The 72,089-nt window shown below is 44.8% G+C and overlaps 1 long non-coding RNA gene across 1 annotated transcript; it reads right to left on the reverse strand.

Annotated features, from left to right (window-relative positions):
* Positions 1 to 11,444: 11,444 nt before the first annotated feature.
* LOC116973063 lies at positions 11,445 to 19,158 on the reverse strand. Its single transcript, XR_004411992.1, has 3 exons — positions 18,977 to 19,158; positions 18,937 to 18,939; positions 11,445 to 11,472 (listed from the first exon to the last, which is right to left on the reverse strand). It is a non-coding gene; the product is annotated as an uncharacterized LOC116973063 (long non-coding RNA).
* Positions 19,159 to 72,089: the final 52,931 nt, after the last annotated feature.

Below are 72,089 nucleotides of genomic sequence, written 5' to 3' on the forward strand. Positions count from 1 at the left end.
AAGGCATCATCACTGGAGCGCCGGAAGTTGGTCGCGGCCAAAGTCCGCCGACAGGAGAAGTTGAGTAGGTATGCCAAGGCTGTGTCGCAAGCTAAACAAGGCCAGTGGATGAGATGGGAATGTGTGGAAAAGAGGAAGATCAGCTGGAAGGACACGTTGGAGATGGAGGCGAGCAGGATAAGTTTCCTCATTCGGGCAACCTATGATGTCCTTCCTAGCCCAAAAAATCTCAACCAATGGCTGGGCGAAGATCCATCATGCCTCCTGTGTTCAACACCAGCCACACTTAGGCACATCCTCACTGGGTGTAAAGTAAGCCTCTCCCAAGGACGGTACACCTGGAGACATAATCAAGTGCTCAAATGCCTGGCAGCGACTCTGGAACGCAGGAGAACAACCAACAATGCCCCGCCGCCCAGAACAACCAACCCAGTTAACCAACCCAGGCCAATTGCCTTTGTTTCGGGGGGGGGGGGAAACAAAGGCAATGGAAAATTCCACCAATGTCCAGGTTTGGACAGCTGGAGGCAGCCCGGGATTGGCAGATGTTGGTGGATGTGGACCAACGGCTTACAGTTCCATCAGAGATAGCCATCACCAACTTTAGGCCTGATCTTGTGCTCTGGCTGAACTCTCAGCACATGGTGTGTTTTGTGGAGCTCATAGTCCCTTGGGAGGATGCTGTGCAGGAAGTCTTCGAAAGAAAGAAACTGCGATATACAGAGCTTGCACCAGAGGCAGAACAGCGGGGCTGGAGAGCTAAGATCTACCCGGTAGAAGTTGGATGTCGAGGATTCATGGCAACATCTACCTTAAGACTGATGAAGGACCTGGGGATCAGCGGACAAGCCCTACGTCAGACCATCAAAGAAATATCACGGGTGGCAGAGCGGAGTAGCCAGTGGCTCTGGCTGAAGAGGAAAGACCCCTTTTGGTCTCCCAAATAACCGACTAGACAGATGCAGTGGTTCTGGGACCTCAGAATGCACCGCTGAACCTACTGGAGGCATCGTGGGTTCAATCAGCGAAACGTCGATGAAAGTAGGTGCCCACTTGATAACCCCAATGACGTGTCTGCCTAGCCTTTCTCAACATTGGAGGAGTATAGGTGAGTGCAGAAGGCTCACATCACCATCGGGAGTAAATTGCTATTTGGCACTTTGGACTTTTAACATCTAGTCCCGTGTATTTGTAAACATTAATATAATTTGACCACTTTTTTGGTGCACGATCGAATGAATGGATATAGCACAAATGGCAAATTAGGTTCCCTGCAATAAAGATTAAAGTGCCTATCCTACTTAGGCTATTTTTTAGGCGACTACAGGCGACTAGGCTGTTGCCACTTGGTTGCTAGAGTGTCATCTGTATGGTCGTGAGTAATCTCCTCAGTCGCCCAAAGATTCGTAGCGTTTTTCTGGTCGCTGCTGGATTTTCAACATGCACAGCATTCTCCTGCAAGCTTCTGCTGCCATTATCTTTGGCAACCTCTCCTTCAAGCTGTTGCTGCCGTTACCGTTGGCAATGCCCAATTGTGATGTCATAGTCGCACTTGGCAGCTTGTGTAAATGAGAGCCCATTGTGATTGGTGGACTGTGAGATGACATTGTGACATCACCACTGGAAGCTGTTGGAAGACTCTCTCTCAGAAGCCGGTTTGGCTTTTTTTTTTAACTTTAATCATCAATAACGTGAAATATAGCAGCAAATCTGAAGGAGACAGACAGACAGACAGACAGACAGACAGACAGACAGACAGACAGACAGACAGACAGACAGACAGACAGACAGACAGACAGACAGACAGACAGACAGACTGCAGGTGGATCTGCACAGGAGGGTGGAAAGGATTTGAATTGATCATCTCAGCTCCCCGCCTGATTATTGATAAATCAAGTTGCTAGTAATGGTGGAGGAGGGCACTTGGCTTTCAATGAGAATAATACATTATCAGGCTATTTAGGAAAAATAAGGTTTCTTCTCATTTGTGTTGACCTGGTCCACCCAGCTGGGAGCTAAGCTTGTGGATGCTTAGCAGGAGAACTTCCTTGGCGTCATTCTTCCTCCTGTTCCTCTCGCTCTAGCTGCTCTCCAAATTCCCGCTCATGACCAACAGGCCTTGTGTCTCTTCACTGCTCTTCTGTTGCCAATGGGCTACATTGGATGATTTGTTAGCTTACACGGCACGTAATTGGATTAATTGGATTGCACAGCAGATTGAAGCTCACAGCGATAAAGTCCCTGCATCTAATATGCACATATTGCAGAGCATTCCCGAACTGACGCGGCAAGGAGAGATCATCTACGACCAACAGCATTTTGTATGATTCTCCTAGTACTTGTGTAATTCTTGTTTTATCTGTGCTAAGTGGTTATGGCTGGAAAGAGTACGGTGAGGAGCCAGAGCTGGAGAGTGGCCTTTGTCCACAAGGAACATCACTTTGAGCACTAGCTGATGAAAATGCCTGGCAGTGTAGATTCCCTCATGATGAAGGAGATGAGTGTTTACTAGAAACATGAGGTTCACCACAAGAACATACTTATGGTAATCCCCAACAAGCTGTGCGTTGATGGAGTGGAAATCTTTTGAATTGATGAAGAGATCTGTGTTTTTCCTGACAGCTCTGATCCACACACAAATTAACTTAAAGACTGCCTGCACTCATGGGAAGACAGCAATGCTGGCAATTGCTAATGTCTTGAGATAAAACATTGAACAGTGCAGCACAGGAACAAGCCCTTTGATCCACAATGTCTGTGCCGACCATGATGCCAATTTAAACTACAATCTGCCTGCACGTAGTCTATATTCCTCCTTTTCCTGAGATGTTGCCTAGTCTTATCTAAAGTCAATCTAGATTCATTTATTTCTTCATGAATTCTGTGTTGTTCTATCCTTTCTTAAGCAGTACTGAATTACACATTGGCAGGCAGGGTAGAGATCTGATGTAGCAGCTTGAAAGAAGGTTAAAAAGCAGGTTCAGAGTCAATGTTATTTTAACCTCAATGAAGAGAGCCGACCCAAACATGAGAGCGTGGTTGAAGGGATTATTTAATATGCAATATATTTTAATCGGACAGTATGGGTGCAATTCAGAAATAATGTCTCTAAATCTTGGTGAGAGTAGATTCTTTGATAATACTCCACTTATCCTGATTGACTTGATGACCAGTGGTGTTACTGAAACCCAAGTGGACTAAATGTCTCAACTGCTAAATGCTGGAGAAAACACTTTCTTAGGTTAAGCACAACTTGTGCATTTGAGCTATTCAAGCAGCCTGCTGTGACTCTAAAGCCATCCAGTCTGGTCAACAGTGAGATAGGCAACAGCTAGCATGACATGGTCCAACTTCAAACAATAATTTAATTTTCAACTCCAATGTATCTCCGAATAGGGGCTTACCAGTTATTTGTGAAAAATGACAATGTTGAAAATGGCCTGACTACACAATAAAGGTCAATGACTGCCTGCACTTATGTATTACTAGACCTTTGCACAGCAAGTCTGTAGCGTTGTGTGTATTGCTTTACATGTCAAGTCTGCAACTGATAACGCTGTGTGTATTACCTTGTGTGGCGTCTGCGGCTGATAGCCCTTTGTTTTGGCTTGCGAAGCAAAAAGGGCTGTTGAGCCAAAACTAAAGAGGCCAACGTCAGGCAACGCCATTGTAGTGGGAGACTCCATTGTGAGAGGTACGGACAGGGGTTTCTGCGGCAACAGACGGGATTCGAGGATGGTGTGCTGCCTTCCTGGTGCCAGGATCCAGGATGTCACGGACAGAGTGCAGAAAATCCTCAAGGGCGACAGTGAACAGCCGGAAGTAGTAGTGCATGTCGGCACAAACGATGTCGGAAAGAAGGGGATGAATATTCTGCAGGGTGACTTTAGAGGGCTCGGAAAAATGTCGAAAAGCAGGACCTCCAGGGTTGTTATCTCCGGTTTGCTTCCAGTTCCCCGTGCTGACGAGAGCAGGAATAGGGAGATACGGGACCTGAATGTGTGGCTGAGGAACTGGTGCACGGGGCAGGGATTTAGATTCTTAGATCACTGTGATCTGTTTTGGAGTAAGGGGGAACTGTACAAAAGGAACAGATTGCAACTTAACAGGTGGGGGACCAGCATTCTGGCAGGCAGGTTTGCCACTGCTACACGGGTGGTTTTAAACTGAATAAGGGGGGGTGTTGTGTCAAATGGGATAGTCATGGACGGAGTTAAAGGGAAAGGGTTTCTTAAATGTGTGAGCAGAGAGACAGAGGGGTGTAAAATGGGGGTAGGAGCAATAGGTAGCAAGGTGAAAAGTAAAAGTGGCAGGCAGACAAAGCCAGGGCAAAAATCTAAAAGGACCACTTTTCAACATAATTGTACAAGGAGTAAGAGTGTTGTAAAAACAAGCCTGTAGGCTTTGTGTCTCAATGCAAGGAGCATTCGTAATAAGGTGGATGAGTTGAATGTGCAGATAGCTATTAATGACTATGATATAGTTGGGATCACGGAGACATGGCTACAGAGTGGCCAAGGTTGGAAGCTGAACATCCAGGGATATTCAATATTCAGGAGTGATAGACAGAAAGGAAAAGGAGGTGGGGTGGTGTTGCTGGTTAGAGAGGAGATTAATGCAATAGAAAAGAAGGACATTAGCTTGGAGAATGTGGAATCAATATGGGTAGAGCAGCAAAACACTATGGGGCAGAAAATGGTAGTGGGAGTTGTGTACAGGCCACCTAACAGTAGTAGTGGAGTTGGGGATGGCATCAAACAGGAAATTAGAAATGCGTGCAACAAAGCTAAAATGATTGAATGTATGCCATCATGCTCCCAAAGTGAAACGATGGCTTTGAAATTCCCCATTACCCAATATCTCATCTGCCATGCTCAATATGTACATCTCACGAAGGTACACAAAATTGCTGGGGAAACTCAGCGGGTGCAGCAGCATCTATGGAGCGAAGGAAATAGGCGACGTTTCGGGCCGAAACCCTTCTTCAGACCGTCATCTCACGATATTGGTAAAAGCTCTTGTACAGACATTTTTTTAAATACATTCTGAAAAGTGAATTGAGAGGCAACCATGGCAAGACCAGCATTAATTGCCAATCCTAATCGCCCCAAGGTAGACACAAAGTGCTGGAGTAACTCAGCAGGACAGGCAATATCTCTGGAGAGGAATGAGTGACGTTTCGGGTCGAGACCCTTCTTCAGGCTCTGTGGATATCTTCAGTTTAAACCAGCATCTGCATTTCCTTCATACACTAATTACTACAAGGTCCTTTCAAAGGATAGTATTTGAGTAAAGGATTTGAGTATAGGAGCAGGGAGGTTCTACTGCAGTTGTGCAGGGTCTTGGTGAGACCACACCTGGAGTATTGCGTACAGTTTTGGTCTCCTAATCTGAGGAAAGACATTCTTGCTATAGAGGGAGTACAGAGAAGGTTCACCAGACTGATTCCTGGGATGTCAGGACTTTCATATGAAGATAGGCTAGATGCAGGAAGATTGTCCCCGATGTTGGGGAAGTCCAGAACAAGGGGTCACAGTTTAAGGATAAAGGGGAAATCTTTTAGGACCGAGATGAGGAAAACTTTTTTCACACAGAGAGTGGTGAATCTGTGGATTTCTCTCCCGCAGAAGGTAGTTGAGGACAGTTCATTGGCTATATTTAAGAGGGAGTTAGATGTGGCCCTTGTGGCTAATGGGATCAGGGGGTATGGAGAGAAGGCAGGTACAGGATACTGAGTTGGATGATCAGCCATGATCATATTGAATGGCGGTGCAGGCTCGAAGGGCCGAATGGCCTACTCCTGCACGTATTTTCTATGTTTCTATGTTTCTATGTTTCTATATCCCCGTGAGTCTGGATTCATACACATATGGGGTAGAGAGGGCAGATTTCCTCAGCTGAAGGGCCTTAGTGAATGCAATGAATACATAAACAACTAGTTGGTAGTTCTAAGCATATAGGTATGCGGATTAGGTGTCAGATATTACAGTGAACATTCAAATAGAATGAAACAAAAATCTGAAGAAATTTATGGCATGAGGAAATCGATGGGTAAATCAGACGACAAACAAAAACATAAATTATACATAGATGTATGTATAATTTATGAGTTTGTGTGTTCTCTGAGTCTATAATGCTGGAGATGCTGCTGTAAGCAAGATTTTCATTTGCATCTGTACTTCGCTTTACTTGTGCATACGACCATAAACTCAACTTGACTACATGTTCATTTCCGAGGACTTCCGTGTGCTTTGAAACTGATGTGTGTGTACTTTCAAAATGACATGTTACCAGGAAGTGCTGGATTGGTAATGCTTTTCATAGCTTTAGTTGAAGAATTTTTACATAAATGAAAAATAAAACTTTCCATGCACTTATAAATAAATATTAATATTAATGAAGACTTTAAGGGGAGACTGAGAGAGTGTGAGGCAAACAGTCCAGAAGAAGTCTCTGTGCAGCAGGGCCACATTGAAATGCAATCTGGTAGAAGGCATCCTTCTTATTTCTTATTAGATCTTTCTTTTTGTGTTTGGGTATAGTAAATTAACAGAATTTGCAGCAAATGAAGATTTGCTTGACATTTAGCATTACTGTTGTAATCAGAATTACAGGTTGTATAAGGCTTGTAACAATGTGCCTATTGTGAATTATGATTGAATTTGTGCAGAGATGGAGATCCACAATAAATGTAATCAGAAATCAAATTAGAATACGATTAAAATAAACTGCTTTGATGCAATTGAAATTTAAGGACCTTTCAATTGAATTATGCAGCATAGGTTTGCAAACACCATGTTGAGGTAGACTACCAATTCTCCACATGACTTAATTGACAGTGAGCTTGCTGCATGTATTAGATGGAATTGCAGGATATAATTGCCTGGGAACCCCTTAGAAAGCAAGGAAAGAAGAAATCAACAATGATTTTTTCAAGCTACTACTTTTAGGTTCTGGTGCACTGAGTAGCAATGCATTTGGATGTCTAAATCAATGGTGACAGAGATCTATGGATAGGTGACAGAGGTTTGGACTACTCTGCCCAGAGGACATTGGATGGAGGTGGGCAAGACCAGGACTAATTTAGATTCCCTGATGAGAGAGAAGCTGTTTCCATTAGTAAGTGGTTCAAGAACCATTGGCACAGATTTAAAATTTTAATTGAAAGATAGAGAGTAAATACGAGGAAAAACTTTCTTTTACTCAGCATGTGATTCCGATTTGGAATTGACTGCATATAGGAGTGGTGGAAACACAATCAATCGGGGGTTTAAAACAATTAGATAGCCACCATCAAATAAAGTAAAAGGTAATGAAGAAATAAAGTGATATTAAGAAAATGTAATTTTCTTACCTCCAGTTCCCTCCCCTCTACTTTCAGGGCCCCGACCACCAAGGGTGAACAAAGGAGGAAAATGACTGAACTTTATTGCCTTCCATCACAGTGAGGAATATTGATTCCACTGTGGCAGATGTTTATGTTAAAATTATAGTGTATTGTGTTTTGTTTTTACTTGTATGGTTGTATGGCAACTCAAATATCACTGTACCTTAATTGGTGCATTTGACAATAAATGTGAACTTGAATGTGAACTTGTTTCAGCGAGTGCATCAACAAGCTGTTAAAGTGAATGTCTGGTAGCAACATAAATCTAGTGAAGAATAATAATTGGATTCTCACAATGTGACGCTGTTGTCTACACTTCTCCACAAGAATCATGCTGCACTCTCAAAAAAAAAATACCATGTAATTTATTCAGCAGAAGCGCTCAATTTTTGCGTGAGTCCCCCCAGATGTAGGTGGAAGAGGAGGAGAAGAGGAGGATGAGGAGATGGGAAACATGGTAGAGGAGGAAGATCTCAGGAGACAATAGCAAAGCAAAGCCTCTCACTTTATGCAGCAATAAGGTCAATCTGATTGCAGGATATTTCAGAGCTTTTTAGAGTTTAGAGATACAACATGGAAACAGACCCTTCAGCACACTGAGTCTGTGCTGACCAATGATTACCCTTTTTTATTAAATCTCAAAATAAATTTTATTCAAGTAATAAATATATACAATACAGGAACCGTGCAAAAAAATCATCTGAGATTCTCAGAGGCTATACAAACATTCAATACTGCTTACACAAATTACACCAATGTATCCATGTTACCACAGTTCCATGTTATCACAGTTTTGCATCCGACATACTCAGGCAATTTAAAGAGGCCAATTAACCTACAAGCCTGTACATTTTTGCGTACAGAGGCACCGTCAGAGGTACTTCGTAAATTTGTCAGGGCCGTATGTGGCAACTATTTGCATACCTTGGGTATGCAAGCAAATAATTTCAAACTAACTTGCCCTCAGGAAAACCTGAAATGAACTTCCACAGAGCCACCCATGAGAGTTGACCACCACCTTCTGAATGCCATATGCCAAGCAATAAGGAATAAATAATGATTTTCTCACCTTGAAAAGCCATCTCTCTCTGAAGTAGGCAGTCCACCCTGCAGGTGCAGGGTTAATAAGTTTATCGCAGCAATTGATTTTTATCATTAGCAGCTGCCTCATGAGAATTTTCTCAGCACATACAAAATGGGTCATTCAGTTCCATCAAATGGGCTTTTATCTAGGTTTGCAGAGAAGTGCTGAGATTAGAGTCTTCATACCTGATACTGGAATGCACTCCCCATAATTGTTAGTACAGGTGCACAACCTTTTATCCGAAGATCCAAATAACGAAAACCTCCGAATAGCGGACATTTTTTCGGTCCTTGAAGAAAGGTCCTTGAAAACGTTCACCGAGGGCGGCCCGCAGAGGTGACAGCGGAACCTCCGGTCGGTCCTCGAAGAAAGGGGAACTAAATCCCCATTCATAAAAGAGAAGGTGAGGGTATATTGCGCGGGAGGGTTAATAATTGACAATATGCTGCTGCCTGCCCGCTGAGTTAAAAAGTTCCCACGGTAGACTCACGATACACAGTGTATCGTGAGTCTTGCGTGGGAACTTTTTAACTCAGCGGGCAGGCAGCAGCAGATTGTCGCTCCCTTCAGTTTCACCCCACCTACACCCCTCTGCTTCCCGGCCATGTATGTGACCCCTTCCCTCCCCTCTCCAGCTCCCCGCTCATTGCACCAGCGCGGGGGCTTTGCACTGTCTTCACGTCGGCGATGCCAGCAGGTCAGTGCCAATCACCGGAGACGTCAGGACCAACGGGACACCGACCTCCAGGTCCACTGCAAGCACGGAGATCCCAGAGACCCACAGCCAGCAGCAGCCCAGCCCCGTTCCAACTCCAGAGGAAAACTGCAAACAGGCCGGAGACGTCAGGACCACCAGAAGCCGTTCCCCGAGCTGCGCCCCCTCATCGGGACACCGACCCCCAGGCTCACTGCAAGCACGGAGATCCCAGAGACCCACAGCCAACAGCAGCCCAGCCCAGCCCCGCTCCAACTACAGAGGAACCTAGGTTGCAGATGACGGGCGCAGCTCGGGGCGTCGTAGGGGCCCATCGGGGAGCGGGTTCCTGTTGGTACTGACGTCTCCGGCCACCTGCCATCCTCCGGGAACTGTACCGCCCTTGCAGGAGAGTGGGGTTGTTTGCAGTTGCAGAGGGAGGGGGCAAGGGCGGTACAGTTCCCAGTCTCAGCTCCAGTCCAGGGGGGTGGCCGGAGACGTCAGGACCAACGGGACACCGACCCCCAGGCCCACTGCAAGCACGGAGATCCCAGAGACCCACAGCCAGCAGCAACTCCAGCCCAGCCCCGCTCCAACTCCAGAGGAACACGTAGGGGCAGAAGCTGATGGTGTGCAAGGTACGTCTTGTTCTTGGGGTGGCGGATGAGGGGGCGCAGCTCGGGCTGTGGGCAAACTGCCACTTGTCGCCGTAGCGGCCCATCGGGGAGCGGATTCCTCTGGAGTTGGAGGGGGAGGGGGGTATTGTGCTGTTTGATTGTCCCCTGCTATCCCAGGGACAGGGAGACACAGCGGCTTTTTAGACTGGTGGGCAATCACTTCCAAAGTTCTGCCCACACAGTCAGTACACCTCTCCTACACTGCATTTCATACAGACATTTATTCTGCAAGAAAAAACTACATTGAAGACGCAAACTCGCGACCGAGTAACTGCCAGGATCGAGGCGCAAACTCGCGACCTAGCTCGGGGATTCAAGAATCCCCGAGCTAGGCTGCCTAAAGGCATGTAGCCCCGCTAGGGTGACATGAGTGCGAGAGGTGATTCAATGCTGCGGGCACATTTACAAATTCAGGAATTCATTCAACACACTGCATTTCATACAGACATTTATTCTGCAAGAAAAAACGACATTGAAGACTCAAACTCGTGACCGAGTAACTGCCGGGATCAAGGCGCAAACTCGCGACCTTGCGGATATGAGCCGTGCACTCTACCACTGAGCCAGCCATTAAAATCTACGCTAAAAATTTTCCATTCCGAAGGCCGACAAATTCCGAATTACGAAAAGTGTCTGGTCCCAAGGCTTTCGGATAAAAGCTTGTGCACCTGTACCTGTACTGCTGAAGCCTGAAATGTTTTTAAGTATGTGATTTCCTCAACCAATTTACAGCACACTCAATAGTTGCATTACAATATGTTGCCATTTCCCCACCAAAAATAGTAACAAACTGTACCTATATTAACAGGGTCAGGTAGCCATACAGTTAAAACATTGTGAACTACATAGCCAGAATTTGATGAACATTTGAATATCTAAGCATGCCCCGAGAGATGCAATAGCTCAAATTAAAGTTCAAGCTGTGAGAAGATTGACACAGAGGAAATATATTTGCTGACTTTTCACCATATCTTGTCCTCTCTGACCCTCCTGTGGTCCTTGACTGTCTGCAAGACGACAAAATTCACAAAGCAGTGACAGCCATGGCACCTCCGCCAAGCTCATCTACTATATCCGCTGCTTCAGTTGTGGACCTATATAATGGCGAGATTAAGTGCAGGCTTGGTGATCGGTTCGCTGAACACCTCCGCTCAGTCCGCTAGGCCTACGCAATCTCCTGGTTGCTAAACATTTTAACTCACCCTCCCATTCCCACACTGACCTTTCTATCCTGGGCCTCCTCCGTTGTCAGAGTGAGGACACACGTAAATTGGAGGACAGCACCTCATATTTCGAATGAGAAATTTACAACCCAACAGTATAAATATTGATTTCTCTAACTTCAGCCCTTGCTCTCCCTCTCCGTCCCTCCGACACCCTAGTTCTCTGACTAGTTTCACTGTCTTCCTGATCAATTTTGCTGATTGTATGCCCCCTCAGCTACCAATGAACCATTCTACATTTCCTTGATTATCATTTGCTTTGATCTGTCATTTTCACACCTCACCCTTGTACGTCTCCAGTCTCCCTCACCCCTGACTCTCATACTGAAGAAGGGTCTTGACCCGAAATGCCACACATCTCTCCAAAGATGCTGCTTGTCCCACTGAGTTACTCCAGCTTTTTGTGTCTATCATTGGTGTAATCCAGCATCTGGTTTTCTTTCCTACACACTGATGATGGCTGGTTAGTTTTATCATAAACTAGTATAAGTGGGACCCGTTGGGTCCCAGTTACACAGGCGGTCGGGCCCCCCAATGCAACCCATTCCACAACGCCATATTCCACCACTCACCCGTTCCCCCAATGCAACCCATTCCCCAGCGCAATATTCCACCACTCACCTGTTCCCCCAACGCATCCCGTTCCCCCAACGCAATATTCCACCACTCACCCATAGCTCCTAACAGCGCAGACATGGTTAAATTCGCCTCATCCCCCAGCACTCCCTCCCCCTCCTCTTCATCTGTGGGAGGGGAGGGGGGAGGGAAAGGGGGTAGTGTGGTGGAGGTAGTGGTGTGGGGTGGGAGGGGTGTGGGAGTGGTGTGGGAGGAGGGGGGGTGAAGGGATGTAGGAGGGAGGGAAGAGGTGTGTGTATGGAAGGGGGATGTGTTGGCAGGGGTGGTGTGGGGGGAGGGAGTGTGTGTGGGACGGATGGAGGTGTGTGTGGGCAGAGAGGGGTGTGTGTGTGGGCGGGGAGGAATGTGTGTGGGCGGCAAGGGGTGTGTGAGGATGCTGGGGGTTGTTGGTGAGGGGAGGTGGGGAGGGGTGTGTAGGAGGTGGAGAGGTGTGTGTGTGGGGGGGGGGGGGGGAGGGGGGATGTGTGACGGAGTGTGTGTAGGGGAGGGGGTTGATGGCAGGGGGTGTGAGCAGTGGGGGTTGTGGGGGGGGGATGTCAGCGGGGAGGGTGTTGTGGGGGAGGGTTGTGTGGGCGGGGGGGGGGTTGTGGGCAGAGGGGTGTGTGGGTGCGGGGATGGGTGTGTGGGCAGGGGGGTGTGTGTGAGTGGGGTGGGGTTGTGGGGGCGAGGGTGTTGTGGGAGCGAGTGGTATGGGGGGTTGAGGGGTGGGTTGTGGGGGCAGGGGGAGTTGTGGGGGGAGGGGTGTGGGTGTGGGGGTAGGGGGCTTGTGGGGGAAGAGGGGTGTGTGGGCGAGTGGGGAGAGAACTCGGAGAAAAGACGGGGAAGAGCCATGGGGGATATCATGGAGGAGGGGGGCAGGAGCCGGCGAGGGTGACCACAGGGGAAGGGGCTGGTGCTGGCGGTGGGAATGGGACTTACAGCAGGCGCTGGTTGTTGGTCATTCTCCTCCGCCGGGATCAGAGTCTCCTCTTTCCATTGGCGACATCGAGCTCTCTCTTGAGGCTTACTCTCTCTTGAAACCATCCAATAAATTGGCCTGCACTGCGTTCAGTGGCAGAGAATTCCAGATTCACAACTGTCTGGATGAAAAAAATGTTCCTCATCTCAGTCCTAAATGGCCTACCACTTATTCTTAAACTGTGATCCCTGGTTCTGGGCTGTAAGGAAATGCATCTTTTCTCTGGCTCGCATCTTCGCACCCCTCGCGGCTTACCAACTGGACTGGCACGGCCTTTCCGATCAGAGACCAACCCAGAGCTTCAGCGGCAGGCGCAGAGTGGAATTACCATCTTTGTGCCTGGGATCCTTGTCGAGGATTGCCACTGTTGGAGCTCCGATTGCGGGGCCTGCTGACTTTAACATTGTGGAGCTGTGGTCTGCAGAGCTTCTAGCCGTGGGCGTGGCACTGACTTTAACATCGCCGGAGCCTGGGATCTTTTGTCGAGGATCCGTCCAATTTCGGACTTCGGAATCCGCGGTCTCTGTTAAGAAGCGGCCGATTTGGGAACTTCAAGTGTGTTCTGATCTGTCCCGACGTTGCAGTTTCCATCATCCCGGCGAGAGGGCCTGTACATCGGGCCGTCCGTAGCGGTGACTGAGGAGGGTTCAAGGCCCCGACAACGGGTGAACAAAAGGAGGAAGTGTGACTGAACATTATTGCCTTCCATCACAGTGAGAAATGTTGATTCCACTGCGGTGGAAGTTTATGTTAAATTCTATTGTGTAGTATGTCCAGAGGGCTAGTATGGATATTGTGGGTTGAATGGATTATTGGACACATAGTTCAGTCACTCACGGCTGTTGGACTCACAGTTCAGTCACGCTCGGCTGGTGGACTCACAGTTCAGTCACCCATGGCTGGTGGACTCACAGTTCAGTCATTCACGGCTTGTGGACTCCGTTCAGTCACTCACGACTGGTGGACACAGTTCACACACTCACGGCTGGTGGACTCATAGTTCACTTACTCATGGCGGGTGGACTCACAGCTGACTCATTCATGGCTGATGGACGCACAGTTGACTCACTCACGGATGGTGGACACAGTTGACTCACTCACGGCTGGTGGACTCACAGTTCACTCACTCATCGCTGGTTGACTCATAGAAACATAGAAAATAGGTGCAGGAGGAGGCTATTCGGCCCTTCGAGCCAGCACCGCCATTCATTGTGATCATGGCTGACCGTCCCCTATCAATAACCCGGGCCTGCCTTCTCCCCATATCCCTTGACTCCACTAGCCCCTAGAGCTCTATCTAACTCTCTCTTAAATCTATCCAGTGATTTGGCCTCCACTGCCCTCTGTGGCAGGTAGGTCCATAAATTCACAACTCTCTGGGTGAAAAAGTTTTTTTCTCACCTCAGTCTTAAATGACCTCCCCTTTATTCTAAGACTGTGGCCCCTGGTTCTGGACTCACCCAACATTGGGAACATTTTTCCTGCATCTAGCTTGTCCAGTCCTTTTATCTATATTACTAAAAGTCTGATCTTGACCGCTTTTGGGCCATTGTGCTGCGATTTCCAAGAGAACGCTGCCACCTACGGCCGTCATTTTTGACCACCTCGCTCAGAGCCCCCCTCCGCCTTCCGGGACTGAAGGAGTTTTCCCATCGATGAAAAATCAGAGAGATATCAATGTTTAGAAAAGATCCCCATTCTCTCTGCTGCCCCCGCTGGCGGCAGGGGGGGGGAGGGACTATAAAACCCAGAAGTGTTGTGCCTCACTCAATCTCTACCAGACCCAGGAAGCGAGAGGGTCATGGCTCTCTGAGCTGTGAATAACACAGAACGCACGTCTACTCCACGGTGAGTCCCCTCAATGTGGCTGCTGCCAATATGTTTGCCTTTTTATTTAAAGTTTGTGTTCACAAAATGAATTTTGGTTGACAGGTGGCTACTGCCCAATTGTTTGCCTTGACTTTTTTACAAGTTTTTGTTCACAAAATGAATTATGGTTGTCAGGGAGCTGCAGCCCAATTGTTTGCCTTGCCTTTTTAACAAGTTTGTGTTCACAAAGTGAATTTTGGTTGTCGGGTGGCTGCAGCCCAATTGTTTGCCTCGCCTTTTTAACAAGTTTGCGTTCACAAAATGAATTTTGGTTGTCAGGTGGCTGCAGCCCAATTGTTTGCTTCGCCTTTTTTAAAAGTTTGTGTTCACAAAATGAATTTTGGTTGTCGGGTGGCTGCCGCCAAATTGTTTGCCTTGGCTTGGCATTTAAAATCGTTGCAACAGTTGGCCGCCAGCCCAAGAATCTATTCGGCCCACAATGTCTATACTAGCCCTCTGGAAAACAGTACCTTCGGCGCGCAACACCCATATTAGCGCAACAGAAAGCCCCCCCCCCACCCCCCGGCAAGCCATATTGGAATTGGTGGAGAGGTGGAATATTGCATTGGTGACCAGCCCTCCCGTGTGATGCTGGGACCCAACAGGTCCCACTTAGTCTATATATTACTAAAAGTCTGATCTTGACCGCTTTTGGCTCGCTGTGGCATGATTTCTGAGAGAACGCCGCTACCTACGGCCGTCGTTTTTGGCCACCTCGCTCAGAATCCCTCTCCCCCTTCCGGGACCGGAGGATTTTTCCCATCGATGACAAATCAGAGAGATATTAATGTTTTTTTTAAAATCACCATTCTCTCTGCTGCCCCTGCTGGAGGAAGGGGGAGGGACTATAGAAACATAGAAATATAGAAAATAGGTGCAGGAGTAGGCCAAATGGTGGCTTGGGTGCTTTGGCTTGAAGTTGAAAGGCACTAATTACTGAAAATGGTGGCTTGGGTGATTTGGCTTGAAGTTAAAAGGCACTACTTACTGCAAATGGTGGCTTGGGTGCTTTGGCTTGAAGTTGAAAGGCACTACTTACTGCAAATGGCGGCTTGGGTGCTTTGGCTTGAAGTTAAAAGGCATTACTGCAAATGCACTTACTTCCTGTTTGCACTGTATATTGATTTTAGATAAAACGCTACCACTTACGGCTTTGATTTTTGGCCATCTTACTCAGTCCCCCTCTGCTGAGCAGGTGCAGATAATTCTTCCCATCAATGAAAAATAAAAGTGTTATTAGTGTTTAAAAAATGTTGAGAATCTCTCTCCTGTCAATCACGTCATGAAGGCCACACCCTTTCCGCTGGGAGGGGGAGGGGTTATAAAACCCGGAAGTGTGGGTGTGGCTCAGTCTCTGCATGATGGGGGAGTGAGAGGTCACGACTCTGTCTGAGCTGTGAATCAACTGAACACACTGAATGTCTACTGAACTGTGAGTTTGGTGTTTTGTGTGCTTTTATGGTGGTTTCACCCTGCATGAAATGGTATGAAACTGCATTTGAATTTGTTGGCCTTGCACCCTGCTTCAAATGGAATGAAACTGCACTTGAATTTGGTGGCCTTGCACCCTGCTTGAAGTGGAATGAAACTGCACTTGAATTTGGCGGCCTTGCATCCTGCTTGAAATGGTATGAAACTGCACTGAATTTGGTGGCCTTGCACCCTGCTGAAAGTGGTATGAAACTGCACTTGAATTTGCTGGCCATGGATCCAGCTTGAAGTGGTATGAAACTGCACTTGAATTTGGTGTCCTTGCACCCTGCTCAAAGTGGTAAGAAACTGCACTTGAATTTGGTGGCCTTGCACCCTGCTCAAAGTGGTAAGAAACTGCACTTGAATTTGGTGGCCTTGCACCCTGCTTGAAGTGGTATGAAACTGCACTTGAATTTGGTGTCCTTGCACCCTGCTTGAAATGGTAGGAAAATGAATTTGAATTTGGTGGCCTTGCACCCTGCTTGAAATGGTAGGAAAATGAATTTGAATTTAGTGATCTTGCACCCTGGTTGAAATGGAATTTCAATAAATAGTCATGAGTCAACTGCCAGCCCACCAGCCGTGAGTGAGCTGCTTGAGGGATTGAGCCGCCTCAATAACCCATACCAGCGCTCCAGAAAGCCCCCCCACTGGCCACCAATATTGGAATTGGTGGAGAGGTGGAATATTGCGTCAGGGGACCAGCCCTCCCGTGTGAACATGGGACCCAACGGGTCCCACTTAGTCTAGTAATGTTATATGTTTCCATAAGAATCCCCCTCATCCTTCTAAACTCCGGTGAATACAAGCCAAGTCTTTTCAATCTTTCCTCATATGACAGTCATGCCATCCCAGGGATCAATCTCGTGAACCTACGCTGCACTGCCTCAATCACAAGGATGTCCTTCCTCAAATTAGGAGACCGAAACTGTACACAATACTCCAGATGTAGTCTCACCAGAGCCCTATACAACTGCAGAAGAACCTTTTTACTCCTATACTGAAATCCTCTTGTTATGAAGGCCAACATTCCATTAGCTTTCTTCACTGCCTGCTATACCTGCACGCCAACTTTTAGCGACCGGTGTACAAGGACACCCAGGTCTCACTGTACCTCCCCCTTATCTAACCTAACCCCATTGAGATAATAATCTGCCCCCTTGTTTTTGCCACCAAAGTGGATAACCTCACATTTATCTATATTATATTGCATCTGCCATGTATCTGCCCACTCACTCAACCTGTCCAGGTCACCCTGCAACCTCCTAACATCCTCTTCACAGTTCACACTGCCACCCAGCTTTGTGTCATCCGCAAACTTGCTAGTGTTGCTCCTAATTCCCTCTTCCAAATCATTAATATATATGGTAAACAGTTGCGGCCCCAACACCGAGCCTTGCGGCACTCCACTCCCCACTGCCTGCCATTCTAAAAAGGACCCGTTCACTCCTACTCTTTGCTTCCAGTCTGCCAACCAATTTTCTATCCATGTCAACACCCTACCCCCAATACCATTTGCTCTAATTTTAGTCATCAGTCTCCTGTGCGGGACCTTATCAAAGGCTTTCTGAAAGTCTAGATACACTACATCCCCTGGTACCCCTTCATCCATTTTAGTCAAGCATGATTTCCCTTTCATAAATCCATGTTGACTTGGACTAATCCTTTTACTGCTATCCAAATGCCCCATTATTTCCTCTTTAATAATTGACTCCAGCATCTTTCCCACCACCGAAGTCAGGCTAACTGGTCTGTAATTCCCCGTGTTCTCTCTCGCTCTTGAAAAATGGGATAACATTAGCTATCCCCCAATTCACAGGAATAGATCCTAAATCTATTGAACATTGGAAAATGATCACCAATGCGTCCACTATTTCTAAAGCCACCTTCCTGAGGACCCTGGGATTTATCATCCTTCAGTCCCATTAGCCTACCCAATACTATTTCTCGCCTAATGAAAATTTCTTTCAGTTTCTCTACCCCCTTAGATCCTCTGTCCTCCAGTACATCTGGGAGATTGTTTGTGTCTTCCTTAGTGAAGACAGATCCGAAGTACCTATTCAACTCTTCTGCCATTTCCTTGTTGCCCATAATAATTTCACCCGTGTCTGCCTTCAAGGGACCCACATTTGACTTTGCTACTCTTTTTTCCATTAACATATCTAAAAAAGCTTTTACTGTCCTTCATTATATTCCTGGCCAGCTTCCCCTCGTACTTCATCTTTTCAGCCCGTATTGCCCGTTTTGTTTCCTTCTGTTGTCCTATAAAAGTTTCCCAATCCTCTGGCTTCCGGATACTCTTTGCTGTGTTAGAAACATAGAAAATAGGTGCAGGAAGAGGCCATTCAGCCCTTCAAGCCAGCACCGTTATACATCTTTTCTTTTAATTTTATTCTCTCCCTAACTTCTTTTGTCGGCCACGGTTGCCTCCTACTCCCCTTAGAATCTTTCTTCCTTTTTGGAATGAAATAATACGACGTCTCCCGGATTATGTCCGAAAATTCCTGCCATTGCTGTTCCACCGTCATTCCTGCTAGGATCCCTTTCCAGTCTACTTTGGCCAGCTCCCCTCTCATGCCTTCATAGTCCCCTTTGTTCAACTGCATCACTGCCACTTCCGATTTAACGTTCTCCTTCTCAAATTGCAGATTAAAACTAATCATATTATGATCCCTACCTCCAAGCGGTTCCTTTACCTTGAGTTCTCTTATCATATCTGGTTCATTGGACAACACTAAATCCAGAATTGCCTTTTCTCTGGTCGGCTCCATTATAAGCTGCTCTAAGAATCCATCTCGGAGGCATTCTACAAACTCTCTTTCTTGGGGTCCTGAACCAACCTGATTTTCCCAGTCTACCTGCATATTGAAATCCCCCATCACCACAGTGGCATTACCTTTGTTACGTGCCAGTTTTAACTCCTGCTGCAACTTACACCCTACATCCGGGCTACTATTTGAGGGTCTGTAAATAACACCAATTAGTGTCTTCTTGCCTTTACAATTCCTCAACTCAATCCACAGTGACACTACGTCGTCAGTCCCTATGTCTTCACTCGCAAGGGACCGAATTCCATCACCTCACCAGCAGAGCTACCCCCCCTCCTCTGCCCACCTGCCTGTCCTTTCTATAGGATGTATAACCCTGAATATTAAGTTCCCAGGCCCGATCCTCCTGCAGCCACGTCTCAATAATCCCCACAATGTCATATCTACCAACCTCTAACTGAGCCTCAAGCTCATCTACTTTACTTCTTATACTTCGCGCATTCATATACAATACACACCTTATATGGTTATATACAATATACACCTTATATGGTTACTTTTAATTCCTTACGCATCTCGCCTTTCACATCGATCCCTATTACACTTGGCCATACTCTCCTATCCCTTTGTGAGCTTCCTTTCCCATTATTTCTGGGGTTATTAACCATCCCTTTACTTTCCCTTTACCTCCATCCTCGTCTATCCCATTTGACACCCCACCCCCCTTATTCAGTTTAAAACCACCCGTGTAGCAGTGGCAAACCTGCCTGCAAGAATGCTGGTCTCCCACCTGTTAAGATGCAATCCGTCCCTTTTGTACAGTTCCCCCTTACTCCAAAACAGTTCCCAGTGATCTAAGAATCTAAATCCCTGCCCCCTGCACCAGTTCCTCAGCCACACATTCAGGTCCCGTATCTCCCTGTTCCTGCTCTCGACAACACGAGGAACTGGAAGCAAACCGAAGATAACAACCCTGGAGGGGTTTTCAGCATTTTTCCTTGCCCTCTAAAGTCACGCTGCAGAATATTCATCCCCTTCTTTCCGACATCGTTTGTGTCGACATGCACTACCACTTCCGGCTGTTCACCTTCGCCTTTGAGGATTTTCTGCACTCTGTCCGTGACATCCTGGATCCTGGCACCAGGAAGGCAGCACACCATCCTCGAATCCCGTCAGTTGCCACAGAACCCCCTGTCCGTACCTCTCACAATGGAGTCTCCAACTACAATGGCGTTGCCTGATGTTGGCCTTTTTGGTTTTAGCTCAACAGCCCTTTTTGCTTCGTGTGATAACGTCTTCTGTCCCGATGGCTTCTAAGTGGGCGAACCTGTTCACAAGAGGTACAACACCTGGGGACCTTTGCATTCCAGGTTTCCCTCCCTTTCTCGCCATCACCCACTTTCTCTCTGCCAGTACCTTAGGTGTAACAATCGTACTGTAGGACTTGTCGAGGAATAACTCAGTTTCTCGGACGAACCTGAGGTCATCCACTTGCTTCACCAGTTCCCCAACACGGTCCTTCAGGAGCTATACCTGGATGCACTTCTCACATTTGTAGCAGCCAGAGGCACCAGCAGTGTCCTTGACCTCCCACATACTGCAAGCATCACACTGAATCAGCTTGCTTGACATCTCCTTCTTTCGTCTCTCCCTCTCCAGTGTTTTGCGTAGCCTCCTTTCCCCGCCGAAGACTCTCGAGCCAAAGACTCGCACCTTTCTCACAGGCCACTTCCCTCACAAGGCCGCTCCCTCAGAGCCGTCTTGCTTATATTGATTGATAAATTGCCTAATTTACCAATTTACAAACCAAATTTACAAACCATTTTAAACTGTTCTCCCCCTCTGACTCACTTCTAATTCTCCTCCCATTTGAGCTAGAGCCAATCAGTGTTTTCTCCTGCTGCTCTTTGGAGCTGTTGCTTCAAAATCCACGGGAGCTCACGGTCTCACAGCTGGTGGGCTCACAGTTCACTCACTCATTGCTGGTGGACTCGCAGTTGATTCATTCACGGCTGGTGGGCTTGCAGTTGACTCACTCACGGCTGGTGTGCACGCAGTTGATTCACTCATGGCTGGTGGGCTCGCAGTTGACTGACTCACGGCTGGTGGGCTCGCAGTTGACTCACTCATGGCTAGTGGGCTCGCAGTTGACTCACTCACGGCTGGTGGGCACGCAGTTGACACACTCACCGCTGGTGGACTGGCAGTTGACTCATTCACGGCTGGTGGGCTTGCAGTTGACTCACGGCTGGTGGGCTGGCAGTTCACTCACTCACGGCTGGTGAACTCACAGTTGACTCACGGCTGGTGAACTCACAGTTGACACGGCTAGTGGACTCACGGTTGATTCACGGCTGGTGGGCTGGCAGTTCACTCACGGCTGGTGGGCTGGCAGTTCACTCACTCACGGCTGGTGGGCTGGCAGTTCACTCACTCACATCTGGTGGGCTGGCAGTTCACTCACTCACGGCTGGTGGGCTGGCAGTTCACTCACTCATGGCTGGTGAGCTGGCTGTTCACTCACTCATGGCTGGTGGGCTCACACATGCACACAACCTCCATGACACACACACCCTCCATCACACACACACCCTCCATCTCACACACACGTACCCTCCACCTCTCACACACACAGCCACCCTCTCCATCTCACACGCACACTCACACCCTCCATCACTCACACACTCACACACATACACACACATGCTCACACACACATTCACACACAAACACACAATCACACACACACAAACTCTCACACACACACAGGACATATATATGACAGTAGAACTCTCTTGAATCTACTCACACAGCTGAGCGTGTCCTCTGGACTGATCGGGACTTCTGGAGTGAGCGGGACTTCTGGAATGAGTGCGAACTCTGCACTGACTGGGACTTCTGGAGTGTGCGGGACTTCCGGAGTGAGCAGGATATCCGGAATGAACACGACCTATGGAGTGAGCATGACCTCTGGACTCAGTCATGGCATAGACTCACAGTTCATTCAGCACAGATGGCGCAGACTCACAGCTCAGTTACTCACGGCGTAGACTCACAGTTCACTCAGTACGTCGTAGACTCACAGTTCAGTCAGCACGGACGGCGTAGACTCGGTTCTGGACTCAACTCTCACTCACGGTCTTCTGGGCTGACTGATTCCCGTCCGGCCTCTGGGCCTTTATTCTCCTGAAGGGGCGTTACCTTCATCATGGTGGATGACAGGCGAGAAGACCAATCTGCTGATCTCATGATTTTTTAAACCTTCATAACTTTTCTATTATTTCAATGATCGGAAAAAATGTTGGGGTGCTCATAGTAGAGGAGAACGGTGAGTAAGATGGCAAAAAAAACCATAGTGATATAAGGTAGCGTTTTTGCATCAATTTATTTACAATGTAGACCGGAAGTGGTCAAGAAGAGAGGTTTAGTAATAGTATAGATTGTAAACAACTGAGCATTGAGCCTTGTGACACACAACTAGTCATTGCCTGCCATTCTGAAAAGGACCCGTTAATTCCTACTCTTTACTTCCTGTCTGCCAACCAATTCTCTATCCATGTCAATACCCTACCCCCAATACCATATGCTCTAATTTTGCAAACATATTCTAATATGCTCTAATCTTGTGTGAGACAGTGGCTTTTTGAAATCCAGATGCACCACATCCACAGGCTTCCCTTTATCCATTCTACTTGTTACATCCACAAAAAATGCCAAAAGATTAGTCAAGCATGATTTCCCCTTCATAAATCCATGCTGACTTTGACCGATCCGGTCACTGCTTTCCAAATGCGCTGCTATAACATCATTAATAATCGACTCCAGCAACTTCGCCACTACCGATGTAAGGCTAACTGGTCTATAATTCCCTGTTTTCTCTACCCCCCCCTTTCTTTAAAAGTGGGGTTACATTGGCTACCCTCCAGTCCACAGGAACTGATCCAGAATCGAGAGAACATTGGAAAATGATCACCAGTGCATCCACGATTTCTAGGGCCCCCTCATTGAGTACTCTGTGATGAAGACCATCAGGCCCTGGGGATTTATTTGCCTTCAGTCCCAACAATTTACCTAACACCATTTTCTGATTAATGTGGATTCCGTTCAGTTCCTCCCTCCTACTAGATCCTCGGTCCCTTAGTATTTCCGGGAGATTGTTTGTGTCTTCCTTATTGAAGACAGAATCAAAGTACTTGTTTGACGTTTCTGCCATTTCCTTGTTTTCCTTTATAAATGTAAGTGATCTACATTCGTCTTCACTAATCTTTTCCTTTTTACATCTCTAAATAAACTTTTATATTCCCCATAAGCTTTCTTTCATGCTCTTTTTTCCACCTCTTAATTAACCCCTTTGTCCTCCTCTGTTAAGTTCTGAATTTCTCCCAGTCCTCTGGTTTGCCACTTCTTCGACCCAATCAGGCACGGAACTCGCTATCAAAATATGGAGGGACCGGGGGACAGGGGGGACACAATTTTTTGGCGGCCCCGCGCGCAGGCGCACACTCACATATGCGCGAGGTTTCGGAGGCTCAATCCAGCGCTAAATGCAGCTCAACTCTGCCTATCTTGCCGGGTTAACCTACAGCCCTGTCTGGACTGATGGGACACCAGCTCTGCTTCTCCGCGCTGGTTCTCCGCGCTGGCCATATTTCCCACAAGTCCAGGCAGGTTAACCTGGCAGGACAGGCATAGTTGAGCTGGGTTTAGCGCTGCTTCTCTGCGCTGGCTGTGGGCCTGGGGGTACAGCTCGCGGCTGACTCCCGACTACTCTGGCCACCCGTGGGGGGGGGGGCACTCGGGTGGGGATAGGACAGCGCCGGAGACCGGGATCGATCCTGGCTGCGGATGAGGCGCAGGTCTGTGCCGCGTCTCCCTCCTCCAATCACCGCTCTATCCGCAGTCCAACACCCCCCCTCCCACTCCTCCCTCCTCCAATCACCGCGCTGAATCATCATGTCCCGTCCCCATTGCCTGCTGACCGATGTCTCTCTCGTCCAATCAGCGCCCTCGATCAGCTGTCCCATCCCCACTGTCTCGCGGAAAGCGGAGATATCATTGGGTTTTAAAATCCGGATTACAAAAACTTGGGAGGAATGTCCCCCACCTCTCAAAACATGGGGGGACGTGTCCCCTCTGGCCCCACCGGGTTTATCGCCCCTGGTTTAAACGTGACCTTTCCTACACTCTTTTTCTCGTTAGCTGCGGATACAAGTCCACGTTGTTGACTCCACCCCCCCCACTTTTTACTTTAAACCCATCCATGTACCACTAGCAAAGAATGTCAGTCCCCTTCCAATTAAGGTGCAACCCGCCCTTTTGTACAGGTCACCCCTGCCCCAGAAGAGATTCCAGTGATCTAGAAATCTAAATCCCTACCCCCTGCACAAACTCCTCAGCCATACATTCAGATCCCCTATCTCCCTGTTCCTATCCTAACTAGTACGAGGTACTGGAAGCAACCCAGAGATAACTACCCCAGAAGTCCTGCTTTTCAGCCTCCTGCCTAGATCTCTATACTCACATTGCAGAACCTCCTTCCTCTTCGTACCCACGTCATTTGTGCCTACAAGCACAACTACTTCCCGCTTCTCTCCTTCCCTCTCGAGGATGTTCTGAAGTCGGTGTGAGATGTCTTGGACCCTGGAACTAGGAAGGCAATACACCTCAGACAATGGAGTCACCCACAACTATGGCTCTGCCTGACGCCGGTTGAGTCTCAGCGCTAGGTTTCGAGTCACAGACTTGTCCGCTGCTCGGACTGGAAGTGTTTTCTGTCCCAACAGCTCCCAAGAAGATGTACCTGTTTGCAAGAGGTACTCCCAACGAAGTCTCCTGCTCTCGTTTCATCCCCATTCTTTCCATCTCTACCCATCGCACCTCCTGCACTCTTGGATTGATGACCTGACTGTAGGTCCTGTCCAAGAAGCTTTCATCGTTCCGGATGGACCACAGGTTATTCAGCTCCTGCTCCAGTTCCCTACCTCGGACCTTGAGGAGCTGCATCAGAACACAGTTCCCACATGTGTAGTGGTCAGTGACACCACCAGCAGCACTTCCCACATACTGCACCAAATGCACTACAATAACATTCCGGCCATCACAAGTATAAATATTTAAATTAAATTAAACACACAACCGATTCAAGTTAAGCCTCCTTGCCGAAGACTCTTGAGCCAAAGACTCGCACTTTACCTCACCAAGGCACTTCCCCTCACCAAGGCACTTCCCCTCACCAAGGCACTTCCCATCACCAAGGCACTTCCCTTCACCAAGGGTGGTCCCAACAGGCTGCTCCCCTAGACCTGAACTTCATTTTACCTAAACAAGTCACTATCCAAACAACTAATAAGGATGTCTCAAGCCCCGTCCCACTTTCACGACCTAATAGGCGACCTCTGCCGAGTTTTCCCCTGACTCATACTCGCAGCAAGGTCGTAGGAGGTCGTAGGAGGTCTTCGCAACTCTTCCTCGTGCTCATGAGTGGTCTCCACGTACTTGTGGCCTCAAATAGGTCGCGCCGTTTTTTCCAGCCTGATAAAAAATGTTCATGAGCAAAAAAAAGGTCAGCATGGAGAAAATCAATACTTTTTACTCATAGGTAGGTCGTAGGTAGGTCATAGGTAGGTCGTAGTAGGTCATGATGGTAGTCGTAGGTAGTCGTAGATAGTTGTAGATAGTCATAGGTAGTCGTAGGTCGGTAACTGGCCCAAGTAAAAAATGCAAACATGACATCATTTAATCATGTGATCATTTTCCACTCATAGCTAGTCATAGTTGGTCTTTGGTGTGGAAGACTGAAGCCCCTGTCCCACTTTCCCAAGTTACTTACGAATTCTCCCGAGTTTTCCCCTTGATTCAAGCTCGGAGAATGTAGGAGTCCGTAGCGAGTCCATAGCAGGCCGTAGGAGTCTGTAGATATTTCGTAGCAGCTCGTAATGCCAGCCATTGGTACTCAGGGCATCTGGTAAGTCGGGACGTTTTTTCAGCATGTTGAAAAATGTCCACGAGTAAACAAAATAGCCCCGAGTACCTACGGCTGACATCTCCGAGTTTGAATCAAGGGGAAAACCCGGGAGAATTCATTAGTAACTCGGGAAAGTGGGACATGGGCTTGAGGTCGAGGGGGGTCGTAGGAGGTCGTAGACATAGTCATCGGAGGTTGTAGCCATAGTTGTAGGAGGGCGTAGACATAGTCGTAGGAGGTCGTAGGAGGTCTTTTACTTTGGTGAGTTAACACAACCTTGACATTTTTTTCAACTCGTCTAGGGTCTTATAAACTCATGGATTAGGTCATCCAAATGGGACAGGCCCTTCAGGCAATCCACTCACTCGCTGGTCTGGCTGCTGATCCTCTGTGACCTTCAAGGTAATTTCCCCAGGCTAACTCTTGGCGCTCTTTTTAAACCTCCTGAACTTTATTCACCTAGGAGAAAGTCTTCCTTCAGCCTATCCACTCACTCGCTAATCTTTTCTCCAAGAGGATAATTGAAATTTTGAGGATGATGGCGTTTGATGATAGTTAGTCCTTCTTTAATCTGAGGGTGGTGAATCTGTGGAATTCTTTGCCACAGAAGGCTGTGGGTTCCTAGTCAGTAGATATTTTTAAGGCAGAGATAGATAGATTCTTGATTAGTACAGGTGTCAGAGGTTATGGGGGGGAAGGCAGGAGAATGGAGTTGGAGAATAGATCAGCCATGATTGAATGGCAGAGTAGACTTGATGAGCCGAATGGCCTAATTCTACTCCTATTCCTTGTGACCTTATAATTTGACACCACATTGAACTGATGCTGGTACATTCCAGAAGAAAAAAATTAACTCCTGATATGTACATTGTACAGAGGTAAGATGATGCATATGTAATACATTTGATGTATAGGGCAAGTTGGTAAGGGTGCAGAAAATGTATACCAAGATATTATCTGACTTATAGGGATGTAACTTATAGCTGGGACTTTTCACTTTTGAGCAAAGGAGGCTGAGGGATGACCTAATTGAAGTGTACAAAATCATCAGGGACATGGATAAAGTGAATGCCACAATCCTTTTTCCTAGAGTATAGGATTCTACAACGAGAGCGATCAGCTTAAGGTGAGAGGGGAGAAAGATAACAGGAACCTCAGAGACAACTCTTTCATTCAGAGTGGAGACCATATCTGCAGGGCTCTCGCTTAACTTTTTTTCCCTGTTGCCAGCTGGACAACCTTGGCAGCTTTTTAGGTTGCCAAATAACAGTTTAGGTGGTCATTTAAGATGGCTTGCATGATGTGTGCGATAATGTGCTCGGACGAAGTGCATAGTTACCAGTCGGAATTATACTCAATGAAGCATTCACATATTATTTCTGCTTCAAATAAAGTCACAAACTAAACATTCACCAAACATGATATATCCCACAATGACATGCAGCAAAATTATAAGACAGTATCTCAACTCTTTTTACACATTGCAATAAATGCAATTTCTATTAGTTCATTCCACTTCCAAACAAAAATGCGGTTGGATTATTCAGCGTATGATCAACCTGTGTCAATAAATCCTGGACCATGGTAACATATATGCGTACGTATAGTTGTGAATGTTGCTCATTAAATAACTACAGTACTGATACTCCATATTAAGAGCATTGATTTGCCGTTAAAATGAATTCTGTAATAACGTGTCAATGGTAGCAGTGACAATCGAACACTGCGGTTTTAATATTTCACGTGTTCACAATTTAATTAATCCATCTTTATGGATTAAAACAAATAATAACATTGGGAATTAAAACACATTTGATTGCATTCCGTTATCAAACATAGTCAATGTTCCCTCTGAAGACATTTACAGGACAATAGGGTCAGGGAGGTGTGTGTGTGTGTGAATCAGTGCGGGGTGGATAGATGGCGGGGGGGGGGGGGGGGGTTAGAAGGCAGTCGGTGCAGAATGGATGGATTGAGGCAGGTGAATTAGTACGTGTTGGTTGGAGTAGGTAGAATTGAGAGGGGAGAGCACGGGGGATGTCAGTGGTGTTGAATGGGGGGGTTAAGTACGGGATGGATTGGGGTAGGCAAAAGTGCTGGAGAAACTAGGCGGGTCAGGCAGCTTCTATGGAGCAAAGGAAATAGGCAACGTTTTGGGTCGAGGCCCTTCTTCAGACTGTTCCCCCCATTCTTCTTGAATGGGAGGATCAGTACAGGATGGATGGTGGGGGGGGGGGGGGGGGGAGATCAGCGCAGGATGATTGGGGGGGGGGGTGGGGGGGTCAGTACAGTGTGGATCGGAGGGTCTGTGCAGGATGAATGGGAGATCACTACAGGATGTTGTTTAGAATGTTGCCTGGGTTTCAACAATTAAGTTACAAAGAAAGGTTGAATAAGTTAGGTCTTTATTCTCTGGAGCGCAGAAGGTTAAGGGGGGACTTGATAGAGGTCTTTAAAATGATGAGAGGGATAGACAGAGTTGATGTGGACAAGCTTTTCCCTTTGAGAATAGGGAAGATTCAAACAAGAGGACATGACTTCAGAATTAAGGGACAGAAGTTTAGGGGTAACATGAGGGGGAACTTCTTTACTCAGAGAGTGGTAGCGGTGTGGAATGAGCTTCCAGTGGAAGTGGTGGAGGCAGGTTCGTTGGTATCATTTAAAAATAAATTGGATAGGCATATGGATGAGAAGGGAATGGAGGGTTATGGTATGAGTGCAGGCAGGTGGGACTAAGGGAAAATAATTGTTCGGCACGGACTGTAGGGCCGAGATGGCCTGTTTCCGTGCTGTAATTGTTATATGTTATATGTTATATATGGATGAATGAGGGGAAGGTGCAGGGTAAATGGAGGGTGGGTCAGTACGTGATGAAAGTGTGGATTAGTACAGGATGGATGGGGGACCAGTACAGGATGGATGGAGAAGTGCAGGGTGAATTGGGGAACCAGTGTAGGATGGATGGGGGGAGGGGGTGGGGGGTGGCAGAATAATCAATGCGAGGTGGATATGGTGATCAGCGAAGGATGAATAGATTGGGGGGGGGGGGGGGGGGGGGGGAGATGGGGAGGGGAGCACAGGGGATGTCAGTGAGGACTGAATAGAGGCGGGAACGGGGATCAGTGCGGGATGTAGAGGAGGGGTCCCAGGATAAGGGGGGGGGGGGGTGGAGGGGCATACAAAAGAGAGAGAGAGAAAAGGGGGGGGGGGCGAGGTATGGAGGAAGGAGGGTCAGCGCTCCTTGGACAACATCATGCCTTGGCCGTTGGGAACTCCTCGCCACCACCTCCCTCCTCCGCCAGCCAACAGCAAGATGCGGGGCCGAGCGGTGCAGCTCAAAGATCTTACAGCTATAGGATCTATGGTGCAGCTGCTTCAGAAGTGTCGGAGCGAATGACTGGTCCCGCACAGCGGCTCCATCTCCTCCTCATCCATGATAGCGGCCGCTGCTTGCAAACCCGCTAACGGCTATAACCGCTTTAAAAAAAAACCCCTCCCGCACGCCGATGCCTCCCCCTCCCTTCTCCTCCCTCCTCCCGGCCTCGGCGTGCGGGAGGTTTTTTTTAAACGCCGTTCGCGCATTTGCAAGCAGAGCGGGCGGGGGGCGGGAGGAGGAGGAAATGGAGCCGCTATCACGGCCGCTGCTGCCGCTGTTCCGGCCCGTCATTCCCTGCGACCCTTCCTCACCCCGCACCTATTATCTTTCCCACCGCCGACACAAAACGTCGCGTTCCTTTTCTCCAGAGATGCTGCCTGACCCGCCGAGTTACTCCAGTTTTTTGTGTCTATCTTCAGTACAAACCAGTATCTGGTTGCCAAGCCGGGCAAAATGACTCGTTGTTTAGGTGCCTGTCCTGCTGAGTTACTCCGGCATTTTGTGTCTATCTTGAGTACATAACTTTGTCTTTCATAGGGGATGCAAAGTTGACTGAAGGTCCTCTTAAAGAAGATTACTAGCTCTTGGATTTTTCTGGGAGTTAAAAATCAATCTAACAATGCTTTTGTGAATCCCGAGAGGATTCAAGGTTGTATTGAAAGGATGCCTATTTTTCAGTATTTTGTTATGTATTTATTATGTAATTACTAGAAATGAATGAGAAAATGCTTTTATATTGATCGTGAATTGAGTAAAAAGGATTCTGTCATTTTTTGAATGGCATGGGAAGTCGTTTGCTACATGATTGGACCATGAATGTTTCAAGTATCCTTTGTAGCTTTTCTACTTGTGACATTGTTGTAATGCCTCTCCTAGAAATACTCAGATTGGAAACTGCAGACAATTGTAGAGATTTATTGTACTCAAAGTAAAAAAAAGGCACCTTTGAGCAGAACTCCCATTTCCAGCACTTTAAGTGGCATTACAGAGCGATAAAATAAATCCAGATTAGCAACGCTTTAAACCACATGGTAAAATGCAGGTAAAGCCCTTGGAACACAATCCAAAACAGATGTCACTTCATCCATGACCTGTTACCCTTTTAAACACCAAACATTGGAGAGAATTAATGGCACGGACAATATGAACTGAAATATCAAAGTGTAAATCAATCTCTTCAAACAGCTGAACCCATGTTCCAACAATCTCAGCTGTGCTAGAAATACTTAACTTTGTATCTTGCCTCTTTTATTTTAATGCATTATGCATTTGGCTTGTTCTGTTACATACCAGAGTTCTGTTTGCTCTTCATACAGTATCTTTCGATAAGCCTCGGACCTCTGTTTGAATTCCTTTATAGATCTTCCATCTTTATTTCTTCCTTTATTTCTGTCACAATTTGCTTTAATGTTTCTAATAGTGGCCTGACATGTGTGAATCAGGGATTTAATGGATGTATCAATTCCCTTGAGCCTGTTTACTTCTGTTCACTATTTTCAGGGAAGCATGCCTTAAATCCACAAAATACACTCATTTTGCGTTCCATCTGCTATATCACTTTCTAAAATGTAATTGAGACAAATCACTGTGGTCACATTCCCACGATTACCATTGGATATATTGTTCATGTTTTCTTCAGGGGTAATCTCTTTTTCATGAAGAAAAAATGGGTGTTTGATGAAAGACTGCCAGAAAGACTGGTGGAACTTTTATCCCCATGATAATGACGATTGGAATGATAAATTAGGCATTATTCAGATTGAAAAAGAAACATTTTATTTTTTATTATTTAGTCAATGTGTGTGTGTTTGAAGCAGTTCCAACATTTATTACCCAACTATAATTGTCCTTGCACTGAATGTCTTAGTTGGCTATTTAAGAAGGGAGGGTGTGAAGAAACACAAACTGACCAACCTGTGAAATCTTTTCACTTTTTAAATACCTTGCCCTGCAAGACTGGAAGAGCTCAGTCACAGCTTTCCTCCAAAACAGAGATCAATGGTTTCTGGTTATGACGAAAATCAAATGAGATGGGTTAGTGAAGGAGAGGTGGAAGAATAGCCAGGATAATAATGAATATTGGAGCAGGATCACAGAGCCGAATGCTTTTGTCCTATTTCTTATGTTCTTTTGTTGGAGATAATGTATGATTTCAAGCATCCGTACACTGCTGAACTGTTCTCCAATACTACAGATGTTTCATGTATCTTTCAGGTCTGGTTCTGCATAATTAAACTCTGTTAAATCTTTATGTTGTTTTTGGAGTGCACTAAGGGCTGAGAATAAACCCCAAAGAATACCAACAGGTGTAAGTGTAGTGACATGATGCATAAATAAATATTAGACATCATCTGATGCATTTCCTATTATATTGGCCACTTTAATGGTGATCGCTGATGATATCTATTTGTCCCTGTTCATTTTTGCCGAGGAATTGGAGGGTGAATTGTAAACGTGTTAGCCATGAAGATATGAATATTCCCTGTCGTTGTTCTTGAGTAAAAGGGAGCACCAGAGGACAACAATTATAGAGGCTCACTCAATTTACCATACATTTAGAAACAAGGTGAGGAGGAACTTTTTTATTCACAGAGGGTAATTATTCTGTGGAACTCATTGCCACAGAGGGCTATGGAAGCCATCAGTGGATATTTTTAAGGTAGAGATAGACAATTCTTGATTAGAACGGGTGTCAAGGGACATGGGGAGAAGGCATGAAAATGGGATTAGGATGCAGAATGAGCCTAATGGCCTAATTCTACTCCTATAACATGATTTGAAAGTGCAGAAATAGATGGTTTCAATCACCAAGATGGGAACCTTCGCAAGTTAAAATTGTCAAATCATTGCACGGAAATAGCCCTTTTTATTAAAACAGTGCAGGAGATAAATATATCCTCAGCGTTAGGTGCTCCCCACAGCAAAAGGGAAATAAAATTTTCAGTGCATTGTGGCAAATAAATAGGATTTCATGACTGCTTGGCCCCAACTATTTATTATCAAGAGTCAGAACGGTTATTTGCAGGCACATTTGCACATCTAACACAAGGACAAAAAGTGAATAAATATACACCAAGTTATCAGTTATTCTAAGCAAATGAGATCATGATGTTGTAAAAATCAAAGTAAATAATCTCTGTCTAATATGCAAACAATTGTTGCCTTCCATTTATTTAGAGCGAGGATTTGTGTGGAAGAACCTTAGGAATGAACTGAATTTAAGTAAAGTTAAATAGCTTCTGTTTTTCTTTCCTTAGCAAACAGCTCCGTAAAAGAGAAATAAAAATACTTCCAAAATCAAAGTGGAACCTGCCTCAATTTAATGAAGAATACCCCTTAAAAAGGTATGCTTCATTAAATTGAGGCAGGTTCCATTTTGATTTTGCATGTTCCATTATTTTGGTGTCCCTTCACTGCACTGAAAATCTAATAAGTGCAGAGGCTGCTTATCCTCTCTGGATCAATTGTTCACAAATTGCCAAAGTGACATTGACTGTCTCAGTGTGTAGGAAACAACTGCAGATGCTGTTTTAAATCGAAGGTGGACACAAAATGCTGGAGTAAATCAGCGGGACAGGCAGCATCTCTGGAGAGAAGAAATTCCGGAAGTGGCGGCGCTGTTGAACGGCTGCGGCTCGCCTGCAGTCCGTCTGTCTTTACTTTTTTTTGTTGTTTTTTTTGTCTTGTTTTAGTTTAATTTTTGGTTATTAGGTTGTGTTATGTGTGGGGGGGCTGAAACATGGTTTTCTGTCTTTCCCTTCGGGGGAATGCGACTCTTCTGTCGTATCCCCCCTTCTCTGCCTCCGTCTGCGCTGAGGCCTAATGGTGGAGCTGGCAGCCTACAACATGCGACCTACCTCGAGGCTCCGGAGGCAGAGCCAGCCAGGACTCACCAACGCGAGGCTGGTCGACTTCGGAGCTGTGGAGGCGTCCAGGCGCTCCAGTGGCAGCAGCACGACTCGGGGCTGAGACGGTGCTCCGGTGAGGGCAGCCCGGCTCGGGGCTGAGACGGTGCTCCGGTGAGGGCGGCCCGGCGCGGGGCTGGGACGGTGCTCTGGTGAGGGCGGCCCGGCGCGGGGCTGGGACGGTGCTCCGGTGAGGGCGGCCCGGCTCGGGGCTGAGACGGTGCTCCAGTGAGGGCGGCCCGGCGCGGGGCTGGGACGGTGCTCCGGTGAGGGCGGCCCGGCTCGGGGCTGAGACGGTGCTCCGGTGAGGGTGGCCCGGCTCGGGGCTGAGACGGTGCTCCGGTGAGGGCGGCCCGGCGCGGGGCTGGGACGGTGCTCCGGTGAGGGCGGCCCGTCTCGGGGCTGGGACGGTGCTCCGGTGAGGGCGGCCCGGCTCGGGGCTGAGACGGTGCTCCGGTGAGGGCGACCCGGCTCGGGGCTGAGACGGTGCTCCGGTGAGGGCGGTCCGGCGTGGGGCTGTGACGGTGCCGGGGCTCGGCCGCGGGCCAGTGGACGACATTGTCGGGGGCTCGCAGGTCACAGGCTGGTGCCTGTTTTCCAGAGCTCCTGCGGCAGCAGCTGCATCCGCTGGACTGGATGGCGGCAGCTTCGACCACCCCGGGCCGCGGAGCTTGAACCGGCCTGTTCGCGGAGCTCGTTTGAGCCGCGGGACTGACTACCATCGCCTGGTGGGGTAACAACATATCGCCTCAGCGCAGAGGGAGAATGAGGAGGGAAGAGACAGTAACCTTAAGATTTTTGCCTCCATCACAGTGAGGAGGTGCCTCGTGAACTCACTGTGGTGGATGTTAATTTGTGTTTCTTGTGTGTTTTGGTGTTTATTATTATATGTATGGCTGCAGGCAACGACATTTCGTTCAGACCAAAAGGTCTGAATGACAAATAAAGAACCTAATCTAATCTAATCTAAATAGGTGATGTTTCAGGACGAGACCCTTCTTCAGGTCACGGAGAGGTGCCAGAGTGTCTGGAGCTTAAATACAATTTCAAGCAAAGAATGGGAATATCTGCAAACCCTATCAATTTGGTGCAAAATGCATAGAATGGATTGGATGGCTGCAAACCAGACATACACCTTGTAAATAGTTGTAAATAATGTTGCAGAGTTTGACTTTGCCAAGTGTTGATTGGATGAGGTGTTGAGCCTTGTCTGGGTTTTATGTAAATCAGGGTAAATGTTTCTAAGTTGGCTTCCTCTTGAAGTCTGTTTTGAATACAATGTATTGAACTGTTGTATCATTGGGTTAGGGGAATTCCTGTTATGTATGGGGTTAATCGATATCTGTAATTGGGTTATTAAGAGATCACCCCCATGTGGTTCGGCCTCACGAGGTCCCGGGACATATAAAAGTCCGCTACCACGAAACTCAGCATTGATCTTCTGGAAGAACCCTTGGGACTGCGTGAACTTCTAGAGTGTCTCTGTCTGAGCAAGGCCTAGAGGGCTTGAACAGGCAGACACGAGGATCAAACGCGCGGTGGGATAGGTACAGTACTTGATCTGTAATGCACTTTTGGTAAAATAAAATGTAGTTGTTTCAAGTGCTTGATTCAGTGTTTTTACTGAAACTAGACTGGGGGGAAGCTTATAAACGAGCAATTATTAGATAGATAGATAGACAGATAGACAGACAGACAGACAGACAGACAGACAGACAGACAGACAGACAGACAGACAGACAGACAGACAGACAGACAGACAGACAGACAAGATTAGTAGCTTTTCGTGATTTGTTTTTGGATGGTTGTTTTATGTCTTTCGAACAACTCTCCAAAAAATATAATTTACCTAATTCACACTTTTTTAGATATTTACAAATTAGACATTTTTTGAAGGCTTCTCTACCCCTTTTTCCGCTACAACATCATGATATATCTGATAAAATTAAGAATGACTGGGAAAAATAACTCCAAATGTCTCTATCTATAGAGAAATGGGAGAGGATTCTTCAATTACTCAATACCTCTTCAATGTGTGCAATGGCACAATGGGCTAAGTGTTCGGCTGGCAACCGGAAGGTAGCCGGTTCGAATCCCGCTTGGAGTGCATACTGTCGTTGTCTCCTTGGGCAAGACACTTCACCCACCTTTGCCTGTGTGCGAATGTGTGTGAATGTGTGTGAGTGGTGGTGGTGGTCGGAGGGGCCGTAGGCACAGAATGGCAGCCACGCTTCCGTCAGTCTGCCCCAGGGCAGCTGTGGCTACAGAAGTAGCTTACCACCACCGAGTGTGACTGAGGAGTGAATGAATAATGGGATGTAAAGCGCCTTGAGTATTATTAAGGCGCTATATAAATCCCATCCATTATTATTATTATTAAGACACACTCTGATACAATTCAAGGTGGTTCACAGAGTTCATATATCAAAAGATAAGTTGGCTCGTTTCTATGGTCATATAAATCCTACCTGCGACAGATGTAACTCTGAAGTGGCCTCACTGACATAGAAACATAGAAAATAGGTGCAGGAGTAGGCCATTCGGCCATTTGAGCCTGCACCGCCATTCAATATGATCATGGCTGATCATCCAACTCAGTATCCTGTACCTGCCTTCCCTCCATACCCCCTGATCCCTTTAGCCACAAGGGCCACATCTAACTCCCTCTTAAATATAGCCAATGAACTGGCCTCAACTACATTCTGTGGCTGAGAATTCCAGAGATTCACCACTCTCTGTGTGAAAAATGTTTTTCTCAACTCGGTCTTAAAAGATTTCCCCTTTATCCTTAAACTGTGACCCCTTGTTCTGGACTTCCCCAACATCAGGAACAATCTTCCTGCATCTAGCCTGTCCAACTCCTTAAGAATTTTGTAAGTTTCTATAAGATCCCCCCTCAATCTTCTAAATTCTAGCGAGTACAAGCCGAGTCTATCCAGTCTTTCTTCATATGAATGTTCTGCCATCCCAGGAATCAGTCTGGTGAACCTTCTCTGTACTCCATTTATGGCAAGAATGTCTTTCCTCAGATTAGGTGTGGTCTCACCAAGACCCTGTACAACTGCAGTAGAACCTCCCTGCTCCTATACTCAAATCCTTTTTCTATGAATGCTACATACCATTTGCTTTCTATGACACATATGTTTTGGTCCTGCCCACTTTTGGAAAAATATTGGAAATACATTTTTGATACTATTTCTGTAGTCTTAGGCATTGATTTACAACCTCATCCTATTACTGCAATTTTTGGGATACCAATGTTAGATTTTATTCATTTGTCCCGTTCCGCCCATCGGTTGATTGCTTTTACCACATTAATCGCCAGAAGATCTATTTTATTTAAATGGAAAGACTCCAACCCTCCGACCACACTCCAGTGGTACTCAGAAACGATATCATGTTTAAATTTAGAAAAATCAGAGTGACATTGTTGAACCCTTGGTTAAATTTGATAAGACTTGGGGAAAATATATTCAACACTTTCATACAACATAAATTTCTCCCTCTCTAACTGTTATAAAAACTATTTTACCTCTATATGGCGGAACGGACTTGACGACAAACAGACTTAAATTGTGAAGCAACAGTAGAGTTGCTGCCTTACAGTGCCAGAAATCCGGGTTTGATTTTAAATATAGTTGCTGGCAGTACAGAGATTGTATGTTCTCCCTGTGACCGCGTGGTTTTTCTCCCGGTGTCATAGAGACGTAGAATCATATACCATGTAAACAGGCCGTCTAGCTCAACTTGCCCACGCTGACCAACATGCCTCATCTACACTAGTCCCACATGCACGTGCTTGGTCCATAACCCTTTAAACCTATCCCATACATCTCTCCATATGTCTCTTAAACATTATGATACTATCTGCCTCAACTACCTCCTCCAGCAGTTTATTCCATACACCCACCACCCCTGGTATAAAAAAGTTACCCCTTAGGTTCCTATTAAATCTTTCCCCCATCACCTTAAACCTATGTGCACTGGTTCTCGACTCCTCTACTCTGGACAAAAGAATTTGTGCCTTTACCGAATCTATTCCACTCATGATCTTGTACACCTCTATAAGATCACACCTTATCATTCTACGCTCCAAATAATAAACTCCTAGCCAGCTCAACCTCTCCCTATAGCACAGGCCCAGCTCAGGCTTCATAGCTTAGGCCCTTAAGTTCTGAAACCAGGTGCTCCAGTTTCTTCCCACATTACAAAGGCATGCAAGCTTGTAATTAATTGGCTTCTGTGAGTTGTCCCTGGAGTGTAGGATAGAACTAGTGTATGGGTGATCATTGTCAGCGTGGACTTGGTGGGCCGAAGGGCCTGTTTCCATGCTGTTGCTCCAAATTAAACTACATCGGAAAACTTACTTTACAATCTGAAAGATGATTACACTTTGCGATCATGAAGCATGTCTGAGTATGCTGAGACTCATTCGCAATCATTGAAGAACACTCTGGATGGATACCATTAACAGGGGAAGAGGAATTATGGACCAGGTTAACATCGGGACATGTTCTGACTATATTCTAAGTAATACAACTTAACTGTGGCGGAGGCGTAGCTTTTGTTAGTGTTTTCCACAGATGTGCAATGGTTATGGTGGTGTCTGGGTGGTCTTTGTGGCTGAAAAATGAGTGGAGCAATGAGGAAGACAGGAGAGAAAAACACCAACACTGAAACGCAAGGAGGATGAAGAAAAGTAGAAGCAGTTGGAGGAGGCTGATAGTAACTGAGGCAGAGGCTACTACACCGGAGAGCAAATCAAAGGCACATCTTCTTCATTAATAAGGTGCCCCTGCTTCACAAAAGGAATTGTCACTAAACTTACTTCATGATTTTACTCATGAGGAAAAAACAAATTGTACTGCCTTTTTCTTGTCAATAGAAATGCTTTTGACTGATTATGTAATCCATCTAAATGAATGAGTGATTATTTTGCAAGTATGCATGTTACCAGCACAGCACCTATCCTATGTTGTTTATTCCTATGAACACTGACACTTAAGAAGTGCTGGAGAATGCAAAGTGATGTGGTTACTCAAAGGTCACAGATGAGTTTGCCCTTCCCGATGTTGGGGAAGTTCAGAACAAGGGGTCACAGTTTAAGGATAAGGGGGAAGTCTTTTAGGACCGAGATGAGAAAAAAAAAAATTCACAGAAAAAGTGATGAATCTGTGGAATTCTCTGCCACAGAAAGTATTTGATGCCAGTTAATTGGCTATATTTAAGAGGGAGTTAGATGTGGCCCTTGTGGCTAAAGGGATCAGGGGGTATGGAGAGAAGGCAGGTACAGGACACTGAGTTGGATGATCAGCCATGATCATATTGAATGGCGGTGCAGGCTCGAAGGGCCGAATGGCCTACTCCTGCACCTATTTTCAATGTTTCTATGTTTCCAGCCCCTTAGAGGTCCACTTGTAAGACCCAAGATCGAAGGTAGACACAACATGCTGGAGTAGCTCAACGGGACAGGCAGCATCTCTGGAGAGAAGGAATGGATGACGTTTTGCGTCACAACGTCACCCATGATATTAATGGTCTGAAAAATGGTCTCAACCCGAAATGTCACCCATTACTTCTCTTCAGAGATGCTGCCTGACCCGCTGAGTTACTCCAGCATTTTGTGTCTACCCAAAATTAAGTGGCAGATAATGAATGTACCTGGCACATGTCTGGTTGCCCCTGCAATCTAATTTAACCTGCTGCTCATATATGTATCAGTTAGATTATCAGTTATATGGCCACACCTTTTACCTTATTTCTTACTGAAAGCATGGCATGGCTAACATATAATCAGCACTTTGCTATATCACAATTTATACAATTTATTAGAGCCACAACCAGGAGAACAGACACTGTCTTTTGAAACTGCTGAAGTCCGCAAAATCCTGCAGGATATTGACCAGCGAAAGGCAGCCGGACCAGATAACATACCGGGGCGTCTGCTTAGGGGATGTGCCGACCAGCTGGCTCTGGTTCTGACAAACATTTTTAACATCTCCCTGAACCAGGCCATTGTTCCATCATGTTTCAAGACAGCCACCATCATACCAGTTCCCAAAAAGTCTACAATAACCTGCCTGAATGATTACCGCCCCGTAGCACTCACACCAATAATAATGAAGTGCTTTGAGAGGCTTATTAAGCAGCACATGGTCTCTAAACTCCCCTCCAGTTTTGAACCATTCCGGTTTGCTTATCGCCCGAACAGCTCCACAGAGGATGCTATTTCCTCTGCATTCCACCTGAGCCTACAACACCTGGAGGAGAGGAACACCCACGTGCGGATGCTGTTTGTTGATTTCAGCTCAGCATTTAACACGATAATCTCCCAGCATCTGGTGAGCAAACTGGCACCCCTAGGTTTCAATACCATACTATGCAACTGGATCCTGGATTTCCTTTCTGAAAGACCCCAGTCTGTGCGGGTGGGGAAGAACACCTCCTCGGTCATCACACTCAGCACTGGCTCCCCTCAGGGCTGTGTCCCGAGTCCGCTGCTCTTTACATTGATGAAACATGACTGTGTCGCCAGGTCCACCACTAACCATATCATCAAATACGCGGATGACACAACAGTAGTGGGCCTCATCCGCAATAACGATGACCAGGCATATAGAGAGGAGGTGGAACAGCTGGTGAGCTGGTGCAGCAGGAACAACCTTCTCCTAAATGTGAACAAAACCAAGGAGATTGTCGTCGATTTCAGAAGGAAAATTCAGCCCAGTCACACTACACTTCGCATCAACAACTCAGCAGTGGAGCAGGTGAAAAGGATCAAGTTCCTGGGGGTGCATATAACGGACACCTTAAACTGATCCACAAACATTACATCTCTGGCAAAACGGCCACAGCAGTGGTTGTACTTCCTCCGCAGGTTGAGAAGTTTACACCTCCACCCTCCCATCCTCGCCACTTTCTAAAGAAGCACAATTGAGTCGGTCATGACCAGCTGCATCTCTACGTGGTGCGGCAGCTGTACAGCTGCGGACTGGAATTGCCTTCAGAGAGTGGTGAGGACAGCGGAAAAAATCATTGGGACTTCTCTTCCTTCCATCATGGACATGGGGTACAAGCGCTGTCTGATTAGAGCTAAGGGCATTACCAGAGCCCCCACACACCCACAATTTGGACTGTTTATACTGCTTAACTCTGGGAGGAGGTACCGCAGCATGAAGAGCGGGACAACCAGGTTCTGCAATAGCTTCATCCCCCAGGCCATAAGATTACTGAACAATCAACAAAACCGAGGCTAGAACTTTTTAAATATCGACACTTTTTAAAAACTTTTTATATATATTTATTTTACAGAATCATGCACATGAGGCATTTTTATGGACGCACCTAGCACTTTTACTTTTACTATTTACCTGATTGGAGAGTCAAATGCAACAAAATTTCGCTCAAGGTGCACTGTGTCTAGGTGTATATCTGAATCACAATAAAGTTTTCATTCATTCATACTGTAAGTGAAAATACAGCAATTCATTGGAATTAATTTATTTTAGTTTAAGGGATACATTCACCCACTGTCATGACTTTATGCAGAATGTTTTTTGATATATGGCACAGCCAGCCATTATTGCCCATCCTAAATATGGCAGTAGAATTTCATGTAGAATAAACAAGGTAAGATTTATGGTGATCTTCCTTCTCAGATCTGATTTCACAGTTACTCAGCCAGTATAAAATGATGGTGTGAGTGGGACTTTCGTGCTGCAACCTTTCTGTAAGTTTTCTTCTAAATCAATAGGTCATGATTGGTGGTAATATACTGCAAATAACAATCAAACTTTTCTAGTGCAACAAAAGGCAGTATAATCCAACAGAACATTCCATTAGTAGTGATTGTGGGAGATTTCAACTTTCCACACATAGACTGGGAAACACATTCTGTAAATGGGCTGGATGGTTTGGAGTTTGTAAAATGTGTGCAGGATAGTTTTTTGCAGCAATACATAGAGGTACCTACTAGAGGAGGGGCCGTGCTGGACCTCCGGTTAGGAAATGAGACGGGACAGGTGGCGGAGGTATGCGTTGGGGAGCACTTCGGGTCCAGTGATCACAATACCATTAGTTTCAATATAATTATGGAGAGGGTCAGAACTGGACCTAGGGTTGAGATTTTTGATTGGAGAAAGGCTAACTTTGATGAGATGCGAAATTATTTAAAAGGAGTGAACTGGGACATTTTGTTTTATGGGAAGGATGTAGAAGAGAAATGGAGAACATTTAAAGGGGAAATTTTAAGAGTACAGAATCTTTATGTTCCTGTTCGGTTGAAAGGAAACAGTAAAAATAGGAAAGAGCCCTGGTTTTCATGGGAAATTGGACATCTCGTTCGGAAAAAGAAGGAGATCTACAATAATTATAGGCAGCATGAAGTAAATGAGGTGCTTGAGGAGTATAAGGAATGTAAAAAGAATCTTAAGAAAGAAATTAGAAAAGCTAAAAGAAAATATGAGGTTGCTTTGGCAAGTAAGGTGAAAGTAAATCCAAAGGGTTTCTACAGCTATATTAATAGCAAAAGGATAACGAGGGATAAAATTGGTCCATTGGAGAGACAGAGTGGACAGCTATCTGCAGAGCCAAAAGAGATGGGGGAGATATTGAACAATTTCTTTTCTTCGGTATTCACCAAGGAGAAGGATATTGAATTATGTGAGGTAAGGGAAATTAGTAGAGTAGCTATGGATACTATGAGTTTCAAAGTAAAAGAAGTACTGACACTTTTGAAAAATATAAAAGTGGATAAGTCTCCAGGTCCTGACAGGATATTCCCTAGGACATTGAGGGAAGTTAGTGTAGAAATAGCCGGGGCTATGACAGAAATATTTCAAATGTCATTAGAAACGGGAATAGTCCCCGAGGATTGGCGTACTGCGCATGTTGTTCCATTGTTTAAAAAGGGTTCTAAGAGCAAACCTAGTAATTATAGACCTGTTAGTTTGACTTCAGTGGTGAGCAAATTAGGAACAGTCAACACGGATTTGTGCCTGGAAGGTCATGTTTGACTAATCTTCTTGAATTTTTTGAAGAGGTTACTAGGGAAATTGACGAGGGTAAAGCAGTGGATGTTGTCTATATGGACTTTAGTAAGGCCTTTGACAAGCTTCCTCATGGAAGGTTGGATAAGAAGGTTCCACTATTGGGTATAAATGCAGGAGTAGCAAGATGGATTCAACAGTGGCTGAATGGGAGATGCCAGAGGGTAATGGTGGATGGCTGTTTGTCGGGTTGGAGGCAGGTGACTAGTGGGGTGCCTCAGGGATCTGTGTTGGGTCCTTTGTTGTTTGTCATGTACATTAATGATCTGGATGAAGGTGTGGTAAATTGGATTAGTAAGTATGCAGATGATACCAAGATAGGGGGTGTTGTGGATAATGAAGAGGATTTCCAAAGTCTACAGAGTGATTTAGGCCATTTGGAAGAATGGGCTGAAAGATGGCAGATGGAGTTTAATGCTGATATATGTGAGGTGCTACACCTTGGCAGGACAAATCAAAATAGGACGTACATGGTAAATGGTAGGGAATTGAAGAATGCAGTTGAACAGAGGGATCTGGGAATAACCGTGCATAGTTCCTTGAAGGTGGAATCTCATATAGAGAGGGTGGTAAAGAAAGCTTTTGGTATGCTAGCCTTTATAAATCAGAGCATTGAGTATAGAAGCTGGGATGTAATGTTAAAATTGTACAAGGCATTGGTGAGACCAAATCTGGAGTATGGTGTACAATTTTGGTCGCCCAATTATAGGAAGGATGTCAACAAAATAGAGAGAGTACAGAGGAGATTTACTAGAATGTTGCCTGGGTTTCAACAATTAAGTTACAGAGAAAGGTTGAATAAGTTAGGGCTTTATTCTCTGGAGCGCAGAAGGTTAAGGGGGGACTTGATAGAGGTCTTTAAAATGATGAGAGGGATAGACAGAGTTGATGTGGACAAGCTTTTCCCTTTGACAATAGGGAAGATTCAAACAAGAGGACATGACTTCAGAATTAAGGGACAGAAGTTTAGGGGTAACATGAGGGGGAACCTCTTTACTCAGAGAGTGGTAGCTGTGTGGAATGAGCTTCCAGTGGAAGTGGTGGAGGCAGGTTCGTTGGTATAATTTAAACATAAATTGGATAGGCATATGGATGAGAAGGGAATGGAGGGTTATGGTATGAGTGCAGGCAGGTGGGACTAAGGGAAAATAATTGTTCGGCACGGACTTGTAGGGCCGAGATGGCCTGTTTCCGTGCTGTAATTGTTATATGGTTATATGGTTATTAGATGCGTAAAATATACTTTCTCCCTTGCTGCACAATAAGCTAATTCTATATTTTTCAATAACTTCTGCAAAGGATAAACTTGCAGGATGAGTTGCCCTTCACCTAGCCCACAGTTCCATATATTCTTGGGTGTTATTCAGTAATTGCATAAGTAAATGAGTAAATCTTGCAATAAAATTATTCATTTTTTGCTGGACTATCACAAAGAATGAGAGAAATAGATTAGGTTGTCCATTATTTGTATTGCCATTTACTTTCAATAGATTATTTTGCTGTACCAGGTATGGTAATAAGCAGGTTCCCACTAATTTAAAAAAAAATGAGTATGAAGCAGGGTCTTGACCTAAAACATCGCCTATCCATGTTCTCCAGAGATGCTGCCTAACCTGTTGAGTCACTCCAGCACTTTGTGTCCTTTTGTGTATTAACCAGCATTCACAGTTCTTTGTTTCTCCAGCTTCAATTCAACCATTGATTTACACATCTAGATATAATTATATTCTATTTTGACTACAATGCTACTCTGCTGACAATTTGTTTATCTATCTGGCTGTTAAGGCTTAAATCAGGCAAAAGATTCTGTTCAGTGACCTGAAAATGAGCCATTTGACCTTTGTCAATTTCCTGCTCTGTTTCCATAGGCAGTAGACGCCCAGATATAATAGGAACAAGGTGACTCAATGTAGCTTCTCATTCAAGAAGCTTTAGAAGACAAAACATAATGTTATCCATTCTACCTTCAAGAAAGGCGTGTGAGTGTGCTGGGGCCACTGGTAACCTGTAAAATAATTGGGCGTTTACGAAACAATGTTAATGAATGTGGCAAGAATCTCAATGACACAGCAGGTTTTAAGAAAGGTGCAATCAATCTTGTGTCAATTGGACATTTCATCCAGCAAACCGTGTGAATTTTAGTTACTAGGATGTCAACGGAAATGTAAGCCCCATGTGTGCACCTCTCACGCCTTCACAATCCCCGAGGAATGCAATCATTTTACATTTCCAGAAAAAGCCTCGCTTTGTTGGCTATTTATAATTTCAAATACTGGATGTCAGGAATATTCCCCGTGGTGAGATTGATTCTAATTTAGCTTTAAGAAAAATTTCTGCAAGTCTGTATTTACTACATTGTATCCATCCTACTTTAAATCATTGATGTAGAATGCCTCATCCACCACCTCTACACATTATTAATGGGCAAATCTGACCAAAATAAACAATGCATCTCTGATAGTGCACATTTTTTGTGTGCTTTGGACATTACACTCTAAGCCACCTTTAAAGGATCTTGCACATATTCTATTTGATGAATATTTAGTCATAAATTGTTCATTTTTGTGCATGGATAATGACATGTCAAGTAAAATAAAACCATAATACCATAACTTCATCTTTCTGTCCCACCCCCACCCTAATCGTCTTGTTAGTTTCACTGTTGTCCTGCAAGTTTCACTATTCATTTCCTTTTGTTATCACCTCTTCCACAAAACAATGGACCATTGTGGGCTCCATCTTTCCTTGGCCATCAGTGCTGGCTCTGATTTGTTCAGTACCTTTTTATATCTGTAGTTTCCCTCTCTTCTGACTATCAGTCTGAAGAAGGGTTCTGACTCATTGCTTCTCTACAGAGATGTTGCTCGACCTGCTGAGTTACTCCAGCAATTTGTATCTCTCTTCAGTGTAACCAGACTGCCTAAGCCATCTCTGCTTTGCCAGATGACCCCTCCCAGTCTTCTTCTTCTTGCGTATGGCGTGCACAGCCTACGGTTGTAGGTCAACTTGTTCTATTTGATCTTTTGTTTGTGCATGTCGGGTTGATTGCATGTGAAGATTACAATCTCCCACCCCACCCCTCCCAGTGCTAAGATTAAATCTTAATGCACACATCCCTTTCGCGTTTATTTCACTGGATGGAGGAATTTACTTTTGAAGGAACACCTTTCGTTCCTTGTTATAAGATCAAAGGACAAAGGACAAAGGTCAAAGGACATTTAGCGCAGAAGGTTAAGGGGGGGACTTGATAGAGGTCTTTAAAATAATGAGAGGGATAGACGGAGTTGACGTGGATAAGCTTTTCCCACTGAGAGTAGGAAAGATTCAAACAAGGGGACATGACTTGAGAATTAAGGGACAGAAGTTTAGGGGTAACATGAGGGGGAACTTCTTTACTCAGAGAGTGGTGGCTGCGTGGAATGAGCTTCCAGTGAAGGTGGTGGAGGCAGGTTCGTTTTTATCATTTAAAAATAAATTGGATAGTTATATGGACGGGAAAGGAATGGAGGGTTATGGTCTGAACGCAGGTGTATGGGACTAGGGGAGAATACGTGTTCGGCACGGACTAGAAGGGTCGAGATGGCCTGTTTCCGTGCTGTAATTGTTATATGGTTATATGGTTATATGACATTTATCGTCACACACCAAATGGTGCAGTGAAATTTGAGTTACCATGCAGCACACAAATAAGATAAACACAACACTATAGAATTTAACATTAAACATAAAAATATCCCCCCACAGCGGAATCAACGTTTCCCACTGTGAAGGAAGGCAACAAAGTTCAGTCCTCTTACTCTAGTTCACCCGTGGTCGGGGCCTATTGAGGTCTCTGCAGTCGCCGCAACGGCGGCCCGATGTTTCAGGCCATCTCGCCGGATGATGGAACTCCGGTGTTGGAAGAACACTCTCAGTGGCTTGGAGTTCCGAATCGGCCACTTCAAGCTAGTAATTTCATGTTTACTATTGAGGGAGACATCTGTGGAGAGAAGGCAGGGATGGGATACTGAGTTGGATGATCAGCCATGATCATATTGAATGGCGGTGCAGGCTCAAAGGGCCGAATGGCCTACTCCTGCACCTATTTTCTATGTTTCTATGTTAATAATGCAAAGTCATCAATGGATATATTTAGTGTACCTGTTACAAAAAAGGTAAAATAGCAATTTTAATAGAATTGCTGCTGAGTAGTTTAATGCACCACAGGTAATAAATGGCCTTTCTTTTAACTCAATCGTAAACACCTACATGAACTCTTTACATCTTTGATGTTTAAAGTAGAAGAGTCAAGAGTCAAGAGAGTCAAAAGTGTTTTATTGTCATTTGTCCCAGATAGAACAATAAAATTCTTACTTGCAGCCGCACAACAGAATATGTAAACATAGTACAATGTAAACAATATAATAACGAGTGAGAAAAAATAGTTCACTCATACTCACAAATACACATATATATATAGAGCAATCATATATATGATCTGATATATATTCACATACGCACACATATGTAAACACATACGTTATAGCAAGAATAGTCAATGTAGTTCAGAGCTTATTTGAAGTTATAATGTTTAATAGCTGAATGGCTGTAGGGAAGAAGCTGTTCCTGAAGCTGGACATTACAGTTTTCAGGCTCCTGTAACTTTTTCCTGATGGCGGGGGTGAAATGAGTGTGTGGCCAGTGTGGTATGGGTCTCTGATTATGCTGGCTGCCTTTTTCAGGCAGCGATTCTGGTAGATCCATTCGATGGTGGGGAGGTCAGAGCCAATGATGAACTGGACAGTGTTCACAACTTTTTGCAGCCTTCTTCGCTCCTGGGTATTCAAGTTGCCAAACCAGGCAGAGATGCAACCAGTCAATATGCTCTCTACTGTACACCTGTGGATGTTCAAGAGAATCCTTTCTTTATAATAGCATCAGTGTGCTCTATCCAGGAAAGATCTATGGAAATACTAGACTATGTGGGACCCGTTGGGTCCCATGTTCACATGGGAGGGCTGGTCCCCCAACGCAATATTTCACCTCTCCACCAATTCCAATATTGGTGGTGTGTGTGGGGGGGCTTTCTGGAGTGCTAGTATGGGTATTGTGGGCTGAAGGGACTGGTTTCCAGAAGGCTAGTATGGACATTGTGGGCCAAATGGATTCTTGGGGTGACAGCTCAGTCACTCAAACCTGATGTGCTGGCAGCTCACTCACGGCTGGTGGGCGAGTAGTTGACTCACGGCTATTCCTTGAAATTCCATTTCAAGCAGGGTGCAAGGCCACCAAATTCAAATGCAGTTTCCTACCATTTCAAGCAGGGTGCAAGGCCAGCAAATTGAAGTGCAGTTTCTTACCACTTCAAGCAGGGTGCAAGGTCACCAAATTCAATTGCAGTTTCATAACACTTCAAGCAGGGTGCAAGGCCACCAAATCCAGGTGCTGTTTCCTACCACTTCAAGCATGGTGCAAGGCCACCAAATTCAAGTGCAGTTTCCTACCACTTCAAGCAGGGTGCAAAGCCACCGAATTCAAGTGCAGTTTCCGACCACTTCAAGCAGGGCGCAAGGCCACCGAATTCAAGTGCAATTTCATACCACTTCAAGCAGGGTGCATGGCCACAAAACTCAAGTGCAGTTTCATGCCACTTCAAGCAGGGTGCAAGGCCACCAAATTCAAGTGCAGTTTCATACCACTTCCAGCAGGGTGCAAGACAACTTAATTGAAGTGCAGTTTCATACCATTTCAAGCAGGTTGCAAGGCCACCAAATTCAAGTGCAGTTTCATACCATTTCATGCAGGGTGCAAGGTCACCACATTCAAATGCAATTTCATACCATTTCAAGCAGGGTGAGACCACCATAAAACCACCATAAAACCACACAAAACACCGCATAAACACCACACTCACAGTTCAGTAGACATTCGGTGTGTTCAGTTGACTCACAGCTCAGATAGTCATGACCACTCCCTTCCCCCTTGCAGAAACTGAGCCACACCCACACTTCCGGGTTTTATAAGTCTCTCCTGGAAGGGGCGTTGCTTTCATGGCATGATTGACAGGAGAGAGATTCTCAACATTTTTTAAACACTAAAAACACTTATTTTTCATTGATGGGAAGAATCCTCTGCACCTGATGAGCGGAGGGGGACTGAGTAAGATAGCCAAAAATCACAGCCGTAAGTGGTAGCGTTTTATCTAAAATCAATATAATGTGCAAACAGTAAGTTGTCCGGTTACCACCACCAGAATCATTTGCAGTGCAGCATTTCAAAGCAGTTACCACCACCAACAACCATTTGCAGTGCAGCATTTCGAAACAGTTACCACCACCAACAACCATTTGCAGTGCAGCATTTCCAAGCAGTTATCACCATCACCAACCATTTGCAGTGCAGCATTTCGAAGCAGTTGCCACCACCAACAACCATTTGCAATGCAGCATTTCAAAGCAGTTACCACCATCAACAACCATTTGCAATGCAGCATTTCAAAGCAGTTACCACCATCAACAACCATTTGCAGTGCAGAATTTTAGTTACCACCACCAACAACCATTTGCAGTACAGCATTTCAAAGCAGTTACCACCACCAACAACCATTTGCAGTGCAGCATTTCAAAGCAACCACATTTTCATTTTCAAACCACATTAAGGGCACTCACAGTTGAGTTGACATGTGTTCAGTGTTATTCACAGCTCAGAAAGATGTGACCCTCTCGCTTCCTCCATCTTGCAGAGACTGAGTGAGGCACAACACTTCCGGGTTTTATAGTCCCTCCCCCCTCCCACCAGCAGGGGCAGCAGAGAATTTCAACATTTTTAAAACATTAATAACTCTTTTATTTTTCATCCATGGGAAAACACCTCTTGTCCTGCGCAGCGGAGGGGGACTCTGAGTAAGACGGCCAAAAATCACAGCTTTAAGCGGCAGAGTTTTTTCTAAAATCATGAAACAGAAAAACAGAAAGTGGTCAAGATCTTACTTTTATTAATATAGATACAAGCCCAGGAATTTGAAGAACTGTGGGTGAAGATTCAATACGTTAGCCTATTGAAAGTAAAAGGATGGAGTATTAAAGAAAACTACTACATATATAAATCTGCTTAGCTAGAATTAGATCAGCTATCTTCCACCATTCAAACATTTAATCTTGATAACGACAGGTTGTTTTGAAATGCAACTGATTTTATCATTCTAATTATTTTTCTTTGTATATGGAAACAAGAGACATCATTAACAGCAACCTCTCCAATTAAATATAAATGATTAACTTTTAAATAAAACAAAACAAAACAATTACTAAAGCTAATTGGGCTGTTAGGTTTGCACATTTCATGCCAATGCTAATACACAAAGCAACATGCAACAAGGAATAAATACCCTGTAAATTGCAATTGGTAGAAAGTAACTGGAGATTTTATTTCGAAGTCACGTGAGTGACTACGTGAAGAGCCCGCCAGTCCGCATGCGCGTCAATTCGCGAGAATGCATGCGGCGGGTCGGAGCAGTTCGCAACTGCTCGCAACTGCTCTGGCAGGTAAGTGAATTTTACTTTCAGCGGTCCGCTGTGACAGCAGTCCCAGAGTAGCTGATGGAGGCGGCCGGTTTCGCGGCTGCCGCCATTGGATCTCCGTACGGGAGCAGGTGGCCGATTTATCGGAGGCCGCCGTAAAAGCTCCAGAGGAACTCGGTTTCATTATTGCCGGCCGGATTTGAATCCATCATGAAACTCCATTAAGAGTTGGGGTTGCCGGTAAGGCTTGGGAGCTTGCTGCTAAAAATAGCAGCAGAGAGTGTATTAATATAGCGGCTACGTTTCGTATCGCTGCTAAGTTTACAGCGACTGGTGTTAGCCGTGGCCAGGGCAGCGAACGGCTGCCATAGCGCCTATGTAAATTATTAAACATAGAAATGCTGCTGAGGCAGCATACGCTGGTTCAGCATTATAGTCTGGCATAGCGCCTACATTCTTTTTAATAGAAATGATGCTGAGGCAGCATATGCTGGTATCAGCATTACAGTCTGCCATAGTGTCTATAAATTTAAACATAGAAATGCTGCTGGGGCAGCATATGCTGGTATCAGCATATTGTGTGTGTTCCATTCGTAGGGACATTTTGATATATTACACAAATTAAAGGATTAAGGTAGTTAAAAATGGAGCTGGAAGTTTATTAATAGCAGTTGCTGTTCGGTAACGTTTGTGACTATCGCAGCAGATAGGACATTTATTATCATACACCATATGGTGTAGAAAAATTTGACTTGCTTTTGGCACAGTATGGGACTCCACTGGAGTGGGTGGCTGTTCGGAGGAACTCCTCTGAGGCTCCAGAAAAGAGCTCCTGGCTTGGGAAGCCTTTTTTCAGCTGTGTCTATCAGACACCTGTGGAGCTATACCTAGTGCAGGGTTGCAGTATTTCTCCCACTCTGTCTAGCGGACTATCGGGAAGAGGTGACTCTGATTATAATGCCAGCTCATCCAAGTCATTTGGGGGCCAGAGGCGCTCCAGTCCTTCCCTGTAATACTCCGTTGGGGCTCCAGAAGGGAGCAAGGACTCGGAGTCACTAGCAGGTGCAACCTGTCTGGTAAGTATAATGATGATACCAACAGAGCACCGATCTGCACAGCTAGTCCCGGTTCGTCTCCTAGACAACACCGAGTCGGGGCAAAGTCAAAGCCAAGTCTGTGGGACAAGTCCTGTCGGATGATTTGGGTCAAGGGGATTCTGTCCCCACATCTATGGCAGATGTGATTGGGCGTTTGTCTCAATTAGAACATCAGATGAATCAGATGGTGGCACAAGAAATGTTCCGTGTTACGAAGGCATGTCAGGCAGCAGCTCCTGGTTCAGGGTTGCAATATTCCTCCCACTCGGATGAAAGGAGTGGTGGAGATGGTGCCAAAGTATATGCACATATGCCTGAAGCAGCTCCTGGTTCAGGGTTGCAATATTCCTCCCACTCAGATGAAAGAAGTGGAAAAGATGGTGCCAAATATTATGCTCTGTATTACGGAAGCATGCACAGGCAGTTCAAGTCATATGCCTGTAGCTACCCATGGTTCAGGGTTGGAATATTCCTCCCACTTGAAAGTCTATCGGAGATGGTGTCACAAAATATGTTCTGTGTTACGGAAGCATGCACAGGCAGTCCGAGGCATATGCATGTGGCAACGCCTGGTTCAGGGTGCACTACATCTCCCACTCGATGAGAGTGTCAGAGATCAGTATGGAACTAACTCCGAACATGACTCCGAACATGACTATGTGCCTGAATCCTATGCTTTAATGCATGATGTGCGAGAATCGCATAAGGAAGAGCTGCCTGCTCTTGCCTCTAAATTTGCTGTTCCCTCGGGGACGGACAAGCCACTACAAGAGGAGTTGGCCAGCGACAGCAGTTATCTAATAGAAATGACAAGCATGACAGACAGGGTCTGCAAATGGAACCTCGCTGAAGCTCCAACAAGCAAATTGACCCGGGGTCAGAGACGCTGGTAAGTAAGGTCTCGTTATTAACATATAACATATATAACATAACCTCCATAAACTCCGAAATGGAGCAGTCTGTCAGCACAGTTTTGGTTTTACTGGCAGCATGGGCTGTCTAGTGGGATTTCACTTTCTCTGGGATAGATCAGGTTGATGTAGAGACATTGGCAGGGTGCCTTGCATAGTAACCTCTGTAAGTGCCAAGTAGAAACAGTTTGGTTACCCTGGTTCAGGGTAGACCATCATGGAACTGGCTGGCCATATAGGTCATATTGACCAGGGAAGCACTGCCTCATCATCTGTGATTGAGGTTGTCCGACTGCTCAGTAGAATGAAGAAGTTGAAGTCTTCCTCAACACATGGTTTATTTCTCCATAGTTAGTAGAGTTGCTGGTTCATTGGAATCATCATTGCCAGCCTCTCTGGGATAGGTAGTTACCAGCAGGAAGCTGGTCTTGCATATAATATAATTTTTATCTGACCTGCATGTTCATGTTGTGAATCAACAATGTATTTATAATAATCCATAGGCTCTCAATACTAGTATTCCTGATTGAGTGGCGGGTCGAAGAGATTGTGTTGTGCACTCTGGCGACTTAGACATGTGGTTTCAGGCAAAGGACTGCGAGATAATTCCTGATTCAGCTTTGCATTATACTAATTTCCAATCTGAGGGAAAACGCTGAGTATTCGTGGTGACTCTTAGTCAAGAGTTGACAGGGACTCGTATTCCCACATCAAAGGGAGACTGTGGTTTCAGCTCTAGTCATTAGGTTCTGATTATATGTTATCAGCGAGATGTATGAATAACTAGATAATGTATCTTCCGCAGCAAGAGAAGCCAAAACATTTTCCGTCCGTATGGTCAATAGAGGAACAGGGGTTCTGAGTGCAATCAGTGACAGCTCATCCGAATATGAGTGGTCTGGCCAAGGACTAGAGGGGTATATTTCTGATACTTCTCAAATTTACAGAAACATGGTGCAGGCCGAATCAGGTTAGCATTTGGCTAATCTGATCATGGGTTTAGTTACCCAGTTTAAGATGGATGATTGGGTTTCAGCAATTTAACTGATTCAGATAATCGATCTTGTAGTTGCATACTCTGCCATATCTATACACATGAGGCACAGATTATGTTGTTTTGATAACATAGCTAGTGGTGAAAGCCAATTCTGCCCTACTCAGATTAAAGGGCATTGTGTCATCGAGTTTTAGGCATTATGCAAAATTTGCAGCAGATAAAACTTATGGGTTATCAGTAGATACCTTTTGCGATATTAAAAATGAGGCAACATGAAATTTAACAGTGCCAATTTTGCCTATTCATTCACGCCATGGTAAGGCGGCTGAAGCAACTCTTATTTACTCAATCATGAGTGACTCCTGGGGCAGCCTGTCTTCTCGGGCAGCTTGCTCTGCACGATTGTATGAGAAGTTTGTGAACACCATGTGTTAGTTATTTTTTAATGGAAGTAACAGAGGTTTGTGTGGCTTTCAGTTTGAGCCTAAAGAAGCGTTTATGTGATAGCATAATTGACATTGCTTGTGCTGCTTTGTCATTCTCTATAGTACCATAAGTGGGACAATAAATGATTGGTTATTCACCTGCTGTTCACTAACGTTATGCAGGGCGTCTTTTATTTGACCACTCTAATAGCTTACACTCATTGTAGAGTGCGATGTATATCAGTAAATTATTATGCAAATATTCTTCTACTTTTTCCTAATGGGAGCAGTATTTTTAAGATGATTATGCTTTCAGCAACTGATCTCAGCACAAAGAACACAGCCTTTACTCAACTCTGGCTTGGTCTCTATGTCATAACTGACATTAGGTTAGCTTGTTATCGGAATGATCTCATAAGCAAAATGAGCAGGATTGCGTACATTTGAAGTTGACAGCATACCCACCAGAGCAGAGATCGGGGGTGTCATTAGGTATACAAGTGCACTGAGTTTGCTAGAACCTATAAGATGAAAGATAGTTTCTTTTTTGTTATTCATGATGGCTAATGGCTGATGGCTAATTAGCTGCCAATAGAATGGATTTTCCCTTTCATCATAGAGCAAGAGGCTTATATAGTGCGTGTTAATAAATTATAAAATTTGGTTGAATATGTCTGGATATTTGCAGATAGAATTCTGCGCAGTGTTGCATGAGTTATTGTCTAACTCAACAGTCTATTGGGACTATGGTCCGGTTAAGAACAATGGCCACGTATGCAAGTTAGCATCATGATATTAATAACCCATGGTTTTTCTACCATTAATGGTTTATCTGTTTAAGTGTTTCACACACAGATTGGGTTACTGCATGAAGCCACAGGGCTTTGAAGTCTTCATGTAGTCACTCACGTGACTTCGAAATAAAATAGAAAGATTAAACGAGAACTTACCGTTTGAAGTTTGATCTTTATTTTATGAGAAGTCGAAATGAGGGATTATGTGTCCTCCACTACTAACCCTAATTCTCATAAAGATCATTTGGTAGTTCTAAACTCGTTAATCTTCCTATAGCTTAGATCAGCAACAATTCTGTGGTTTCATACAGCTGCTCTAAAGTTTGACGCACATGCGGACTGGCGGGCTCTTCACATAATACCTCACTTCAACTTCTCATAAAATAAAGATCAAACTTTAAACGGTAAGTTCCCGTTTAATCTTTCTAGTTTGCATCACTCCACCTAATCTGAGGATAGACATTCAAAGCAATAGAGGGAGTACAGAGAAGGTTCACCAGACCTGGGATGGCAGTACTTTCATATGAAGAAAGACTGGATAGACTCGGCTTGTACTCAGGGCCGGATTTACGTATAAGCTAGACAAGCTTAAGCTTAGGGCCTCGAGATCTAGGGGGGCCTACTCACCTCGCTGCCTCGACCCATCGAACACTCGCCGCTGCATCAACCATCCTTCCACCGGGACCTCCTACTCTTTGCCCGCTGACTCTGGCCACTCCATCACCCACCAGCAGCCTGCAGCCATCGCCTTACCTGCAGCCTGGACTCAGCACCGAGCCTGAAGTTTCCACGCTGCAGACTCCCACTCCCCCCGGTTTGACAGCGCTGGGTCCTAGTGCTAGTCCCCCAATGATGGTAACCGCAGTGGCTGTTCAACTGGGTCTCCCCCATTCCCCTCAAACCATGTGACCCCAGCTCTTCCACGCCCACACTACAGTCCTCATATCCCCCTACCCCCAGACCATGCGCCACCCCTCCACCAGACATCGCCTTGGCCTCGTTCACTCACCTGCCTTCCTCCAGCCCCAACCCCCATCCCTGCCATGTGTTCACCATCCCCCCTGATCTCCCCCTCTCAGACACCGAACGGTCTGTCCTCAGCAGGGGCCTCATCTTTGTCCCCCTCTGTCCCCACCTCAATGAGTTCCGCATCCGCCGCGATTTGGAACTCATCTTCCGTCGCCTCCGCCTCACACTGTTCTTCCATGGGAAGGAGTCCTCGCCCCCATTGATGATCCCTTTTCCCATCTCCAATGGACCCCCTTCTCTTGGACCCCCCCCCCTCATGGCCATTGGTGCAAAGAAATTTTGGGGTCACCGTCCGACGTCGGAACGGGAGAACATTCTCAGCAGCTTGGACTTCCGAATCGGCCACTTCCTACCGGAGACCGCGGCTCCCGAAGTCCACAGGCTGAGCTGGGTGGAAATTCACGCTGGCGGCCCTCGGCAAAGGGTTCCCAGGGGTCTGCGATATTAAAATCAGCGCGGCCCGAGGCTGGGAGCTCCACAAACCACAGCTCCATGATGTTGAAGCAGCAGGCCCAACACTCCAGAGCTTCAAACGGCGATCCAGGTAAACATCGCCCGCTCCGCGGTGAATCCAATATGTATTTTAAAACCATCTGTTTAATGACAAAATATAGTAGGATCTAAAAGTGTCATACTGTCACTGTCGGGTAGTCATGGTCTTCTAGTCGTGGGGGTAGGGGTTTGGGAGGGGGGGGGGGCCTCACAAGTGAAATAGCTTAGGGCCTCTCTTTATCTAAATCCGGCACTGCTTGTACTTGCTAGAATTTAGAAGATTGAGGGGGATCTTATAGAAACTTACAAAATTCTCAAGGGGTTGGACTGGCTAGATGCAGGAAGATTGTTCCCGATGTTGGGGAAGTCCCGAACAAGGGATCACAGTTTAAGGATAAGGGGGGTCTTTAAGGACTGAGATGATAATTCTCTGAGATGAGAAAAGACACAGAGAGTGATGAATCTGTGGAATTCTCTGCCACAGAAGGTAGTTGAGGCCAGTTCATTGGCTATATTTAAGAGGGAGTTAGATGTGGCCCTTGTGGCTAAAGGGATCAGGGGGGTATGGAGAGAAGGCAGGTACAGGATACTGAGTTGGATGATCATATTGTAAAATACAATTAGGCCGAATGTATTTTAGATTCCCACCACCTGCTTTTTAATTAATACCTCTCAGGTTATATGCTGGAGATATATTTGAGATATGAAATTCAATAATGCCAAGTTCATTTGTAAAGCTCAAACACCTAATCAAAAATGAGCTCAAGATGGTGCCTGCCTGCAGCGACTTTTGCGGAGTACCAGAACATAAAAGGTTTAAATACAAATTCCATCAACTCACCTAGATCAGGAAAACGGCAGAAATCGGTGCCGTTTTGGACTAGCTGCTTGAGCACCTCAAGGCTCTTGCGATTTCGCGATCTCCCACAGCTGCGGAAGCCCTGGACTTTAAACTTTCCCACACTGGCTGTAAAACTCCCGACCCGACAGAGGAACGCAGGTACGGTAGCAATGTTACATAATTTTGAGATTTTATAAATCAAGCTCGCAATTTATCTCATCAGATAAAGCATAAAACAAAGTTTAATTTGACACCTAATTCACATTCATATCTTCAGTATTAAATAAGTTATGGCCATTTTCATACTCGGAAATTAGCATCTTGTTCCCTATTGCTTTTCCATTGACAACACAAAAGCTGTGATCGAGGACAGTCAAAAGCCCATAACTTTTTTTTTAAATTAAGAGAACTGAAAGAAATGTTCAGTTATTGTAGATTGAAGCATGCTGAAACAAATGTGAAACAATCTTACTTGGATGAGCTGAAATTAAAGCATATAATTAGTTAGTTACCCAATTGTAGCTAATTACAAAATTAAATTACTAGATCGAAACATCTATCCATTTCTTAAGAAAAGACTAACATTTTTAAATAGCCTAAGTGTCCAAATAACATTCACACAAGAATTCACAATATAACATGATTTTTAAATCTCATTCTCTTGAATTTATAGGCCAAATGGAATGAATTTAGTGTTTAATTCCTGTAAATTAATGGCCATTTAAATCATCTTGCGAGTGGGATTTTGTGGAACGCGATCGTTTGGAAAGTTGCGGTTGCAGTGAATTTAAACCTCATATCGGCCGGAAAAACACTGCCGGTTCATATGGGGCCTAAATCACCTTTTCGCAACGTAAAATGTGTATTAAGGTCATCCTAAGAAGCACTTTTATATGTAAAATAAACGGCTTTCCTTTAGCTGTCCCGTACATGAAATACGTCCCCGTTGTCAGCGTTCACGGCATTAGAAGCGTCTTTTTATTTTACACCAGCGCTGAAATGGTCCACCGATTAAAAAAAAAAATTTAACTGGCCGGCAGCCGGTACAAAACTTCAGCGTTACCTAGCTCCCCGAGAAAATATATCCAGAACAGGTGGTAGAAAATCGCATTTTAACCCCCCCCACCCCCTCAAAGGCGCCAAAATCACGCACAAGGCCAGTGACAGAACTGCAGCACCGCTGAAGGTAAGTTTTGTAACATACTGCCCAACGCATCACCGGTTCCTCACTCCCCTCCATTGAGTCTGTCCAAAGCAAGCGATGTCTGCGGAGGGCGTGCAGCATCGTCAAGGACTGCTCTCACCCCAGCCACAGTCTGTTTACCCACCTCCCATCCGGGAGGCGCTACAGGTCTCTCCGTTGCCGGACCAGCAGGTCCAGGAACAGCTTCTTCATTGCGGCTGTTACATTACTTGACTCTGCACCTTGGTGATTGCCAGTTACCCCCCCCCCCCCCAGACACTCCTTCCCCCAGAAAAAAAATGCACTACTACTACTACTACTGTATGTACGTATATATATATTTATTGCTCATATTCTATGTTCGCTCTTCTGGGGAGATGCTAACTGCATTTCGTTGTCTCTGTACTGTACACTGCACAATGACAATAAAGATTGAATCTGAAAGATTAAATCTGAATCTGATAATGGTATATGGACACACTGATCTGTTCTGTAGTCATGCCTACTATGTTCTATTGTGCTGAATCAAAGCAAGAATTTCATTGTCCTATCAGGACAATTGTTCATGACAATAAACTCTTGAATCTTGAAATGCCTAATAAAGTGAAAACAGAAATAGGTGCATTCCTTTGTATTAGGAGGTATAAAATTTGCTTTCAATTGCAGGACCAGGAATGAACATGCTGCCTGATTTGCAGTAATTCCGTGTCTGCTAGATGCTATCATTGACATGGTAGGTTTGTAAAAATCCTGTCTTGTTTATAGAGGTGACCCAAACACATTAAGAAGACCATGTGCTGGAGTAGCTCAGTGCATCAAGCAGCATCTCAGGCAAACAGGGATGAGTGACGTTTCAGGTCAGGACCCTTCGTCAGACTGATTGCATCTAACAGCATTTGAATCAGTCTGAAGAAGGGGCCTGACCCAAAATGTCACCTATCTATGTCCTTCTGAGATGCTCCCTGACCCGCTGAGTTACGCCAGTACTTTCTGTCTCTTTTTGTAAGTCAACATCTGCAGTTCTTTGTTTCTATACCCTCAACATTAAACCCGTGTAGAAAGGAACTGCAGATGCTTGTTTATACCGAAGAAAGACACAAAGTGTTGGAGTAACTCAGTGGGTCAGGCAGCTGCTCTGAAGCAAAAGGATGGATGAGTGACTCCAACATTTTGTGTCTATCTTCTCACATTAAACCTGTTGACCGCTGCTGGCCACCATTTGGGCCATTTGTCTTGATCACCAACCTTAGCTTTCACGTCCCCCTCCCATTATCAGTTCCACCCCTTTCTCACTCCCTTTCCCATCCCGACTGTCCATTTCTTTGGCCACCAACCTCAGATACACAGTTGTTGATGCAGCATCATGGATTTCAGAACCAGTGACGACCTTGAGGAAAATCCAGCATGCAAATTGATCTTTAAAATGTGTTGTTTGAATGCAGAAAGTAAACAAAACATTGATAGAATGCTGCTCTAAAAGATTGGAATATGATACAAAAGTTATGTTACAGCTTTGCAATACTTTTACTTTTCCACATTGAACATGCAGCAAACAGATTAAAAAGCTGTAATGATTCACAACTTTTAAGAAACATTTTGGACAGGTTGATGGATAGGAAAGGTTTTGAGGGATATGGGCTGAGCACAAGCAAGTGGGACTAGTAGAGATGGGGCATGTTCGTCAGCATGTGCAAGTTGGGCCGAAGGGCCTTCTACATGCTGTATGTCTATGATTATAACTGTAGCTTAGAAAGAATATATTATATATGCAAGAACCGTCATATAGACGTAAATTACATGGATAAACTCCCTGGAATTTATGTTTGGCACGGTGGTTGAGCAGTTTGTAGTATTGCCTAAGATAGACACAGAATGCTGGAGTAACTCAGCGGGACAGGCAGCATCTCTGGATAGGAGGAATGGATGATGTTGTATGTTGAGACCCTTCAGAATGAGAATCAGGGGATAGGGAGACACAGAGATAAGAAAGGGTAAAGAGGGTGAAAACGAGACATCAAAAGAGATGCGGCTCAAGGAAAAAACAGGGAGTGGTAAAAATCTGGAACTCTCTGCCACAGAAGGCAGTTGAGGCCAGTTCATTGGCTATATTCAAGAGGGAGTTAGATGTGGCCCTTGTGTCTAAAGGGATCAGGGGGTATGGAGAGAAGGCAGGTACAGGATACTGAGTTGGATGATCAGCCATGATCATATTGAATGGCGGTGCAGGCTCGAAGGGCCGAATGGCCTACTCCTGCATCTATTTTCTATGTTTCTATGAAATTGTAGAAGTGGGCAAAATTAGGGCACATCGTATTGGGGGTAGTGCTGACATGGTCAGAAAATTGGTTGGCAGACAGGAAACAAAGAGTAGGGATTAACGTGTCCCTTTCAGAATAGTGGTGTACCGCAAGGCTATGTGCAGGGACAGCAGCTATTTACAATATACATCAATGATTTAGATGAAGGGATTCAAAGTAACATTAGCAAATTTGCAGATGACACAAAGCTGGGTGGCAGTGTGAACTGTGAGGGAGAATGCAGAGTGACTTGGAGAGGTTGGGTGAATGGGCAGGTGCATGGCAGATGCAGTTTAACGTGGATCAATGTGAAGTTACCCACTTTGGTAGCAAAAACAGGAAGGCAAATTATTATTTAAATGGTGTCAAGTTGGGAAAAGGGGAAGTACAATGGGATCTGGAGGCCCTTGTTCATCAGTCAATCAAAGTAGGCATGCAGGTACATCAGGCAGTGAAGAAAGCGAAAGGCATGTTGGCCTTCATAATAAGAGGAGTTGAGTATAGGACCGAAGAGGTCCTTTTGCAGTTGTACAGGGTCCAAGTGAGACCACACCTGGAGTATTATGTGCAGTTTTGGTCCCCTAATTTGAGGAAGGACATTCTTGCTATTGAGGGAGAGCAGAGTAGGTTTACAAGGTTCATTCCCGGGATGGCGGGACTGTCATATGCTGAGAGAATGTAGTGGCTGGTCTTGTATACTCTGGAGTTTAGAAGGATGAGAGGAGATCTTATTGAAACATATAAGATTATTAAGGGTTTGGACACACTAGAGGCAGGAAACATGTTCCCGATGTTGGGAGAGTCCAGAATCAGGAGCCACAGTTTAAGAATAAGAGGTAAGCCATTTAGAACGGAGATAAGGAAACACTTTTTCATACAGAGAGTTGTGAGTCTGTGGAATTCTCAGCCTCAGAGGGCGGTGGAGGACGGTTCTATGGAGACTTTCAAGAGTGATCTAGATAGGGCTCTTAAAGATAGCAGAGTCAGGGGATATGGGGAGAAGGCAGGAACGGGGTACTGATTGGGGATGATCAGCCATGATCACATTGAATGGCGCTGCTGGCTCGAAGGGTCGAATGACCTACTGCTGCACCGATTGTCTATTGTCTATAGATCATTGTTAGCTAGGAGAAGGTGACAACAAAGCAAACAGAGATGAAATGTAATCAGGGACAGTCAGATTGGTCAGAGAACTGCTGAGGGGGGGGGGGGGGGGATGGAGAGAGAGGGAAAGCAAGGGTTACTTGAAGTTAGAGATCAATATACATACCGCTGGGGTACAAGTTGCCCAAGCAAAATAAAGCAAAGCTGTATTGCCTTACAGCTTCAGGGAAGTGGATTCAGTATGGACCTCCAGAGTTTTGTGTAGTTTACATGTTCTCGCTGAGATTGTGTTGGTTTCTGCTGGGTGCTCTGGTTTCTTCCTACATTTAATAAAAATGCTGATAGCTTCTGATGAATAGTACCACACCTGAAATATTGAGTCTATTTCTCTGAACTGTAGAGTGCTTCCAGCATGTGTTTCGTATTACTTCAAATATCCAGCATCTGCAGCTTTTCTTTGGAATTTCAGGCTCTGGTGTGTTCATTGACTATTGTAAGTTATCCTCAATGTAGGTTAGTCACCAACAAATCAAAAGAAAGTTGATGAGTGTGCAAGAGAGAATCAATTGCAAGTCTGGAAGAGGAAATCGAGTGGGGTTGATGTGAATGTTGTGCAAGGAGCTAGGCCTGTGTGTCGGCCTCAATGCTGTAATAAGTAAATAAGTTAGACAGTATTTTGATTGACATTTTTCAAGGTATTAAGGAGAATTGATAGATTGCGGGAAGCTATTTTAAATGGTTATAGTCCTCCAGTGACTAAAGTTTATTGCGGGTACACACAAAATGCTGGAGTAACTCAGCAGGACAGGCAGCATCTCTGGAGAGAAGGAATGGGTGATGTTTTGGGTGAAACCCTTCATCACTCTTTTCTTTCCCTCTCTGTTTCTGTACTTAGTTTGCTATTGAATCGACCCACATTTTACCCATTTAAAAAATACCCAATCCTTAAAACTCATTGATTAAGGAGATGCCAAGTTAATTCTGTCATTCATGATCCATTCTAATCAGATAGTATCTTAAAAGGAAAAACACTTTTGAAGTGAACAAGCAGAAGGCACAAACTGAACCTACAGGACATATCATGCAGAAACAAAGAACTGCAGATGCTGGTTTATACCAAAGATAGGCATGCAGTGCTGGAGTAACTCATCGGGTCAGGCAGCATCTCTAGAGAAAAAGGATGGGTGACATTTTGGGTCGGAACCCTTCTTCAGATCATGAAGGTCGGAAAATGTGTCCTGACCCGAAATGTTACCCATTGTTTTTGGGTGTCCTTCAGGGTCTGAAGAAGGGTCCCGACCCGAAAAAAACTGAAAATGCTGAAAATACTCAGCTGATCGGGTAGCATCCGAGGTGAGAGAGAACCAAAGTTAAATGTTTCTGTTCAGTTCTTTCAGTCCTTGTTCTGAACTCTGTTCTTCTGTCCAGTATTTCCTAATTGTATTTTAGATTTCCATCACCTGCTTATTAATTAATAACGCTCAGGTTATATGCTGGAGATATATTTGAGATATGAAGTTCAATAATGCCAAGTTCATTTGTAAAGCTCAAACACCTAATCAAATGCCGAATAAAGTGAAAACAGAAATAGGTGCATTTTCCTTTGTATTAGGAGTTATACAATTTGCTTTTAATTGCAGGACCAGGGATGAACATGCTGCCTGATTTGCAGTCATTCAGTGTCTGCTAAATGCTATCATTAACATGGTAAGTTTGTAAAAATCCTGTCTTGTTTATAGAGATGACCCAACCTCATATAAAGAAGACCATGTGCTGGAGTAGCTCAGTGCATCAAGCAGCATCTCAGGCAAACAGGGATGAGTGATGTTTCAGATCAGGACCCATCTTCATAACATTAGCATCTAACAGCATTTGAATTAGTCTGAAGATGCGACCTGACCTGAAATGTCACCTATCTATGTCCTCCTGAGATGCTCCCTGACCCGCTGAGTTACTCCAGCACTTTCTGTCTTTTTTTGTAAGTCAACATCTGCAGTTTTTTGTTTCTATACCCTCAACATTAAACCTGTGTAGAAAGGAACTGCAGATGCTTGTTTAAACCGAAGAAAGACACAAAGTGTTGGAGTAGCTCAGTGGGTCAGGTAGCTACTCTGAAGCAAAATGATGGGTGAGAGACTCCAGCACTTTGTGTCTATATTCTCACATTAAATCTGTTGACCGCTGATGGCCACCATTTGGGCCATTTGTCTTGATCTTAGCTTTCACTTGTCCCACTCCCATTATCAGTTCCATCCCTTTCTCACTCCCTTTCCCATCCCGACTGTCCATTTCTTTGGCCACCTACCTGAGATACACAGTTGTTGATGCAGCATCATGGATTTCAGAACCTGTGACGACCTTGAGGAAAATCCAGCATGCAAATTGATCTTTAAAATGTGGTGGGTGAATGCAGAAAGTAAACAAAACATTGATAGAATGCTGCTCTAAAAGATTGGAATATGATACAGAAGTTATGTTACAGCTTTGTAATACTTTCATTTTTCCACATCGAGCATGCAGCAAACAGATTACAAAGCTGTAATGATTCACAACTTTTAAAAAACATTTTGGACAGGTTGATGGATAGGAAAGGTTTTGAGGGATATGGGCTGAGCACAGGCAGGTGGGACGTATAGATGGGGCATGTTTGTCAGCATGTGCAAATTGGGCTGAAGGGCTTTCTCCACGCTGTATGTCTATGACTATAACTGTAGCTTAGAAAATATATATTATATATGGAAGAACTGTCATATAGACGTAAATTACATGGATAAACTCCCTGGAATTTATGTTTGGCATGGTGGTTGAGCAGTTTGTAGTATTGCCTAATATAAGCACAGAATGCTGGAGTAAATCAGCGGGAAAGGCAGCATCTCTGGATAGAACGAATGGATGATGTTGCGCGTTGAGACCCTTCAGAATGAGAATCAGGGGATAGGGCGACACTGAGATAAGAAAGGGTAAAGAGTGTGAAAACGAGATCAAAAGGGATGCAGCTCAAGGAAATTGTAGAAGTGGGCAAAATTAGGGCACATGGTATTGGGGGTAGAGTGCTGACATGGATAGAAAATTGGTTGGCAGACAGGAAACAAAGAGAAGGGATTAACGAGTCCCTTTCAGAATAGGTGGGTGCCGCAAGGCTCGGTGCTGGGACGGCAGCTATATACAATATACATCAATGATTTAGATAAAAGGATTGAAAGTAACATTAGCAAATTTGCAGATGACACAAAGCTGGCTGGCAGTGTGAACTGTGAGGGAGATGTTATGAGAATGCAGGGTGACTTGGACAGGTTGGGTGAGTGTGCAGATGCATGGCAGATGCAGTTTAATGTGGATCAATGTGAGGTTATCCACTTTGGTAGCAAAAACAGGAAGAAAGATTATTATTTAAATGGTGTCAAGTTGGGAAAAGGGGAAGTACAATGGGATCTGGAGGCCCTTGTTCATCAGTCAATCAAAGTAGGCATGCAGGTACATCAGGCAGTGAAGAAAGCGAATGGCATGTTGGCCTTCATAACTTCTGTCCCTATGTAATCCTGTTAGTCTTTGTCCAAGATGGCTGCCGTGAAGGGAGAGTGGACGCTGGCGCGCTTTGGCTGCCGCTGCTCTCTGTTCACATTGTGTTTTTGATTTTCTGTTTTTGGACTGAATTCTGTTTTTAGTTTGTGTCTCTGTGATGTCTTTATTATTTATTTTACTCTGATTATATGTTTATATTCCTGTTAATCTATGTAAGGTGTCCTTGAGATGTCTGAAGGCGCCCAACAAATAAAATTTATTATTATTATTATTATTATAACAAGAGGAGTTGAGTATAAGAGCAAAGAGGTCCTTCTGCAGTTGTACAGGGCCCTAGTGAGACCACACCTAGAGTATTATGTGCAGTTTTGGTCCCCTAATTTGAGGAAGGACATTCTTGCCATTGAGGGAGTGCAGCGTAGGTTTAAAAGGTTCATTTCCTGGATGGCAGGACTGTCATATACCGAGAGAATGTAGTGGCTGGGCTTGTATACTCTGGAGTTTAGAAGGATGAGAGGAGATCTTATTGAAACATAGAAGATTATTAAGGGTTTGGACACACTAGAGGCAGGATACATGTTCCCGATGTTGGGAGAGTCCAGAGTCAGGGGCCACAGTTTAAGAATAAGGGGTAAGCCATTTAGAACGGAGATGAGGAAACACTTTTTCACACAGACAGTTGTGAGTCTGTGGAATTCTCTGCCTCGGAGGCCAGTTCTCTGGATACTTTCAAGAGTGACCTAGAAAGGGCTCTTAAAGATAGGGGATATGGGGAGAAGGCAGGAATGAGGTACTGATTGGGGTTGATCAGCCATGATCACATTGAATGGCAGTGCTGGCTCGAAGGGCCGAATGACCTACTGCTGCACCGATTATCTATTGTCTATATATCATTGTTAGCTAGGAGAAGGTGACAACAAAGCAAACAGAGATGAAATGTAATCAGGGACAGTCAGATTGGTCAGAGAACTGCTGAAGGGGGAGGGATGGAGATAGAGGGAAATAATGGGTTACTTGAAGTTAGAGATCAATATACATACCGCTGGGGTACAAGTTGCCCAAGCAAAATAAAGCAAAGCTGTATTAACCATATAACCATATAACAATTGCAGCACGGAAACAGGCCATCTCGGCCCTACAAGTCCGCGCCGAACAATTTTTTTCCCTTAGTCCCACCTGCCTGCACTCATACCATAACCCTCCATTCCCTTCTCATCCATATGCCTATCCAATTTATTCTTAAATGATACCAACGAACCTGCCGCCACCACTTCCACTGGAAGCTCATTCCACACCGCTACCACTCTCTGAGTAAAGAAGTTCCCCCTCATGTTACCCCTAAACTTCTGTCCCTTAATTCTGAAGTCATGTCCTCTTGTTTGAATCTTCCCTATTCTCAAAGGGAAAAGCTTGATCACATCAACTCTGTCTATCCCTCTCATCATTTTAAAGACCTCTATCAAGTCCCCCCTTAACCTTCTGCGCTCCAGAGAATAAAGACCTAACTTATTCAACCTATCTCTGTAACTTAGTTGTTGAAACCCAGGCAACATTCTAGTAAATCTCCTCTGTACTCTCTCTATTTTGTTGACATCCTTCCTATAATTGGGCGACCAAAATTGTACACCATACTCCAGATTTGGTCTCACCAATGCCTTGTACAATTTTAACATTACATCCCAGCTTCTATACTCAATGCTCTGATTTATAAAGGCTAGCATACCAAAAGCTTTCTTTACCACCCTATCTATATGAGATTCCACCTTCAAGGAACTATGCACGGTTATTCCCAGATCCCTCTGTTCAACTGTATTCTTCAGTTCCCTACCATTTATCGTGTACGTCCTATTTTGATTTGTCCTGCCAAGGTGTAAATATTGCCTTACAGCTTCAGGGAAGTGGATTCAGTATGGACCTCCAGAGTTTTGTGTTGTTTACATGTTCTCGCTGTGATTGTGTTGGTTTCTGCTGGGTGCTCTGGTTTCTTCCCACATTTAATAAAAATGCTGATAGCTTCTGATGAATAGTACCACACCTGAAATATTGAGTCTATTTCTCTGAACTCTAGAGTGCTTCCAGCATGTGTTTCGTATTACTTCAAATATCCAGCATCTGCAGCTTTTCTTTGGAATTTCAGGCTCTGGTGTGTTCATTGACTATTGTAAGTTATCCTCAATGTAGGTTAGTCACCAACAAATCAAAAGAAAGTTGATGAGTATGCAAGAGAGAATCAATTGCAAGTCTGGAAGAGGAAATCGAGTGGGGTTGATGTGAATGTTGTGCAAGGAGCTAGGCCTGTGTGTCGGCCTCAATGCTCTAATAAGTAAATAAGTTAGACAGTATTTTGATTGACATTTTTCAAGTTATTAAGGATAACCGATAGATTGCGGGAAGCTATTTCAAATGGTGAAAGTCCTCCAGTGACTAAAGTTTATTGCAGGTTGACAAAAAATGCTGGAGTAACTCAGCGGGACAGGCAGCATCTCTGGAGAGAAGGAATGGGTGACATTTCGAGCTGAACAGTAATGTCTGGGACAACAATGCATCAAAGTACTGCTGCACAGTTCACTTCATTCTTAAAGGTTTACATACTTACATTATCAACATGAGGAGTAGCCCCTTTCAAATGAAATGAAATTTCAATGCTCGGAGTAAGATATGTCTATGGAATTCACAACCCTGGAATGCTGCATTCTCAGTCATTGATTACATTCAAAACAGATCAATAGATTTCTGGATTTTGGAGGAATCAACAAGCATGGGGATAATGTGGATACAAGGAACGACTGATGTTAGTTTACAAAAACAGACACATTGTTCTTGGATAAGTGACTTTTCAAGTTGGGACCATTCTTCAGAGAAGGCAGGAATAATATGTTAAGGTAAACAATCAGCAGTGATCTGCTGAATGCCAGAACAGGTTCAAGGGCTGAATAGACTTCTCCTGCCCATATTCCTTATGTTCTTATATATTAATAATATCTATCGTAATTCAAAGTTTCTCGTGGCTTCGGCCAAATAATTCAAATATGAACATGGATCTCTGCTGCCAGATTGCAATGGCAATTAAAGGTCAGCATATCGTTACAACATCAACATATTTCCACCCATATAGGTGAAGCACAACTTGAAGCACAGGAGGTCCAATGAGGCTTTGGAGGTACTGTGAAAGAGCGATACAATTAGTCTCAGTCACTGCTCTTTACCTTACTCCTAATAGTTTCTGCTTATACAAGCATACTCTACATCCAGTTCCCTTTCAAAACCTACGATTGAATCTGACTCCTTTCCAGCAGATATTGCAGATTGTACAAAATTGCTGGATTAAAAAAAATCTTCTCATTTCTCCCCTGGAGTTTTTGCCAATTATTTTAAATCTGCCATTAACAAAGAAAAGTAAGAGAAAGATGGTTTCACATGAGATGTAAATGTCAATCTTTATTGACAGTGGAATCATTATTAACAGCTGCTGCCCAAAACAACTTAGAGCAGTTTCCACGACCTGCAATTAATGAACTCAATGTCATGTAGAAGGGCTGTGAAATACTAATTCAAAAAAAAAGTGCAAAAATATACGTCCAAAGACAAGCACCATAGGACACCATGTTATTCTCATTTGCACCAATGACTTTTTTTTGCACAATCTTTTCACTGGCTTGCAGAATTCATGGGTAATTTATGTATACGTTATGTTTTTGTGTTGTCTGAATTTGTGTGCCCATGATGCTTAGGGTATTGAGTATAAACGTTGGGAGGTCATGATGCAGGTCTCTAAGACTTTGGCGAAGTCACATTTAGAGTATTGTATTCCGTTCTGGGCATTAGGGCATTATAGGAAAGATGTTGTCAAGCTGGAAAGGGTGCATAGATTTATGAGGATGTTGCCAGGACCCGAGGGTCTGAGCTTTAGGTAGAGGTTGAGCACACTAGGACTCTATTCCTTGGAGTGCAGGAGGATGACGGATTATCTTAGAGAGGTGTATAAAATTATGAGAGGAATAGAATGGGTAAATGCACAGAGACTCTTGCCTGAAGTAAGAGAATCAAGAACCAGAGGACGTAGGTTTAAGGTGAGGGGGGATAGAATTAATAGGGACCCAAGGGGTAACAATTTTACACAAAGGGGGTGAGGGGGGTAAGGAAAGAGCTGCCAGAGGAGGTAGTTGAGGCATGTATAATTGCAACGTTTTAGAAACATTTGGACAAGTACATGGATAGGATAAGCTTAGAGGGATATGTGCCATTCACAGACAGGTAGAACTAGTGTAGATGGGACATGTTGGTCAGTGTGGGCAAGTTGGGCTGAAGTGCCTGCTTCCATTCTATATGACTATGATTCTATTCTGCTGCAAGCAAGAGTTTCATTCTACCTGTACTTCACCATACTTGTGCCAAGAACAATAAATTTGACTTGACTTGACATGTCAAGAAATTAAGACATGTAACATTGTTTGGTTCACCGCTCAGTAGTCACAAATTAAGTTGTTGGCAGAGCAAACCCATTTCCAAATCAAATTGCAACACTTTGGAAATCCATCTAGACCCTTCAGTTTTCTTTTTTTTAATAATCTTTTTACTAGAGACAGGTACATATCATATTAAAAACATTTCATGTATATCATTCCTACATTACTAATATTATCGATTGATATTAACTGCTAGTGTTTTTTTTATAGATAGAAAATAAGAAAGAGAAATTAAAAAAAGAGGAAAAAGCATGATAAAGAAGAATGGAATAATTTACTAAAAATACAACATTGGAAAAGTTCGTAAATTATAAAGTATAACTTTTCATCTAATCCTTAATTTCGAGTTTCAGTCAGGTTCCCGTGCCGAAACAGTCTGCCCCTTCAAATAGTCAATGAATCGAGACCATATTCTGATAAAAAGTTCTTGTTTGTCCATTAAGACAAGTCTGATTCTTTCCAAATGTAAGGGATCTGACATTTTCATAATCCACATTTTAATTGTGGGGGTTATAGGACCTTTCCAAAATTTTAATATTAATTTTTTCCCAGTTATTATACTATAGTCGATAAAGTTTCTTTGGGTTGTTGTAAGTGTTAGGCTTTGTTCTGATATTCCTAGTATTATTAGTTTTAAATCGGGATCCAATTGAATGTTGACAATATCATTCTAAAAATGTCCGTCCAGAAGTTTTTGATTTTTATACAATTTGCGAATGTGTGAGTTAGGTTAGCCTCTAAATGTTGACATTTATCACAGATAGGGGAGATATGTGGGAAGATTCTATTTAGTTTTGTTTTGGAGTAATGTAATCTATGTAGTACTTTAAATTGTATTAAAGAATGTCTGGCATTTAATGAACATTGGTGTATATGTTCTAAACTTTCATCCCAAATATCTTTTGTTATTGGTTGGCTTAGTTCATTTTCCCATGTTTGCCTAAATAAATCCGTCGGTGGTATCTCACTATCTAATAGGATTTTATAAATATGAGATATTAATTTATCTGTATTAGGATGTTTATTCAAACAATCATCAAGAGATTCTGGATCTCTAGTTCTAAGGTTTTGTGTATTTGATTTAACATAATCTCTAAGTTGTAAATATCTAAAAAAATCATTTGAGTGGAGTTCGTAAGTCTGTTGTAAGTCCTGAAATGAAAGAAAGGTGCCTTTCTTATAAAGTTGTCCCATCCTTTTAATTCCATAATTTTTCCATTGTATGAAACCTTTATCCAACATAGAAGGTTTAAATGAGGGGTTGTTCACGATGGGGAGAAAGAGTGATAAATTATAGAATTGTTTCTTTATTGTCATTGTAACATGAACCATGTACAACGAAATTTTAAACTATTTTTTTAAGACCCTTCAGTTTTCAACACATGTGTACATGTGGTGCAACTTTTGCCTTGTATTAAATTGTCTCACAGTCGTTACTTTTCAGAACATTACCACAACATCGGGACTGGAGCGGCGTTTTCTGCCAGGACCGGCCAGAACCCCAGCTTCGGCGGCGGCAGAGTGCTGAAGTACCATCGCGGAGCAGGCGATGCCTTACCGAGGATTGTGGTAAGCTCCGGAGTGCTGAGAGCGTTGACTCCAACATCGCGGATCTGTGGTTACTGAGCGTCCAGCCACGGGCAGCGCTGACTTTCAAACACTGCGGAGCCTGAGATATCTCAATGAGAATGCCAGCGTCGGAGCTCTGACCAGGCTGTGGATTTTGGGAGCCGTGGGAGGAAGCGGCCATTCCAGACACTCCAAGCCACTGAAGAGTGTTCTCCCAACGCCGGAAATCCATCATCCGGTGAGAGGGCATGTAACATCGGGCCGCCATTGCGGAGACTGCGGAGGCCTCAAATAGGCCCCGACCTCGGGTAAACACAGAGGAAGAGGACTGAACTTTTTAGTGCCTTCCCTCTCAGTGGAAAATGCTGATTCTGCTGTGGGGCGAAGTTCATGTTAAATTCTATAGTGTGTTGTGTCTTTTCTCTTTTTTATTTTATACGGATGTATGGAAACCTAATTTCTTCTATGTAATTTGAGGAAGGACATTCTTGCTATTGAGGGAGTGCAGTGTAGGTTTACAAGGTTCATTCCTGGGATGGCGGGACTGTCATATGCTGAGAGAATGGAGCAACTGGGCTTGTACACTCTGGAGTTTAGAAGGATGAGAGGGTATCTCATTGAAACATATAAGATTGTTAAGGGTTTGGACACGCTAGTGGCAGGAAACATGTTCCCGATGTTGGAGGAGTCCAGAACCAGGAGCCACAGTTTAAGAATAAGGAGTAAGCCATTTAGAACGGAGACGAGGAAACACTTTTTCTCACAGAGAGTGGTGAGTCTGAGGAATTCTCTGCCTCAGAGGGAGGTGGAGGCAGGTTCTTTGCATGCTTTCAAGAGAGAGCTAGATAGGGCTCTTAAAAATAGCGGAGTCAGGGGATATAGGAAGAAGGCAGGAACGGGGTACTGATTGGGGATGATCTGCCAATATCACATTGAATGGCGGTGCTGGCTCGAAGGGCCAAATGGCCTACTCCTCACCTATTGTCTATTATCTATTGTCTATTGTCTAAAGCACTTTGGTTTCAACGCAAATTGATTTAAATGGGCTATATAAATAAAATTTACTTACACAAGAAAATAGGAGCAAGGGGAAGGCCATTGGCCCCTCAAGCTTACCCTGCCATTCAATATGATTTAGCACTGCTCTCAACTACTCCTCTCAGTCAGATGTGCACCACACTCAATCCCCTCCCCCAAAATAAATATGTCTACCATCACTTTAAGTACCAATGTTTAGTACTCCCAAAGCAGTAAGTTTTGTTTTCTCAGCTGGGATCTTCCATTGAGATCCATTATTTATCTTCTTCCCTGCAGCTTACCATTGCAGTTCCAGACTCCCCAGCCACCATAGCGAACCTCTGATTCTCTGCTCAGCACAGGATAACCTCCTGATGCACTGATCATCCTAAGCATTCTCATCAATCTTGGCCCTCACCTCCCACCCATTCCCTGAATGTGATTTCCACTATGTCCTGACTGAAGTCCCAAGTCCACAAGCTCAGCACTTTATTCCTCACTAGACTAAGTGGGACCCATTGAGTCCCAGTCACACGGGAGGCCTGGTCCCCAACGCAACCCATTCCCCAATGCAATATTCCACCATTCACCCGTTCCCCCAACACAACACGTTCCCCGAACGCAACTTACACCACTCACCCATCGCCTCTAATTACGCAGGTGCGGCTCATTTCCCCTAATCCCCGAGCACTCCCTCCCCCACCTCTTCATTGTGTAGGAGGGGAGGTGGGGAGGGAGATGAGGTATGTGGCGGGGGTGGTGTGGGATGGGAGGGGAGGGTGTGT

This window comes from Amblyraja radiata, chromosome 1 (genome assembly GCF_010909765.2).
Source record: "Amblyraja radiata isolate CabotCenter1 chromosome 1, sAmbRad1.1.pri, whole genome shotgun sequence".
NCBI lineage: Eukaryota > Metazoa > Chordata > Chondrichthyes > Rajiformes > Rajidae > Amblyraja > Amblyraja radiata.